Here is a 72,089-nt window from a genome sequence, read left to right as displayed (position 1 = left end):
ATATTTCTCTTTTGCAATTTTGAAAAAATATAATTTAGTAACAATTGACTTTCTTTTCAAATGTGTTTGCTAATCCAGTTTAATTACATATAAATATCTAGGAAACACAGTGGGTTTAAACATACAAAGATATGTTAACAAACTTTTAATAAACTACGAGCAACTACTTTTATTTTTATAAAAATGTAAAATAACTGATGACCCTTTTATTGTTTTTTTCTTTGATGTTTTTAAGTGAACTGTATTCATACCACGGTGGAAAGTGCTTTTAAGCCCAAATAAAATCATCATGACCTGAAATAAAGCATAATTACCGGTCCCACATTGTAACGCTTATAATTTTGCCCCCTGCTACGGGTGGTTTGCTGTTAAATGAAAGTAACTATGCACTTTATCAGCCATCGCGCTGATTGGCTGAATTCAGATTAATGTACAAAGCAGCCCGAGACACCGTCTGGTGAGCATGGCTGCAGGATTGTCTGTGTTTGAGGGTAACAGATCACTAATCACTTAAATATTTTTAATTTATTACAGCTTCTAAATGTTTTCAAAACATCACAAATGATAACCAATCTTATGTCACTCTGGTTGCAAAAAGTAAGCAGTAAAAGTGAGAACCTGACCTCTGGTTGCAATACTTTTAAGAGGTGTGTATATTCATATTTCCTCAAATTTGTTGCACAAAAGAACAAGAATGCAAAGATGTGTTGGGCTTCTTTACCAGGAAAAGGTTGATATTCAAGCATAGCACCCTATCAGTCGCAAAAACTGCAGCTTCTCTAATCTCCACTTGAGGCCGACTCCAGAAGTGAGTCAATCCACATAGATTCCTATTTTAAAATGGTATAATTTAATCCTAATTTAATTTTTCATGACATTAAAAACAAAACAAAACAAAACAAAACCCCACCACATCCATTTGGATTTTGTTAAGGCTAAAAAGTTGTAGCTGCTTTAGTCTATTTGTGTGCAAATTTTTTATTGTAGGGTCTTTACCTTACAATTTAAAACACCTTGAGACAACTGTTGTTGTGATTTGGTTCTATATAAATAAAACTGAATAAATTTGAATTGAACTGTAGTTGCTGCCACTTTCACAGTCCTAATATCCAGTACTCAGAGCCTCTGAACTCAACTGCAACTCTGTGCTGCTGGAGAATTTTACTGGAACTGGGTGACAAAGAATATGCTTATGTGTGAAGTACAGACCTCCAGTATGCTTTTGTTAATGAATCCTAAATGTATTAGTCTGTTATTTAGCACTTATTAGCAGGTATCTGTCTGTGCATGCAGCTTGCCAACCTTAGCCTGCTAGTACTAGCTGACTACTTATCACTCCACCCCTCTCGTCCAAATATGCACCTTCCAGATTCCAGAAAGCAAAACAAACAAACACACAACTGAAAAAATGTTTACAGACCCCACAAATGAATTATCTGTGTGGCCACGTTTGGCCATCTTTAATATACAGTCTGATGTTGTTGAAAAATGTGAATGGTTACTTTTTTAAAAACTTTTAACTGTTTGATAAATTTGAACTTGTCCTACAGACACCGACCTCCTCTACAGCCACTTGTACAACAGTAATGAAGCAACAGATAAACAATTAAATAGCAGAAAAAAAGTTAGATAAATAAATACATTTAAAAAGGACATTTTATATGGATTAATCAAGACTTATAACTCACGGTATAATTACAGGAAGTCTGAGCAATTAAGTACCAGAATCTTTCTGTAATTTTACACATTTATTTTAATAAATGATGATAAATAATGACAATAAAGTACTTGATTCTTCTATTCTATAATAGTCCAAAGGGACTTGCTGACAGACTTCTTTCATTTACCACAGCAGTAACCCTCACCTTGGTAGAAGAGACGGTGAGGGGGTCGGGAAATTCAAATCTTTTTGCTCAAGGACTCTTAGTTATCCACCTTCAATATAGAATTAAAGAAAAATTATACTGGTTTGTAAAGCTGGGAGACTGTATATGTGCGTGTTTGTTTGAGAGAGGAAAATGGGGCTAAACAGAATACATTTATTTGATTTTAAAACCACAATCTGGAACATTTAAATAAACCAAACACAAACTTGTGAAGACCTTTTTGTGTCATGGGGAAGTTTTTCTGAGGTTGGAGGTTATGCTGGGTTTCACAGACAGATTTTGGTTTGCAGTTTAGATTTTATTCCTGCTGTGTTTAATCTGTGCTTCTCATTAGCCTTGATGGCACAGTGAATAGAATAAACAACTACAGGTCCATGTGGAACCAGTTCTGCCTGCAGTCTGATCTGATGTATGAAATAAAAAGGCAGAAAAACGATAAACAGACTGCACACAAAGAAGTCAGATCTGCTGGCAGAAACACATTTACTTCTTTCTTTCCTTTCAAAGACTCCATCTTCTGATTTACATCAGTCTGAATCTGTTTCTCTGTGAAGAAGTGCCCCTGACCTCAGTCAGATCTCTGAATAAGAAGCAATAAATAAAAAAATGACTTTATTTTCACCTAATTCAACAAGCTAATAAACAACCATCAATTTAATCAGTGTTAGATGTGAACTGCAAGCCTAAAACTTAACTGCAAAAGAAATTTCATGATTTTACTTGATTATTTCATCAAATTAAGCAACTTTTCATAACCACAATATGACAAGCGTTTTAAAAATATGACACTGTTTTAAATTCAGGCACAAAAGACGCCCCGGTGAGGTTTTTAGGTGGAGATCAGAGTTTGTGTTAAAATATGAGCCTTTATCGTCACACCAGCAGTTATAGACACGTAGTTAAGACCGTTAAATGATAAAGATGTCCACTATGACTTCGAAATGACCAATCCATCCACCCCGACCTCCTCATTAGGTTGAATTTGCTCTTCCATCACTACTTTAACCCTGACTTCTTTCTGTTCTTCATGGGCCAATGTGGGCACAAGCTGAGGAGGATCACACTTATCAGCAAACATCTGCAGAAACAACTTTCTCCAAACATTTCAGCGATGTTGTGCCAAAAACCGGGTTGTTCGTATTTGTATTAGAATATTCAAATATTTGTACGTATGTATTCGTATTTGCACCTGTTAAAAATAGAACAAAACTGAAATCACATCACATGACCATTATTGTAGACCGCGGCTCCTGAGCGAGTAGGCAGTAGTAGCATGCTAAACAGCAAAACAGCTGGAAAGAGCAACAATGTGGTTTCTTTTAACTGATTTGCTCCTCATCCTTCTGTCTCTTAAACTGATAAGTCTGGCTTTGTTAAAGGCAACCCTGACAGTGAAAAGGATAAAAACTGTAGTACCTCTAATGGCCACTTGGGAGCAGTTCTAAAAATGAGTCAGACCCATAAACTCTCATGTTAAAATGCCCAACTTTACACGTTTACAGCCTGATGCAAAAACATTTTGGCTTCTATAGAACGTTTTCCCCCTTCATGACCCCTCTGAACAGGGTTATTACTTTTATTTTATTTTTTGGAACTGATCCACTTGGATACTTGAGTTAGGGTTGTGGACACACTGATTAAAATGTGTCCCAGCACAGGTTGGAGTCTGCTAGGCCTCATCCACCTTTCATTTTGAGCACTTGCTGTGTGGTGCATACTATCCCAGAAGTTTGTGTCTCAGGTTTTGTATCTAGTGTGTTATTACTCTAGTATTTAGCTGGTATTTGTGTCTGTGCATTACAAATGAAGCTTGTTTCGGTCAATCTCTTATTCACATGGATCATCCCAGCCAACGGAGCTATGGGTTTGATTTGGCACATTTTACACCAGGTGCCCTTTTGTACCCAATATCCAACCCACTGTGGGATTTGTGTCTGCTTGAGGGATCTTTGTTGTGTTGGGTGACTGTGTTACCCACTACACCAGAGCCACTGGCTCTGAAGAAGCAACATGGAGGCAGCCAAACTGCTAATGATGTACAGCAAGTTCTAGGTGCTGTTAGGCTTCATGCCAGTGCCTTTTGGTGTATTTTTCATGATAGTATATGAAATAATTATCTAATCTCCTTTGATTTGTAAGTTGGCTCACTTAAACAAAAATGATCAGTCTCTAATTTTTATCGTAGTCTAATTTTTATGGAGAGAAACAGAACATCAACTAAAAATCCAGAAACACGTTACATAAAAGTTATAAATGGATCTGCATGTCATGGAAATAAATGTTTGATCCTCAAGAAAAAATATGACTTAGTACTTGGTAGTGAAACTCTTGTTGGCAAGCACAGTGATAGGACATTTCTGGTAGTTGGTCACCAGGTTTGCTCACATCTGAGGAGGGACTTTGGCCCACTCCTTACAGAAACTCTCGAAATCCTTCTGCTCGTAAATCAAAGCTTCAGCTCCCCCCGAGGATTTTCTGTAGGACTGAGGTCAGGTGCGGTGGCTGTAGCTCAGGTTGTAGAGCAGATCATCTACTGATCGGAAGGTTGGTGGTTCGATTCCTGGCTTCCCCTAGTCTGCATGCCAAATACCCTAACCCCAAATTGCTCTCCGATGCATCCATCGGAGTGTGAATGGTAGTTAGAAGGCACTAAGAAAAAAAATGAGTGAAAGCACAAGTTGTGTAAAGTGCTTTGAGTGCTCAGAGTAGAAAAGCGCTATAAAAGAACTGGTCCACTTACCATAGGTCTGGAGGCTGGCCAGACCACTTCATGACCTTAATGTGATTCTTCTTTAGGCACTACTTTGTTGCCTTGGTGGTATGTTTTGGGTCATTGTCACACTGGAAGACCCATCCAAGACCCATCTTCACTGTTCTGGCTGAGGGAAGGAGGTCCTCACCAAAGTTTTACTCTATATCAGCAGTCCCCAACCTTTTTTGCGCCACGGACCGGCCTTTAAGGTGTCGCGGATAAATACAACAAAATAAAACTAGTAGCCACCAGTACCGAAAAAAAGAAGATTTATTCATAACACACGTGAAAAGACCCAGGAAAACCGAGTTAATGATAAAAACGATAACAAAATAACGCTGAAAACCAATAAAAACCCTGAAAACCATACATTTCACACCTGAGCCTCAACTCTCGCGGCCCGGTACCAAACGACTCACGGACCGGTACCGGTCCGAGGCCTGGGGGTTGGGGCCCCTGCTCTATATGGCCCCACAATGCACAATGTGGTGAAGTTGTCCTGTACCCTTATCAGCAAAACATCCCCAAAGCATAATGTTTCCACCTTCATCCTTGACTATGGGGATGGTGTTCTTCGAGTCATACTCAGCATTTATCTTCCCGCAAACACAGCGGGTTGAATCGATGCCAAATAGCCCAATTTTGGTTCTATCTGACCACAGAACTTTCACCCGAGCCTTCTCTGAATCATTTAGATGTTCACTGGGAAACTGAAGACAGGCCTGTACAGCACCTGCTTGAGCAGAGGACCTTTGGCATTAAAGCATAGCGTTAGCAATGGTGTTCTTGGTAAGTGTGGTTCCAACTGCATTCAAATCATTTCATTTTGGGCTGATCCACTACCTCATTGGTCTTTTATATTTCTTCCATTTCCAAATAATCGCACCAACAGTTGTCATCTTCTCTCAAAGCTTTTTGCTGATGGTCTTGAAGCCCAATCACAGCCTTGTGCAGGTCTACAATCTTGTCCCTGACACATCTTTGGTCTTGTTCATGGTGGTGGAGAGGTTGGAATAGAAGAAAGTGAGCCTATGAAACACGTGTGCTTCATATAATTGTTTGATTGATGGTAATCTGTGTGCCTGATTTGTACACTACTGTGGAAGCCAGAATTCTGGACAGGTTGTTGGGTGTCAAATACTTCTTTTCTTCCGTGAAATGCAAATCATAATTGATCTAATATGTTTTTGCTATATTCTTTCTTTCTACATGAAATTACTATAAAAGTTAGATACTATTCATTCTGTTCACAGTGAGCTGTATTATTACATTGATGATATGTCTTGCTGTGGGTGGTACAGATCTTAAAAGGGGTTTTTAGTTTTGTTCGGAGAATTCTCAAATATAATTTGAGAATGTCTCAAATTTTATTTGAGGGATGCACAGACGTCTTTTGGCTCCTGCCATGTTGGTTTTTTGGTCTATATTTGAATGAGATGATGGAGTGCTAAGTTATAAGCTGCATGATAAACTGTGTAGGTGCAGTCACAGAAGAAGAAAGCTACAAAGAAACAAAATACTAGAATTTTATTCATACAACCCACTGATTCACATTTCTTTCCTCCTTGTTAAGCAAATATCATTTCTCTTTTATTTCTCTGTTTTTCTCCAGACCTGGTCCCCCAGAGCGGCTCTGAGCCAAACCACCTCATGTCTCTGACCGAGGCTAGAGGTGGGGGGGGGGGGAGGTGGAGGAGACACTTAACTACAACCTCTATTTGTATGAATCCTTTTCCCCCTTCCCTCTTTACATTTCCTGCCTCATCGTGTCCTTTTATTTCCCCTCTGCAGACTCCAGGTTCTCTGCCTTCCTCTCTGTCCCTCTCCCCTCAGTTTAATCCTCGGCTCTCCGGAGGAGCATTAGGGCAAGCAGCTGGGGCCCCCTGAACGCCTCTTGAAAAGGCAGCCCACTCTAACCAGGAGGGCGAGGAGGGAGGTGGAGGTGGGGTGGAGGGGCTGTTTCAGACCACCTGGCTCCTGAGACAGAAAAATCCACCGGCCGATAACTCCACACTGAGAGGAGAAGGAGGACTTGACGGCACAATGTCTGGACTCACGCTCTTTCTTTCTTTTCTGGAATTAAGTCTCAAAGCTGATGTTGCTCTGCGGTCGATGAAAATATTAGACAAAAAAATGTGTTAGTCTTTCTTTAAATCCAGTCTTTTGGTTCTATTAGAAATGTACCGAGACTATTCGATGGCAATGTTTTCAGTTTCAACAGGATGCCTTCAGTGTTCACTCCTTTATTTTGTGCGGGATATTATTTAAATTAAAATACTTTTTGATCCATATTTTGTTGCTTTATTGTGTCATGAAAACCTTACATATAATAAGCACTGAGAAAACACATAAAAACAGAGATGTAAACCTTCCGAACTCATGGATAGAAACGACTGGCGAACAGATATTAAACGTGTTTTTACGTCACGCCTGCCGAGATGTTTTTTCTTTTATCACACTCACACATTTCAGGCTGTTACCATGAGAGGAAAAAAAACGCTTCATCTTGACCTGTGGTTACAGTGCACAGAGAAAGGTCAGAGGTCACGTGTTCAGAAGTGGTCTTCAGAAATCATGCAGTGTGCCTGTGTGCAGGGTGATGCAGGTCAAGGCGCCATCTCTGCACCACTTGGCAGTTAAAGACGCATTAAGAAACATGAGAAACATGGAAAACTCACGTACGTGTGTGTGTGTGTGTGTGTGTGTGTGTGTGTGTGTGTGTGTGTGTGTGTGTGTGTGTGTGTGTGTGTGTGTGTGTGTGTGTGTATGCGTCATCTTTGTAAGGACCTGAGTGAATTTTTGCATTTGGTTGTCACTGCGGTACAGAAGGGCTGATTGAGGCTTCAGGTCTAATCAGGTTTTGTTTTTTCTCCTTTTTTAATATTTATATATTCATATCACACATATCATTAATACTTATTAGCACTTATTACTCCCCTTATTGCTCCCTATTTCCCAAGAAGCCAACGGTACTTTTCTTTCACTTTGCACTTATTTTTAGTTATCGTGGTCACATCGACTGATAACCAAACTCTGGATCTTTACTTTGTGTTTGCTCCTTATTGCGCTTTATGGTGCAGATCTCCCAATCCTGTCTGGTTTGATGTTACCCACACATGTTTCCAGTGTCGTAGGCTATATTCATTTGCTTTTATTTAAACTGGAGCGTTTCTGTGTGCAGTTTGCACTTTCTCCATGTGCCTTCATAGTTTTCCTGCAGGCCGCCAGCTTCCCCCAACCACCAGGTATGTTAGGTTAAGTGTGTGTAGAGTAAAGGCTGTATACATTTTTGGTTAAATATGGCTTGGAATTAGGGTTTAAGCTTTTATAGTTAAATACAGTAGAATTATCTGTCTTATTTTAGCAAGAGGAATCTACAGGAAAGGAGTTCACATGTTAAACTGGCCTGCCTCCAGTCCAGACCTGCCAACATTTGGAGCTTTATGACAAGATAAAGAGGACAGCTCTATCAAACAAGAATAAAGAATCAGCTTCCAAAAGTACAACAAAAGGCTGATTTAGAGAGGAGAGTCTGTTGATAAAGAAGGTGATATAAGACAGTAGTATGCATACACATGTTCCTGCTTTGATTGTCCTTGTGCTTTTTTTTTTAATGTTTATTTATAAGATTTTAAGTTCGAGTTACATAAAATCACACCAGACAAAGGACATAAGATTCAAAAACAATAACATTCAAGCACAGAAAAAAAAGAAAACCAAAAACAAATAAACAACAAAAAAAACCCAAACAGGAAAACAGGAAACAAAAGACAGAAAATACAGCGGTTAGCCAGTACAAATCAAAAGTTCCAAAGAAATACCAGTGTCCAAAGAAGATGATCTTTTGTGTGAGGTTAGACAGGGCAACAGAGAGTTCACCAAGTCCAGAAGATGTGGGGAACAAGTCCAGGAAGGAATCAGGGCCCGGCAGAAGTGCAGTTTCACACAAACACAAAGTGCAGTCAAATGGGTTAAAGTTTATGTTGAATCCCTGTTAATATGCTTGAGAAAAGGGCCCCAGATGTCGCCAAACTTAAAATGAGTGTCAGCCAGGCCATAATGAACCTCTTCAATATACAAACATGCAATCATCTCATGTAGCCAAACCCTAAACAATGGAGGAGATGGCTCCAAGAACAAGTCTTTTAGCTACAATCATGCCAAACATTAAGGCCTTCTGAAGAGGACGTCTGAGTGCCACTGAGGTCAGGGAGCAGCCTGGCACTGCAAGTGCACCAATTTCTATTTCCAGTTTTCAGTTTGTTTTAAAAAGTTTTGAAATTTCCAAGATCAGCATTTTCAGTGGCAGATGTTTGTTTCTTTTTTGCTGGATTTGTGAAAAAATAAAACTTTGTTTTGATTAATTCCTCAAATGCTACATATAAAAAACTGCAGAGGAAGTAAATCATTCAAAATTATGTTTCAAAAACAGATACAAATGTCCAGCTTCAACGTTTTGAAGGTTTAGAGAGTTTTCACATCACTCAATTCTGCTTTTATTTGCATTTTAAGTTTGTGCTTTGTACTGTATTTTAGCTTTTTTTTAAATGTCTGTAACTCAGGGCAGGACCCAAGGATGTGTCTGAGGTACTGCACCGTCCTGCTGGTAGTATGTTCACGGGAAAGTGGCTCAGGAATGGATTATGTCAGTGAGCGTCCTCACAAAGATAGAAGTACAAAAAGTGTGTGAGAGTGTGGGAGAGAGAAGAGGGCTCTGCTGAGACTCCAGAGCGCCATCAGGAGGTCTTTTAATGCAAATAAATCTGTCTACTGAACAGATGACTTTAAACAGTCTCTGATGTACTTAAAATTCACAATTCTGTTTGGAAATCCAGGCAGATAGAATATCTTAAAAATGTATTTAATAGAAAACTTCAGATTGCATCACCAGGAAGATGCCTCAGCGTGCACAAACTGTCACAGACTACCCTTCACTCCTGGCTTTGTTGAAAGTCAAGCTTTGAGCAAGTACTGCAGACCAGAAATAACTTCAGTGTGTCAGTGTGTAATACAGCCAGTGAGACGAAAGAATGTGCAGTCAGATGTCATTCATCTCAACACTTTGAATTTATGTCTCCTTGCATCTCCTTTTATATGCACAATCGAATTATTTATTTTTTTATGTTTGGACTTTAACATGTTTTATGTGTTGTTAGAGTATAAAAATATTAATTAGTATGACAATGTCATTATTTTGGTGAATAAACAACCAGCACCACTTATTACTGGTATCCTGACTTTGACTCCCATCCGTGTGGACCTGACTTCACATAGACACATGGACACAGCAGGCTGCTCTGGTAGGCACATTAACTCAAATTAAATATCAAAGTAAACAAAAGGAATAATGTGATGCTGCTGGGAGTTATAATTCAGGCTGGCAGCATTAGACTTCATTATTATCTGCTCGACTCACCGCTGTCTTGCTTTTTCTTTTCTTCTGTTTTCAATGACAGAAGCATAACTCCTCACTGTTTGTCATCAGGTTTGTTTAAAGAGGATCAAAAACGTCACTTTCAGTGAGAGTGGGTGGAGTCAGGTGAAGCTCCCCTGGTCTCAACTGTCCTTGCAAACCTTGCACGCAGCTACTGCTGCATTTTATCGTTTGTCAGCTTTCTGGCGCCCCCTACTGGTCTGTGACCCCCAGCAGTCGCCTGCCTCGCCTGGTGGTTGCTGTGCGGAGAAAAGATTTGTTGGGTTCTGTGAATGTGCACCTCCAGGCCAGAGGGGGACGATAAACAGTTATTATGGCATTGAAAATTATCGTTAACCTGCTGTGCTAGCTTGGTGTGTTTAATGTGGTGAAGTCCAGAGCACTGAAAGTCCTCCAGAGTCACTCAGGTCAGTGTTTTCCCTCTAAAGTTACATGTTTGTTCTCAGATAATAGAGTCAAATCTCCCCTGTGAAGGATATTAATCCAAAAATGCACTGAAATTAGTCGCACCTGGAGATATCTGCAAAGATATGTTCTCCAGATGTTTAGGAAAGGAGCTTCTTTTATTACCTCCTTTAGGATAGGAGCCACAGTAGGAGGATCCTTTATGAAAGCAGAGGAGAAATTCATCCATCCAAGAATTAATGGAGAAGAGAACTTGTAAGAAAAAAAAAAAACCTGTTACAAATTACTCAAGCAGATTTAGAACCGAAGGGTTTTCTTTTCTTTCTTTTTTATTGTATAAGGTGCAAATTGCTGTGATCACTTGTGTTTTTAAACCTGGTTAACCTAAAGTCTTATTAATACCTTAGAAGAAAACTTGTACAGAGAGCGGGGACAACTTGCCCTTATGGAAAGACATATTTTGAACAGGCTTCTGCTGCCACCTGCTGGCTGCGGGACGAGCAGCAACCCTGGTGTCTCGAAAAAATCAGCTGTCAATAAAAACCGGATAAATTGACTTCACCATAAATTAAACTATAATGCAAAGAAAGAAGAGAAAAGAAACATTAACCAGAGGTGTGAAGGATACACAAGATAAAACAGAACACAATAATTGCAGATCATTTCACATAATAGTTTAAAGTAGTTTTTGTTTAACTTATCATGTAACCAGACTGGTTACAGAGGAAATTTAGTGAGAGGAGAGAACAGAAAAATATTACTGAAATCAGCCAAATATACATGTATATAATTGAGTGGGAAAAAAGTTTTTTATCGGGTTAATGTTTATCACACAATGCATATGATCACTGATTCTGTTTACTCAGGCGTTTGAGGTAGTTTGGTGATTCCTTCCTTATTTTTGAGTAATGCAGTGCAGCGTTTATTGCTCTGCAGTCTCATTATAACAGATCTTTACGCCAATTTTGAAAGTGACTTATAAAAATGGAAATATTTTTAAAGCGGAGTTTGAAGTTATAAAAGTGTAGGTGAAAGGAAACCATTTAAAAATTCTTGGCTGGGTTATTATTATTTTCCTGTATATAATAGGGGGGGGGGGGGGGGGGGGGGGGGTCTTGATGGCTTTTAAATTATTATTTTTTTTATTGATTGATTAATAAATATTGTGGTTGATGGGTGTCCACATTTCTTTCTTACTTTTCCACATGTTAACCTTTCTTCATTAATCACAGTTTTATTGCATTTTTATTATTGTAGCTTTTCTGAACATTTTACATGCAAAAACCTCTAATTCTTTGTCTTGTTTTTGTGATGTTTTAATAAATTTTTTGATATTTCTCCTTTTGTGAATGCAAAATACAAACGTAGTTTATCTTTGTGTTATAAATAGTTAAGAGGTTTTAGAAAAAAACAAAGTGTAGTTTGGACACTAATTAAAATCATGTTCAGGATGAGTTTGTCTGATCAGCTGTGCCTCGCTGCTGTTTTTAAAAGTTCTGGGTGACGTTAGAGCTCAGTGCATCAGACGGTGCTGATTTTGGTCTTTTTGCTGGACTTCTTGTAAGTCACACGAACGCTGCACAAACTAACAAGCACACGGTCGCTGTTTAATGGGCTAAAAAAACCCTCCAGACTAGTCCTTTAAAGTCCGAGCGTGGGTTCCTCCCCCTCTTCTTCCTCTTCTTCTGCCCTTTTATAGCAGCAGGTGACACATTATAACTTTCTCAAAGCTTAACCAGCCAAACCCCCACCCCATGACATCATCCCTGTGAGATGAGCTGACCTCTGACAGACACACACACACGCACACACACACACACACACACTCACAGGGGGGTTGGGTCTTTCTCTTCTTTGTCACAACACAGTAAATAGCTGGTTTTCTTGCTCTGAATGAAGTCGTCTGTTGCAGTAATCCTGTCAAAACAAAAATGTTCTGCCTTAAGACTCTAAAACCAGGGGGAAAAATCTGTTTCTCCTAATATTCAAATATGTTGTGTTTAGCTCTGATTGTAAAGCAAAAACTGGAATCCAAAACCACTACAGCCCATTAAACCAGTGTTTTGATGGTCTGTGGTGTGTAGAATAAGTTATAACATCTATAAAAAAAACTGTGAATGAATAAAGAGGAGTGTATGATTGGATTAAAGTTATTAGAGAATAAACTCACCACCTTACAGCCATCCACATTAAGGCGAGAAACCAGGTGCAATAGATGTTATTTCGTCACTGGGAAACATGACAAACTCAAGCAAATGTTTATTTAAACATCTGGCTTTTTGGAGATATGAAATACATTTCTTCACCACTTTACTCCAGATTCTATTTATCATTTGATCCAAACTTTGGTCAGAATCGGTAGTTCCCTCTCTTATAGGTTTTGTGGTAGACATGTTCCAAACTTTTTATGATTTGTTGTGTATGAATTAAAGATAACCTGTCGAAACAAATGTGCCTCAACAGGTAAAGTGGGCTGTCTGCTGACTGGAAGGTCAGCGGTTTCTCCCTCAGCTCATCCAGCCTGTAGGCTGATGTGTCTCTGTGTTTATCAGACAGAAACAAGTGCACGTATGAATGTGTGAATGAGGCATGTTGTATAAAGTGCCCTGTGTACTTGGGCAGTAGAAAAGCTCTATGCAAGAACCAATCCTCTAACAATTTAACAGACTAGTAAAATAGAGTAAACTGAAGCACACACACACACACAATTATTTCTCCAGTATCTATTTAAAATGTTCCAAAATTCACCAACTGCATAAATCAGCTTATTTCAGTGACTTTGATTAGTGGAAGTGGGTCTAGACCTTGATGAGCTGCAGCTGCCTGTGTCACGATGCAGGTGCTCAAAGTTTGCAAGGCTTTGCGAGGCACGCCCTCATACCAATAAAATGGGTCAATTGGCAGTGACTCTTCACGAGTCAGGGGACAGGGTAGAGGGGGACTACCCAAAGATTCACAAACTATGGGTAGTGACAAGAAACGACCTTCATCCAAATGCTGGCTGGGCTCTCCCTTTGTGATAATACAAGGAGTTCAGTTATTCAGTGGGTACTCAGGGTAGAGCCACTACTCCAGGAGTAGGAACTAGCTGAGGTGCTTGATATTCATGGATGGATATCTTGAAAAAAGCAAACGTATTTGAGTCTTTCATTATTTGCAAGATTAGCAATGTCCACTTAAAGTGCACTTTCCTACTCAACCACAAGACGGCGTCTTCATTTGAACTCCTGTAATCTGTAAGAAATATGTAGTGAGGCTTAAAATAAGGGGGAAGATAAAAGAGTACATGTTCTTACAGCTGGTCAGGATGGTGTGTTGCAAAAGCAGGGGAAAGATCTGCACACCATTTGTTTCCAGGTAATGCTGTAGCATCACTCTGTGTTCTTGGCTAGCTCCATGTTAGCAGTAGTGCAGTTGTTTCTGTCCTGGACGCAGTTTTCACGTCAGCATGAAGCTGCTGTTCTTTCATGCAGTGAAAATAAAAGTGATGTTCATATCTGATAACCGAGGAGCCTGAGTGATGTGACTACTGACTTTAGCACAGTAATGTGTTACGTTACTGCGTTACTGAAAAATGTAATGTGATTACACTAACATGCTACTTTGCAGTGCATTTCTTCCAGACAGCATCCATTCCATTTTAACCTCCTACTGCGGCGTTGTAGAGCACCGGTGTTTTTCCTGGTCAGGACGAGGTGACCATAAGCAAATCACATCTGCTGGCATATGTCGCTCTTTGGTGTCATTTGAGCCGGGCGTGCGCCTCAGTTTTATAACCTCGAGCAGGTTCTGGGTTGCAGGCACGAGTGTCAGATCGTGTTGGGGTTTTATAGTGCCATTTGAATGAAGTATCAGTGCAGAAGCTCAGAGTTTCATAGGTTAGACAGGGAGTGATGTCACAACAGTTTGAAATGATGAGATTTTCTGGGAAGAAATTTGAAAAAAAGAGTTTTTTTCTTCTTCCAGTTTAGACTTCTTCTCCTCTTTTACCAGGGCTCACGTGGAGCTTTTATCAGAGTGGTGACGCCTATTGTTCAGGGGAATGACAGAGAGTATGCATGCCCGCATACTGAACACTTGCTTATTGAATTATCTGTAAATCTCAGTGCCAAAGCATTCCTTTAAATTGAACCAGATCACGTTGGAAAATGAGCTGCTGGGGATTTTATTAATAAAAGAATTCAGCTGCATATCAGCTAAAATTGTGATGTTATTAAGGCTGAATTGTGACCTATAGATCCTGACCTGCTTTAGAGCAGCTTTTAAGTTGCTCATATACCCAAAGAAAGTGATTATTACTCATATTACCCGAGGCCAACCTCTGCAGGTCTTAAATGGCCCGCCGTGCAGAGATGGTCATGCAGCTTTAATTTCAAAGGACTAAACGAAGCCTCTGTGGGTCTCATGGTTTAGAGCTGAATGCTGTAATGATTGCAGCCTTTGCAGATTGTTTCACCGCGGGGATGAAAATGTTTATCTTTTTAAAAAATAAGATCATGCAAAGCTTAAGAAGAAAAAAAGGATAAGTCTTTTTCTTGCTTCCCTTTTGATTGTGTCGTGACCCATCACATTTATCTTGGGACCCCTTGGGGGGTCCTAATCCCCCAGTCTGGAAATCACTGCCTTAAATACTCCTAATGATCCTCGGGCTGCTCTGATGTTTATGATTCACAAGTCCAAAAAATTGGGTCATTATAAAATCACCATCATCATTAAAACATGGAAAAGAACAAAGTATATTAACCTGAATTATACATTTTCCGATATGTACCAAGGATTTTTTTTTAGTTTTAAAATAATTCAGGATTAATTTGGATACTTCAGGGTAATTTATATTTTAGAAAATGTTCCAGAAGGGCTGAAATTAGAATTTTTTTAAAAAACAAAACAGAACCCAACAACATGATTTGTCCTGCAGATAAATCACTGAAATGATCATTTAAAAAAAGTTTAAAATAATAAAATATATATATATATATTTTTAAATATGGGGGATTTTAGGACCAAATGGTCCAAAATGATTCATTTGTTTGCCGGGGCCCAGAAATGAGTCACCCAGGTTTCAGCCCATTCAGAAATAGGATTTTCTTTCTTTTTTTTCTTTTTTTTAAAGATAATTGAGGATTCGGATAGTTCAGTGTAATTTGTATTTTCGAAAATGTTCCAGAAGGGCCGAAATGAGCATTTTTATAAAAAGAACCCTTGTCCTGCAGATAAATCACAGAAATAAGAAAAAACAATGACTAATTTGTTTGCAGGGGGTCCGCAATTACTCATCTCGAATTCAGCAGCCCATGTAAAAAACAAACAAACAAACAAACAAAAAATCCTGTTCATCCTTTGAGATCTGAAGGATCCGCCCTACGGGGCCAGTACAGGCTGAAATCACACGACTCACCTCTGTTCAGATTTTTATTTACCGCCATAAATAACCAGTTTATTACACAGGGCAACATTATAAATAGATTTATGAAACACATACGAAAAACATCTCTCAGAAAAAAGTGACTTTGTTGTTGCAGCGAACACAACGTAAACGACATCAGAATAAATCGCACAAAAACTGCTAAAACATTTGCTGTGATCAGTTCTATCTTACAGGGGGCGGGGTAGTTTTAGACGGCTCGCGCGTCTGAGCGAGGTCACCAAAGACACCAAAGAAGATGAACATGTGTGAACTCGTTTCCTTGGTTACAAGAATTAAACGCTCTAAAATTTGTGCCAAACTCCTTTCAAAAAACACAGATTTCACTTCGAGGCCGAAGCGGTTTTTATGATATTCTGACAGGGCAGAAGGCCGGTTACGATCTCACGAAGAGGGCACGCACAAGTCTTACGCCGGGCTTCACCAGGCCCAATGGTACACGTGCGCCAGCTGCTGCACCCCTGGGTGCTGCTGCACCCCCGGATGCTGCTCCGGGCCGTATGCGGGGTGCAGCAGGGGGGAGTAGGCGCAGAGCGGCAGGCTCAGGCCGGACCTCAACGTCGCCTCCATCTCGCTGGCTGCAGCCCGGCCGCACGGCTTTCCGTCCCGCACCAGCACCGGGATGGCGACCCGGCGGGCCGACAGCAGCTGCAGCGCGTCCACGCTGTGCCCGGCGCGTGCGCGCTTCATCTTGTAGCGGTGGTTCTGGAACCAGATCTTCACCTGGTTCGGCGTGAGGCGGATCAGCCCGGCCAGATGTTCCCTCTCCGGGGCAGACAGGTAGCGCTGCTGTCGGAAGCGGCGCTCGAGCTCGAAGGTCTGCGCCTTGGAGAAGAGCACGCGCCGCTTCCTGCCGCGCGCCTTCTGCGCCCGAGCGCACCGCGCGTCCCGCTCTGCGTCTGGGGACTCATCCGTAGACAGCTCCGGGGATTTGGGATCGGCGCGAGGCTCCAAGGACAGCCCGTGCACTGCAGGGAGAGAGACAGTAAAGTAATCTGATTACTCTCTGAGACTCAGTGGCAGATTGATGGCGTGACTGGTTTGAGCTCAGGTGTGTTTTTACAAACAGAACCAGCAAAGCGACTTTAAGCTTCTTAAGTTCATTGGGAGAAAAAAAGTGAAGCGATCAAAAATGTCAGAAGCTGAATTACCGACACAGCAACACAGAAGCTGAACTCGAAGTTTAGCGGATCAGATAAAAAAAAAAAACCCGATCCAGTTACAAGTAGAAACGTAAATAAATAATCATTTAACGCAAGTTTTTAGGAGGCTGTTTCACGATTATTTGACGGAAATATCCATATTTAAGCATATTTTCACATATTTTCGAGATTTGGAGCAGCAAGGGCGAGGGCGGTCAGTGTGAACGCGTGAACTTTTATAGTCATTAAAATCAAAGAAGTCTCTCACGTGAAAAGGGCAGGTTACCGGGTGTGCTGCTCCACGTGCCCAAACGCTCACCGGCGCGCTCACACAAGCCCCGGCCGCCTGACACCTCCGTGGAGGCCTCCTCGGTGTCGTCCTCCTCGGTCTCTTCGGTCCCGGACCCGCATCTCCCCGTCGAGTCGGGAAGGTCCAGGATGTCCCGCACGGAGAACCCCGTCTTTGCGTTGGCGCCAAACGGCATGGCGCGGGGAGGACGGGAGAGACGAGAAGAAGGGGAGAGTTCTGGGCTCGTATCCAGGAGGGTGAAGAGCTGCCGTTAAACAGGAGCAGGCAGCGGAGGGTTCGGGTCCATGAATGCCGTCAGAGGGGAGCCCGGAGCTGCACGGGCCGACCGGAGAGGGTTTAACAGCATGAAAAATACATGAGGGAAGACGTTCAGACAGTGTGGCACCGTCCTTTTAACGTGTGTGTGTGACGGTAAAAAGGACGGAGGCGGGTCCCGAGAGTCAAGTGGATGAGGGTGTGCAGAAAAAAAACGGAGCAGTGCATTAACAGAGACGTCGGAGCGTCAGGGAGGAGATGAATGATTAATGATGGAGGATTAGAAGGAAAGAAGCGACGCATTTACACATGTTAGCGCCACTGATCCGCTTCCTGTTTACCGCAGAAATAAAATCTCCAGTATTTCCATCAAAATGCGCTCATGGTGCCTGAACAGCAAACGGCAAGAAGAAAGACACAACAAAAATGTTTGAGGATAATTTATTTATTTATGCAGGACCATAAGTATCAACTCGGTAAACTGAAAAAATCCCTAAACCTTCTACATTAGAGCTATAAACAATCCATTATACCTAATAAAATATACAAAGCATCAAATAATTTATTCAAATAAAGAGATTAAAAATGTTTTTATATTGATTAAATTACATTTAGAAAAAAATATAGTCAGAATGACTACATTAATAACTTCTCTAATTTATTGATATTCATAGATTTAACCCTTGGCCACAAAATTATTCTTTTTAATATCGTATTGGGGTTTTTTTTGTAAACAATGACTTTAATTTTAATAATATTGTTTATTTTTTTTAAAACCTGCCATTTTTTTACATTGTTAATTTGTAAATCATCATTTTAAAAAAAAAGAAGAAGAATCTGTAATTTAATGCAAAGTTATGGCAGAAATGATATTCTGTGAATAAAATTTGAAACATTTTATTTATTTGACCTAAAAGTGTCCAAATCTGAGCAGATTGACTCAAAAACCTCAGAATGTGGTTTCTAAATTTTCTGGTGTTTAAAAGTTGAGCTGTCATCAGTCCACCACCTCAATTTCTTTCAATAAATGAATAAAAATAAAGTAAAAATCCACAACCACTTGTCTTCAAACTTGGTATTAAAAATCCAAATAACAAAGTAATTGCACTAAGAATAATTTTATGATGATTCCCTCAGAGCACCAGTCTGCACTGATAAAGGTCGGAGCATGTTTGTTGTTGGGATGAAGAGTCACAGTGTTGACTCACTCACTGATTGGCTCAGTGATTCAAACGCACTTGGGCTCATTGCTTCAGCTTGTTACTGTCTTATTGTTTAATTCTTGTAATCCGCTTTAATCCTCTCTGTGTTTTCTGCCTGAAGCCTGATCGATGCAATCGGTTTGAAGTTTCTACGATTTCTCCTTTTTGGTCTGCAGTTATGACTTTTTGATTGTCTGATATATTTTTCTGTTTATGACTTATTCTTCTGTGTTGCCCGGGTCCAGACTTTAGCGTGTTTTTGTGTCTTTTGTCGGAAGCTGTTTTAATCTACATCCGTTCACTTTTAATGAGAAGTCCTAATATTTTAATTTCAAATATCGTTGACTTTTAAACATGTTCAAAACAAAACGAGTCACACATATCGGTATTCTGAGATGGAAAAAGAATGACTATCTCACTGAAATCTAGAAGATGAGACCATATTTGCTCAGGGTTAGTTCTCAAGCTTAGACCAACTCTTCTAAACGGGGACAAAGTGGCTTACAACCTACTTATTTTCAAACTTTCTGAAGGAAAAATGTGTTAATATGAAACATCCTCCTCCTTTCTTCTGGCTCCTCTGTGGTTATCACATTGTGTGCATGACGGAGGTCACAGCACTGTATATGTGTGTGTGTGTGTGTCTGTAAAAATTAAGTTCCTAAAACACTCGAATGAGATCCAAACTTGTATTTTATATCAAATAATATTATTATTAGTATAGAAAAGACCCTCCTGTATCAGCAGCATTGTTACACACTGAGTTTAGCAGCTTTCTAAATAGTTTTTCATGTTGCCTAAATACAGAAATGCACGTCTCTCTTCAACTCTACACCTGCGCCTTAAGTAGGACAACTGCCAAATTGTCTCTTGTAAATGAGACGCTGAGTCTCAGTCAGATTATTTGTATCAATAAAGGCATAAAAATAGCATCAACAGGGGGTATTTAGTTTCTTCTTTGTTGTGATGTTTCTGTGATCAGTCATAAAAAAAATGCAAAACTGGGACCAATTAAATGATTTTGAGTTTATTATGATTCATTAATGACCAGAAATGGAGTGTTACCGAAGACTCAAAGCTCTGAATGGCTCACAGTTGAGGTCAAAGCCGGTGAGACGACAGTTCGAACATCTGCACCCACGGACTGCTGAAAATCTAAGACTAAAATTAATTTTTAACATAAGTTATCTTTATTTCTATTAGTCTCCTGATACCACATCATCTGCACTAAGAAAGCTGCTTATAATTATGATGAGGTGCAGCAATTAGACCGTTGGAGGTGCATTCTTGTGGATCATGTCTTTAGGGATAGAAATGTGCCAGTGTACGTGTTCATGTTGGATTTTGTTTGTATGAAATCATCTGTGTGCCGTCAGTGAAGTAAAGAAATGTTACAGAGATCGGCTGAGAGTCAAGTCCAGTGCAGAGATGGAGAGAAGCTCCGAGCCACCTCCATCTGCACAAGCAGAAATGCATAAACTATCATATGAGGGTTTTTTCATACTGACACGTGCTTAATTTTTTTATTCCATTCAAAAATACAGAATGAACTTTTTTTGGATGAGCAGTTTGAGAAATTATTATGAATAATTTAAAATATTTTCAGGGGTTCTTCAAGGAGATCTGAGAGATCTAGAGAAATAGAACCAAACAGTTTATTATTTTTCTAATTCAATCCAAACGAGTCAGTTTGGTGTGGACGGGGGCGTCATGGTAACTGTCAGGGATGATAAATTATGATAATGACATTACTGCATAGATGATAAATATTTTTAGAATAGTCCATTTTGTATGTTTCTGCACAGTTATAGCTGCATACTGTCATCACCTTCATGGACCTTTAATTTTTTATTTGTGAAAAAAGCCAATAAATTAAGTTATAAATGGATTTAAGGGACCTTTAAAAAATATTCTCTTGAGTAGAATTTCTTGAATGTGGCAAAAAAAAGTATTTCTTGTCTTATTGAGAATATTTTTTTGACCAGACTAATCAGATATTGTGACAGCCATAGGTTCAAGCATAAGAAATAGGTGAGTGTGACATGATCTCCAGTGTTATTAACCTTTATCTTAAACAGGAGGTTAAACTCCTGTGATTAAGAATCTTTTTGTGGGCTGCATTAATTTAGCGTTCAGGCGTAACCGGAGTTCCTAGGTCAAACCTGCACAAGCGCAGGAGAACATGAGCAGGAGCAGGAGCAGTTTTCACCAAGTTATTCCCAGATTACCAAATCCTGTTATTATTAACTTATATTGAAATACAAGTAATTAAATACATTAAAATAATTAAACTGTCTAAACTTGAGTTTTATTAAACAACCAAAAGATGTCTGGTAGTAGAAGCTAAATTAAAAATGGCTCTCGGCTGCTTGGATCTGTGACCTCACTAAAGACTTTCCTGAGTGTTTGAATTCTTTTTTGTTTAACCCCACCTGATGGTCACTATTTAAAATATCATTTTCATTATGGTTAAGAAATCAATTTGAAGCCTTGAGACTAGGTTTTGAGGGACAAAAATCCAAATTCCTCTCCATGAAAAACAGTTTTTAGTGCCTAAACATAACAGCAAACAAACACAAAGAAAACAGTAAAAGTTGATCATTTTCTCCTTGCTGATATTCATGTGACGTGCATCACCACCACCACCTGCACAGCTTCTTAAAACAGACTTTGTAGCTCTGTGAAAGATCATTTCTCATTTTTTTCTGAAACCCAAACCAAAAGTAAAACCAAAAATAAAAGGCCAGTGAAAAAAATAAAATTAAAGTTCAAGTGGTGTAAAAGAAAACGTTCCTGATGGTGTTCTGGCTCATGAGCATGTCTTATGTGACCGCAGCCCTGCAGTGTCCCAATGTGCAGCTCATCATTTCCCATTGAGCACCTGACCCATTCATCCACCCCAACCTCCTGCCTCTGTAGACTTTGTGGACCATGGCTAATAGAGGGCACTGTCACTTGAACTGTCACTGAGGTTACACACTGGTGCATTAAGTGTGTAACCTCAGACTGTCTCAGTAATGGTGAGATGGGATCTCTGCGGGCACCGTGCCATCTTTAGAGGGGTCCATTGTTCTTATAGTGGCTGAAGATGTTTAATTCTGTGTTTCTCTGGCGGCTTTCCTTTAAGAATATCTGTTTGGATGAGTGAACCGAGGGAAGCCTGCGTAGCTTCTCGAAGCATCAGCTGAATCTTTGACCTGTCTGTTCGTGGTTGAGTTGCATAATGCAGGTAATTGCTAGGTTTGGTTTTAGTGGCGATTTGGATCATTAAAAGCTTCAAATAAAAAAACACTTCCTGTTAATTAGCTGAAGGGTGCTTGGAGATTTAGTTGATAATTTCAGGTCCTTTATCATTAAAGAGTTAGTGCTTCAGAGTCTGTTTGATTTCTGGTTTATTAACATATCTGTGGATTCATTTCATTTAATGAGTGGGAGCAGGGCGGTGTGATCTCTTCACCACCGAGTCAGTCTATTTTTATTTGTCTATTCAGTTTTAAATGTAGTTTTTTGTTCATTTTACTCTCTGTTCCTTTTCAAAATGTGGGTGCCACGAGGTGAAGACGAGCATTTAGTCAATAAAATGTTAGAAGTAATTGATTCAAAAAATTCAGATGAAGAGAATATTGAAAAGCAAAGTCATAGTCAGGATTTGTAACCACAGTAATCTCACAAAGCGCTGTTTGCTTTTCATTTTTGAACTGATTTGTTTTTGTGTTTCAGGATGAAAATATTTTTTCCCCCCCTTTTTAATAGGCCCGGAAAACCTACAGGTGTTAGTGGGAATTAATCCAAATCCTGCAAATTCCTCATAAATCCTTGTATTTTAATATGGCTAAAAACAAGTTGTAGCAGATAAATGAAGGATCAGATTGACGATTTAAAATGATGGAGGGTACCGTCCCAATCATTTCTGAAAGTTGTTAGTTTGATTGAGCGCTGGTCTTCAGTTTTTTTGAGTGTGAGATGTGTGACAAAGATATGAGCTGTGTGTGTGTGTGTGTGTGTGTGTGTGTGTGTGTGTGTGTGTGTGTGTGTGTGTGTGTGTGTGTGTGTGTGTGTGTGTAAATTCCTGCTGGGTGGTCAAATTCTGCAAACAAACACACGCTGAGCCCATGGCCACAAAGACCGCACGGCCTCCACATTTATCCCATTTATTCCCCCCGAACACTTTATAATGGACGGACACACACACACACACACACACACACACACACACACACACACACACACACACACACACACACACACACACACACACACACACACACTCTTTTTCTGCTGGGAATACATGTGAGACTGCTGGGAGTTGTCATGGTATTCATCGTGCTCCCTTCAATAGACTCTCCTCTTTATTCATGACCACACACACACCCGGCAGTTTAACCCATTCCCGTGGTCAATATCTACAATTAGCCTCTGTTTATTTAAACTAAAAAATAAAATATTTAAATAAAAAAAAAAGATTAAAAATAATTTGCAGTAAAACTTGTAACCAAACTCATCTTAATGTGATAATAAAAGGAATTAAAATAATAATAAATGGATTGAAAAAAGGCAAAAAACTGGTAACAATCTGTTAAAATAAAAGAAATCAAAATGAAACATAAACAAAATCACAATAAAATACAAAACACACACATATGAATTAACATAAATAAATAAATACATAAAATACAATGAATTTGAATAAAATAACACTCACAGTAAAATTCAGTTTTAAAAAGAAAAGAAATGGCAATAAAACATGAAGTGTTAAATCATAAAAAAAATAGAAATTGAGAGTGCAGTTTCTCGAACAGTGAATTAAGAAGTCGATATATAACTAAATAAAAATATATTTTTTATTTTTCTCATATGTCAGCTGGTAACACAATGGTTCAGGTTTTTCATTTTGTTTGTAAAATAATAAAACATAATTACCACATTTACAGTCTCCAAACAAACACATTGAATATTATATTTTTTTCCTCTTTAACGCCGAGAAATGTGACATAAAAGAGCAGCTGAGACACCAAACTGAAAGAATACATGGAAGCAGGGGGCTGAAAAGTTCTTTCTGATATGCTATAGTGCAGTGTAAAACTTTTCACACGCTGCACAGAGGAACTGGATGAACTGGTTCACTGAGGAGAAACCAGTAAAACACACATTGTGATATAGTTTTTAAACTGTTATTTATTTCTTATATTTATACATAATATTTATTTATTTATATTTTTAGATTTATCTGTTAATTAGCATCTGATTCAGAATTAAAAAAAAAAAAGTCCATAAGGGAGACGGTCACATTTAGCTTTTTTTGATACATTTTTTTTCTTCCTTTAGTTTCTTTCTTTCAAATTGTGGGTCGGCCCCTGATGGGACACAGTGCACTAATAAAAGGGATTAACATATGGAGTGCAACACTGCTGAATGAGTGTGACTTTTTTTGACTAAAGTTCACCCTGGATCCACCGTTCTTCATCCTATCATATTTTATGTCTTTTTTTTCCTGATAAAGGCAAAATTTCTCATGGATATCAGAGACTTTAAGATAAGATAAGATAAAACTTTATTAATCCCTCGGGTGGGTTCCTCTGGGAAATTCGGTTTCCAAAAGCACAGCACAGACAGAAGTTACAGTTACAGAATATTATATATATATACACACACACACATATATAAATACAGAGACATATATAAATAAAATATACGAAGGGGATAAATAGAATAAATAGGAATAAAAATAAAAATACAAGTGAATTGCACATTTCAAGTATTGAGGTCTATTGCACCATTGACTATTAACAAAAGTTACACACCTGGAGAAAACATCAGATGCTCCCTAATACAAAAAGAACAAAAAGGTAAATTATAAATTGAGCTGCATTCATTTAAAAACCTGTAAAATGTAACATTTTAGAGAAGGAGAGAGTCCCAAAGTCCCTGCTGGAAGCTTTAAATGGATATCCAGTCCAATGCCGCACAATTATGAATTCAGACTGCCCCCTGCTGTCTCGGGAAGGACCTGCAGCTAGTGCCACTGAGGCTGGATATTAAAAATCCAGGACAAACAACACCCTCCCAGAGACTCAGAGATTCATTTCCTTCATAATACGATTAATTGAAGATCAGGGATCGATCTGAACCACAGAATATTTTCAATATGACAAATTCACGGCGTGGACCTCCTTACAGAGTTTAGTTCCTGTGTAACATAGGAAGTTTATATTGTGTTGATTTGTTGTGTGTTTTGCTTACAGTGAACTTACTAACACAAAAGGAACTCTTTAACTCCCCTAACTTTATTTGACACTTGATTAAATCTGGATTTGTGTAAGAGATCTGTTTGGTAGGATTATTATTATTACAGCAAACCATCAGTTTAAGAAATGTGTACAAATCCCAAATAGCAGACACACTTGGTTTGTAAAGGTTTGTAATGAGAAAAACTTGAATGCAAAATGAATGGACGAATCATTGTGAGCAGGGGGCGTCTTGTAGTTTCTGATTTTTTTTATTTTTTTTTTAATTTTTTGTTAATTATGTGGCAAAACAAAACTGGCCAGTGAAGCCCTGCTGGGTGTTTAAATGTTCAGACAGTAACAGTGGATCTCGTCTCCAGTGAGGTGGGAGCGGAGCTGTAATGCAGGCAATCTTCCAAAAGGAGGCGCTGCTACATTAGAAACCAGAGTCAGTCAGGCAGTATTTAGCGTTTCTTACTGAGTGTGGCGGTTAATAGTCACAGATATGCTTTTAAAACTGTGGAATTTAAAATCCCAAGTGAACATTCAGATGTTGAGATTGTAACAGCTCAAAAGCAAGACATATAATTTAAAACATGAATCATAAATAAAAGGGAAAAACAGATCAGTGGATGCTTTCAAATGAAGGGAATGAACTTGGTTCAGGAGCACCCTGGCTCCTAAACCAAAGATACAAAAGTCTGGTGTGAGTGAAATGTGCGGTGTAGATGAGGAAGAAAGTGGTAATTAAATATATCTGCGTACAAGAGGAAATAGAATATTTAAAATCTGAGAAACAATGATTTCAAGGCTCCTGTGCAGCCTGTGTACTAAAGCAGTGCCTGAAAAAGGTTTTTTCATATTTTACATTTCATATGTTATGACTGTTTTGCAAAGTACTTTGTAAAAGTTATAATCCTGCTTAAGTCCAAAAGCTAAAGTTTTCACATCAATCATACTTAAAGAACCCAAAGTAAAAGTACTGATCAGACAGAATATTATTGCATCAATATTACTGTATATCACTTTAATGCTAAGGTTGGAAATGATTTTAATCACTTGTATACTGCTCGACAGTTTTAGCTATAATCTAACACATTTGTTTATTAGTTTATATATTCTGTAAAAAATAAAATCTCTGGGTGCCTCTGGAGTGACAGGTGCTGGTGTCATGGGCCGAATAAGATCAAGAGAAAAAATGACCAAATCACTGAAGGGGCTAAGCACATGGGGTTGGAATTCAAAGGTGCAGCACAGCCACTCAAATTATAGGACTACAGCTGCCTATGCTGGCACCATAGACTGTATATAATAGATGGACGTGGTGTCACCGGCTGGTTTTTGGCCCTGCATTTTGAAGCCTAAAGATGGGTGTTTTAGCCACTGCTGTGCTGCATTCAATACAACCAGAAGTTGGCTTGTATCAATAAGAAGGTGCTAATGTGCTTCACAAAGCTGTACAGGTGCTGCACACAGACACAGATAGTCGCTAATTAGTGCGAAATAACAGTTTAATAAAACTCCGCAGGTCATAATATTAATCAGACAGCTGCAATAAAAATGCGCAGACATAGAGAGACTCCACTACGGTGGCTGCTTTTACATGCTCATTTACTGAGTGAAGGACAACCAGGCGACTGCAGCTACACGTGCCTGTGTCAGCTCACCTGCCAGTCAAAGCAACCACTGCAGTACCCACCAGGTTCCGATCAAATAAATAAAGAAAACTTTATACACTTTTTGTGAAAGGGGAACAATCTACAGAGGTCAGTTCTGTAAACACGTTTACTTCAGCTGTAAATTGGTGTTTTAATGAGGGAGTCTGTGAGGAATTACTCGTTTTTAGAGGCAACCTCAAGTGGGCATCAGGGGAACTGCAGGTTTTGTTAACTAGATGCTGGTTTAGTTTTGCAGGAGGATGACAGTTGGTACCAAACAACCTGTTCTTTGTTTTGTGTTTAATTACATTAATGGACTGATTTTGTGGAACAGCAGTCTAGCACTGCTGTGCACTTTGTGACTCGATGGGAATTTGACCTGCTGTGTTCAGTCACCCGTTTGGACTGCGTACATTACAGGTGGGTTTAATTTTGCAGTTGAATCAATGATCATAAATAAAAGTAAAAAAAAATTACAAGTTGTAATGAGCCTAGTTTTGTTGTTGTTGTTTATTTCTGGACTTTTAAAAAAAATTATTTGTGGTGCCTTATTATGTTATTATTTATCTGTCAGTTCTGTTTAACATGCACACACAGAGTGGCTTTGAACAAACTCTTTCCAGTGACGTCAGTTCGTTGTGTTGTGTCGTCCTTTACAGTTTTTTCTGATTGCTTAAGCACATTTTTTGTAACTATTGGCTAATTTTGCAAAACTCTTCACACAAATAAGAAAACCTGTCACCCAATAATCAAAAATTGTAGTTCTCTTGCAAAAGCAAACACAGCTAGATTAACTCTTCACACCTTCGTAAAAATAGTGTTTCCGTATCAAACAGTACACACAAGCCATCATCTACTAAGCACACAATGCGCCAACTGCACACTGATGGTATGAATACAAAACACATCTGGCTTTTGCTTTCTCTGTGCACAAGGTAGGCTATGTCAGTTTGAGCTCATACTTCTGTCATAGATCCATAAGCATAGAGGGATCCAAACTTCAAGTACTGGTGTTTATTCACACACATCAAAACAAACACAAGTGTTTATTTCCAAGTATAGGATTATTTGCAATCGCCATAATGACTATATGGGTTACTTGGTCTGCAGTGAACATGCTTCCTCTGCCCCAGCATCTGGTCATCTAGCAATTCTGTAAAGTAACAATTTCAGTATTTGTACATCAATGGTATTGGTGTGTTTCTCATTGGCATATGGCAGTGCTACAAATCTTTGTGCGAAGTGACTGTACTAACCGATTCTCATTTCAAGATGTCCCTATGGTACTTGCTACAGTGTAGCGGCTCGAGTTAGGCTGGACCCGTTGGCCAGCTACCCTCAGGGTCATTCCACGGTTGATTACATGGTCCACTATTGTAGCTCTGATGTCATCAGCAATTCTATTTCTTACTCTTCCTACCCTTCCTCTCCCCCCTCCTCATCTTCCTCTCCCCCCTCCTCATCTTCCTCTTGCTCCCCCTTGTCCTTGTCGTCCTCTTCATCCTACTTCTTCACCTCCACGTCCTCTTCCTCGGCCTCCTCTACTTCTCACTCTTCCTGCTCCCTCCATTGTACTCCGCACACACAGCTTACCTGTATTATAGTGCTTAGGCTGATTGCAAAGTGAACTAATTATCTAAAAAAGTTTTCACATGTGAAAGTGTGCCAGACAGTTGGCAAATTAGTGTTAATGATAGCCATACATGTGTATACTTTTGCTAGGAGTGTGTTGGAAATTTGGTAATTGAGTGTTGTGCAGTGAATTGTGCCTACAGTTTTGCAAAGTGTGTGTTACAAAATTGCAAACTGAGTGCAAAGCAGTTTTTGTGCTTTTAGTTTTGCAAACTCAGTGAGTGGTTTTGCTATAAGTCTGAATAGTTTTAGAGATTGTGCTACAGGAATCACAGTTAGGGTTTAAGCATTCAGAAAAAACTGTAAGCAGATCCTTTGGCAGCTGCTGTCCTCTGAGTCTGTGGGGAAATAAACAGCTCAAGATGAGTTCAATGTCAACATGTGGACATGGGAGAAAAGAAATCCAGCTTTCAGAGCCCTTCAGGAACTCTCGTATTTCTGATGACAGCCTGCAAGCAGGAAATGAGGAGAAGGAAGAGGACAAGGAGGAGGTGGTGGTGGTTCAAATCTCTTCAGATCGCTGCAGGCTGCAGTCGGAGGGTTGGATGGTGGAGCAGTGAGACGTTGTGGACGGCAGCTGATGGGTGAGTTTGATACAGATTTAACCTGAAGGTGACTCTGAAGAAGAGAAAAGGGATTTATGTGAGATTTGGAGGAGATTTCATCTTTTCTGGAGTGTTTTATTGAAGAAAAGCTGCATTGTTGGTGCTTGACTATCTTTTAAAATGTGACACGGTGTAGCTATACCAGCAGCAAGTAAAGTGAACACAAAATAAGACGCCGAGGTGCTTTTAAACTAAAATGAGCTGATCTGTGTGCTACAGCCTCTTTAAACTGTTGTTGTGCATTAATAACACTTTCAATAAATATTAAAATATTAAAAAACAACTGTTAGTATGCATACACCTATAAAAGAATCCAGAGTAGACCGGAGATTATGCAGGGTAAAGGCAAGAATTATATTTGATAAAAAAAAACAACATGAAACATAAGGAGCATGTTCTTCACTTCTTCACTGTTGATGAGAAATTCCCAAAGATGAGCTTTTTTTAAAGTAAGTTTATGAATTTATCACTCAGTGTTTGCAGAAACGTGTCTGAGCTTTAGTCTGCTGCAGTCAGTCAAATTAAACTCCTTCCTTCCTCATTTATCTAACCAGGAAAGCTGCAGGTGAAATGAAGAGCGCGTGCTAATGATGGGCAACAAGAACAATAAATATAAGGTTTAAAAAAATGTCTCTGACTGATAATAGATGTGCACAAACAGTGAGGACAAAGTGAGAGTCTAGACCCCAGTGAATGCATTTAAATGACTGTTACAGGACTGTCAGAGGAACATAAACGAAGTATTAAGAGGACAAACTGGTTCATTCAGCAGTGATTTAAATTCTCAAATAAATCATTTTTGCTGCCAACTTGCGAAAAGCTTTTTTGTCCTATTAACACCCAGAAATCTCCTCAAATGGAGCCAGAAAGTTTTAAGGCTGAATTTTAAGCTATAAGAAGATTCTTTTAGTACAGCAGATGAGCAGAAACAAACAGGAAGTGCAGCGCTGCACTAACACCACAGATGAATCCTCAGCTGAGCTGCATGTAGAGTTAGCAAGAAGATCTGATCTATAATTGAAGAGTGGATTTAATCTGTGCACACAAACACACATCAGCCTCATCAGCCAGTAAAATCTCAGCATCATTTAATGCGTTAAACATTCAGTCATTTAAATTAATCTAATCTACGTGTTTAGTATAAAAAAGCTGGAGATTGAGACAGAAGATCAGAAACAAATTACAAATTTGTCGTTTTTTCGGAGATAAACTTTAATAAAACGTGTATTGTTATGGATTTATTTTCCAAGTAGATATCACATAAAGAAGCTTAAAAATGTTTGTTTTATTTCCATATTTTATAAGCGAATTAAACTAAAATATACTAAAAGTTTTAAATTAACGTTAACAACATGTATTAATGCCATGGATGACGTAATAAATGTAATCATTATTCTGGTTAAATAATCTTCAGTCATTTGTTTAATGTTTATCATTTAAATAACAGTTAAAATCTGATTTATGTTTAATCAGGAAAAACTAACACGGTCACACATTTAACGTCGTTTAACGGAGACGTTTATTTTGAGAACAGGGTTTATAACTTTCTTAAAATAATAATAAGATGTTTCCTGCGAAGCCTTTAAACCTGCTCCCGCTTTACACCCGAGCGGCTCGGTCACACCTCTCCTCCCGTGTTGCAGAGCAGAGCTACGGGGAGGTGAATCAGCTCGGCGGGGTGTTCGTGAACGGCCGCCCGCTGCCGAACCCGGTGCGCCTGCGGATCGTGGAGTTGGCGCAGCTCGGTATGCGGCCCTGCGACATCAGCCGCCAGCTGCGGGTCTCTCACGGCTGCGTTTCCAAGATCCTGGCTCGCTACAACGAGACCGGCTCCATCCTGCCGGGGGCCATCGGCGGCAGCAAGCCTCGGGTCACCACCCCCGCCGTGGTGAAGAGCATCCGGGACTACAAGCAGGGGGACCCGGGCATCTTCGCCTGGGAGATCCGGGACCGGCTGCTGTCCGACGGGGTGTGCGATAAGTACAACGTGCCCTCCGTCAGCTCCATCAGCCGCATCCTCAGGAATAAAATCGGGACTCTTTCTCAGCCGCGACCGTGCGACGGCATCAAGGCCCCGCTGCAGTACGGCCCTGTTTACCCGTACCCATCCTACAGCGGGCCCGGGGCCCCCTCCGGGACCAGAACCGGCAGCGGCACCGCGGGACACATCGGCCTGCCCCGGAGCTGGCACAACTTCCTGGGCATCAGGGCCTTCATGGAGCCGGGAGGTTGGTGGAGAGTCTTTATATTTCACACTTAACACTCAGTATAAAAATGTTAAAAATCGGGTTTATGCATTAAAACATTTAAATTTTGTTTAAAAGATGTGCTGGTTTATTCAAATAAATCAAACCAATTATTCTACTTATATCTTTAATACAGTAAAATTAATTATTTAAAAATTGATAAGGTTTGATTTTACATGATGAAAATTATTAAAATTTACCTTTTTAAATAATCTTATAATAATAATAATACGTTTGATTAGTATAATAATTAGCCTTCTGTTAATTTAAACCTTAAAAGTTTGAATCTAAACCTTAAAGTTCTCCCGACTTTAAATGAAAACATAACTTTAGTCCACTGTAGATTAAAATGAGTTTTTCTGTAAAATTAGTTTAAATCAAAAATACCATGGGGAAAATGAAATGAATTAACAAATAAAATGTCTTTAATGGGTGGGTGAGTGAATCAGCAGATTATTATTGTTATTACAAATAAGAAAAATGGGTTTATTTATTTCCTCACTGGATAATTCTTGTTCATTTAAATTGTCAACGTGAAACTGTGAAATATTCATTTCCAAAATCATCTTGTCTCTGAGAGTACATCTCAACAGATGAGAGGCACAGATTATAAGTTATTCATACACTGTGACCTCAGTGACCTTTTGATAAACTAACAAAGTCTAAAGACCATCATTCACTGCAATCTAATCGTGCTGTCGTGTTGTTCCTGATTCACATGTTAAATATTAAACACTCGTATTTCTGGTTAAAAGTATCTGGTTTGGAATCAGCTGAATATAGATGAGGTGATATTTTTGTATTTTGTCAACAGTTACTGTCGAAGTTTGAGTTCAAGCGAACGATGGTTCAGTGGTTGACGCTGTCCCCTCACAGCAAGCCCAGGTCTGGTGTTTGAATTCAGTAGACTGGCCTTTCTGTGGCAAACTGTGATGTTTGTAGGCCGTGTGTTTGTTTTCTCTGGGCACTCGAGCTTTAGGGTTAACTGGTGATTCTACGTTGGCTGTAGGTGTGAACGTGAGCGTGATGGTTGTTTGCCTACCTGTCCGAGGCATAATCAGCCTGAAGTGGATGAGCACTTAAGAAATGACTAAATATAAAGATTTATTAAATAAAAAATAAACTATAATAAGTCTGTGAGCAGCTCATCGTCCTCCACATCTGATCTAGATCATTAATCTTCTTCAGCTCTGCTTTATTTTTCCTCACAGAAACGTCTCGATCCACAAAGCTCCTCTGTAACAGCACCCGCTCTGATTTATCTGGAAACGAATCAAAAATTACAGAATATTATTTACTGAGAGCTGTTTTCTACACATGTGTAGTTAAGGAAACAGATCCCAGTAAAAACTTTTGATTAACTTTCTGACAGCGCTCATGGACGGGTGCTAAACTATGTGTAGCATATCCGACTTCATCCATCACTGACACTGGTCTTTGCACACTCCACCAACCTCATTAAATATGAGCCGGTGTTCAGTGAAAATGAAAACACTTCCTGTTTGTTCACAGTTCAAGACGTAATTATCAGCAGACACACGGACATTAAGCCAAGTAAATATTAGTTATATGAAGGCATATATGAAGATTTGAGTGCAACATGTTGTGGATGAGTTTCAGGTTAACGTCACTTTTATCTGTCAGGTTAACTCCTCAGTATTACTATCTAAAGATGTGGCTTTAGATGGGGCCACCGTGGCTCAGGGGGATGGGAAGCGCATCTGTAACTGGAAGGTTGCCGGTTTGATCCCCAGGCTCTCTGTCCTGGTCGTTGTGTCCTTGGGCAAGACACTTTACCCTACCTACTGGTGTTGGCCAGATGGCGTGATATGGCAGCCTCGCCTCTGTCAGTCTGCCCCAGGGCAGCTGTAGCTTGCTTCAACCAGTGAGAGTGAATGAATAGTGCCTTGAAAAGCACTTTATAAATCCAATCCATTATTATTAAGATGTGCAGCACGTACTGATTCAACACATGCGAGGCCCCGGAGATCATTTTGATATTTATTTATTCATTCAGTACTCACATATTATACAGACTGAACCCCCCCCCCCCCACTCCCCCAAACAATTCATATAAGATCCATGCCTATTTTATAAATAATGACTGAACAGGCTCAGACTGAAGCCACGGTTCCCTGCCAAACAAACTAGCAACAATATTCTCACATGTAACCCTCAAAAATACAGTTTTGATGTGTATTCAGTTACGTCTGTGGTCCTTCTGTCTTAACCTTTGGATCGTGAGGCTTCATGCTTTCACATTATTTCTCTGAATGATTTTAAATCGGTGCCATTTAAAACAAACAAACAAACATTCGCAGTACGTTCACTCAGGGTGCGTCTAAACAATGTGATGCTCCTCAACAATCAAACTGTCGTCCTAAGTAAGTCCATCCTGTCGAATTCTGCGCAGCGCACATTTATCTTTAAAGCAACAAACTATTATACATTTAAATGTTTGCCTTACCACACCTAACACTGGACAAACAGAATGCAGTAAAAACTAAATTATTCCTTATTTTATTTTCTCCCTCCATCATGTGATTAGAGAAACACAAACTGACAAAAAGCCAGCCACTCTACGTCAGCAATGTCTGCATGCAAACCAGATCCAGGAGATATTACCAGAGAGTGGAGTCTGGAGTGCACGGAGGTTTCTGAGAGCGCTCGTCTGTTGGTTTAGTGTGCGTGTGATCCAGACAGTTTCCATGTTGCTGCGCAGGGCTCTGCAGGGTCAGACCATCTGCTGCAGCTCTTGTTGTTCTTCTGGAGGATGACGGTACTTCTTTATGACTCTGCCTGGATGTTTGGGCTTGTTGCTCTCCTGCAGAGTTTGAAGTTATTGTTTTTGGGTGAAAGGTACCACAGAAAAATGTTTTTAGCTGCTGAAGTTCTGCAGCCACAGAGGAATGAACTGCCTCAAATCCATCAGAGACGCTGTTAACCAAAGCGTTTGTCTGTACAGCACCTTTTCCTGCACCTTTTTCTTTTAAATTTTATATTTTTTCCCCACAGTTTCTTTTTATTTTGTTTCTGTTTCAGTAATATTTATCCTGTGCGTTCCTGGTGTTGCTCCAAAATTAAATAATGTGAAAATTAGAAAAATATTAACTGAAGCATTTTGTCGTGCATAAGAGTTTTGGTTAACAATTACAAAAAAGCCTTCGACTGCTGTCCTTCAACAAACCCTAATATGTGTTATTATTGCTAATCTTAACCTGAAGCAGGCCAGAAGTGGCTCCACTTCTTGTCTTCTTATTCCATCTTAAACTTTTTAATTCTATTATGTTTTTATTTACTTCTTAAATTTACTCTGAGTGGACTAATTTAATCTTATTTTTTGATATGAGCCACTTTGCTTGTGCTTTCTCAAATATCCTTTGCCGGGCGGTTACCTATCACGTACTTTCAAAAACATTGACCTACATCAATATTTAATGTGTTGTTCCTCTAACAAGTTTATGAAATTTGATTTAATAGGTTTTGCACAAACGACTTTACTCTAGTCTGATGAACCAACAGATAACTGTTAGAACATCGGTTCTCAAGTTGTCCCACTGATCTCTGCTGAATCAGTTTGCAATGAAAAACATTAAGACTGTATAATTTTTTTATGAGCTATATCATTTTACATGTTTTTTTAAAGGTGTGCCTGGATCTGATGGACATCCAGCCAAAATGGAGGAATGGACCAGCGTTCCCAGCATGACCAGTATGAGCAGTAGATCGTTTCCGTCTGGAATCAATGGAGTCGAGAAACCCAACAACGAACTGGACATCAAATATCCACAGCAGGTAAGTAGCCTGAACATTACCTGCAAACAAAGTGGTTTTTTTGCACAAGGAACACTTTTAATTGCAGGAAGGTACAAATAAAATATGACTTTTATGTTTATTTTGGCAGTAAAACAGGAATAAATTCTGACTATGAAATTAAACTGGTCAACATGTCACAGGCTTTACATGAACTGGAAAATAAAAGTGTGATTTACAGCACACGAATGAATTTATTAAAGGCAGAATCCTTCTGTGTCTGAATTTTGCTTTACTTGCTGCTATTTTGCCATTTGCTTGTTCTGCTTTGATGATAGTTGTCAGTCCTGATTATGAGGAGAGCCCTGATTGGCTACAATCCACCAGCCCCTCTCATGTTTTCCAGTATTTCGGGGAAAGTAGAAACAGCTGTTAAACTGAGACTTAGAAATACTCCAGTGGAAGTTTTGAAGAAGGAGCCTAAATTCTTGGATTTTCTTAAAAGGTTGTCTCAAGTGTCTTTAGCTCATTAATTTCATCTTTGTGTTAACCTCTAACAGCTGCTGATGTGCACAGAGCTTATAGAACAGCTGTTGTAATGTGGACGAATCAAAAGGGAGTATTTTACTATTTACTTTGGAACGAAAGGGAAAACAAGGACATTTAGAGAAAGAGTTATTTCTCTAAAAAAAATTGAAATTCTTATTCATGTATTTTTTTTTTTACTCTTTTTTTGTAAATTAGGGAGATTTTCTGACTGTGCAATTTAAAAAAATCAGAACTGGAAGATCTTCAAAGGTCCTCCAGAAATCTCATTGGTTAAAAAAAGTAAAGCTTTAAAGGTGTTTGTGATCAGGGAGATATGCAGGACTATTTTTTTTAAAATAAACGTACATTTCAGCCTAATGGCTTTTCAAAAAACGAGTAGACCAGACTCACTTATGAGAAAACCTTTTAATATTTATTAAAGGGCAAAATGAATGTTTAAGCCATCATCGAGGTAATTTGAGAAAAAATGTCAGTGACAATATTTTTAAAGTAAGACCAGATCCAAGCATCAGTCGACAACAATAATTAGTTGATGCAAAGCGTTGGCATGTGAATCATCCTGAAAGATAATGGATTGATCGGAATGTTACTTCAAAACAAGTGGGATTAAAACCTTCCCTTTTTTCCTTGTTTTCCTCAGTCTTCATCCGGCCTGCCGGGTTACCTCTCAGCTTGTGCATATTCTCCGCCGAACCAGTACTGTGTGTATGGAGGCCCTGCAACCAACTACATGAACTCTGGACACCACTGGCAGCCCCAGTCCTCCAGTCTGACTCCCAGTTTGAATTCCAGAATGACCCCCAGTCTGAGCCCTGGAATGACTCAGAGTCTGAGTCATCCCAGCTCAGCTGCACTACAGGAAGCTACAGATTTCCACTCCACGTCTTTCAAACTTTCACAGAGAGAAGGTGAGAGTGACTCAGACGTCGCCTTCGAGCCAGTTCTGTGTAGCACCACATCTGGTCCAGATGTTTTTACTGTTACTGATAAACTAGCAGACCCCCACTGCTGTGATGAAAAACAAGGGAATTTCTGAGACTAAATATTAATGACCTATTGGCTTTAATTTAAAGTGAAACCATTGTGCTTATTTCACTGTTTATGTTACACCGAGCCTTGTTCAAACCCCTCAGTTCATATGAAACAAGCTCTGATATCATACAGAGCTGAGAGTAGAAAAGAAAAGAAAAGAAAAGCATAAAAAAATCATGTAGATAAGATAAAAGAGAACACATTAAAACCAAACAATATACCAATACAGTTTAAATGGGTACAGAGTCAAACAGTTTATAATCCCTAATTTAATTGACCACCAGGTAAAAGGCAGGGTATGCTCTAGAGAGGTCACCAGTCTGCCGCAGGGCTGCCAACCTTTTACTCTCACATTCACACATACAGGCAATTTTTAAAATCACCAGTTAATGTGATCTGCACATGTATTTGGACTGTGGGAGAAAGCCGAGGTACCCAGAGATAATCGATGCAACCATGGAAAAACCATGCAAACTTGTACTAATTCCAAAACAACAAAAACAGAAATCTTAACAAAATTGTTCAGTTGAATGGTCTCAGTGTCAGATCACCAGGCATTGGGGATATGTGGCAGTTAGCCATCATTGTGTTTTGCTCTGAAGAACAGTTTATGTTCATTTAGTACAAGTTATAGATCATTAGCTAATCATTAGCTCTATTAGTGAATTGTAAAAATAAGTGGACCTAGAACCAAACCTTGTGGGATGCTTTCCGTTATCGTTAACTGTTGCTGGTCAGACAAGTAATTCCTGAACAGTAACCGGCGCCATTTTAAAAGCTTGACACGCAAACCACGATCATCTGTGTGGCCCAAAAATCTAGCAGCCTGGTGTTTTTCTTATCCAAGCCTTTATCCAGAACCCAAGTAACAGCAAAACAATGCAGTGCATACACGACTTCATCTGGATTTATGAAACACATGCCACAGAGCATGCGTTTTACGTATAAGAGACGCTATACTCTTAGACAAACCGGCTAATTTGGAAATTGGCCTTTAGTTATTCCTTCTTTCCTAACTTATTTTAGGGCAATAATATGAATAGTTTCCCGAAGTGTGCTGTATTTTTTTGCCCCGCAGATTCCCAATTACTCTGCCAGCCCACTGTTGATATTCAGTAGTATTTCAGTTTTTTGTAGGATGGAAGCTAAAGAGAAAGTTGACTTTTGTGGCCTGGCTGAAAACTACAGATGTATAAAACTGTCTCTCTAAAAAGCCGCAGTGCTTCTATCCAGTGTTTTAAGCTATAAAAACATCTGAGAGAATTTATTTTCTGCTAAAAGCTGCATTTTCCTCCTCAACAACCACTAATGTGTATGCGTTTTTAAGAAACACAACAGTTTTGTTAAGATTAAAAAAGCCCCAAATTGCACAGAAGAAATAGCTCCTGGTTTTCACAGAATAAATAACATTTCATTTATAGTTAGTTGGCTGTCCTGTGCAAAAACTGACATAATCCACACATTTTCTGTGTAAACTGTTGTTAGCAGTACATTTCTAACAAAAACAGATTAAGTTTGATAAAAATGAATGAATTTCATAACTGTTTGCCTTTTTTCATCCTCAGGACTTGGCCTCAACAAATCTAGTAGGGAATAAAAACCCCAATAAAAAACACACAAAACATTAATGTACTGCAAAACCAAATGAAAATGAAACTCTGAAATTTTAAGGGCAGACGTCTGAAATAATGAAGCCAAATCTGATTTCCCACCAGCAGCGTCAAACCTTATTAAAACTGCTGAAAAACACGAAGCCCACAGAACCAGTTTCTGATAACCATCAACAAACAGATCATTCCTATTTATCCTTCGTTTAACCAAAAAATCCCTTTGAAGTTAGTTTTTTTAAAAGGAGGATCAGGCTGGGCGGCAGGTTTCAGTACAACACACTCAAAATGAATTTAAAAGCCCAGAGACGACCTTTAACGGAAGGTTGAATAAAATACTTACTTAAATACTTACTTACTTAATACAGAGAACTCAGTCTTTCTTTCTGTAGCATCTCTGTCCATCAGTTGGAGATATACTCTTTCTCCTGTCTGTACACTCGTACCTAGAGTAAAGGTGTGTTTTGATCTGAGGTCTTGATTTTAATTAAGCCATTGAGCTATCTGTGAAGTTTCTTTAAAATGGCTTTCAAAATAGCAAAGAATAGAGAGGCGTGCGTGCAAGTCCATGCACAAACTATAATTCACTTTTGCAGTTGGTGAAGTTCTTTGTCAATTAATGAGAGTTTTGTGGTATTTTATTGCTTTCAATGTCCTACTTATGACTTCTGATGCTGCCGAACTGATGATAACACTTCGTTTTATCATCACCAGAGTATTTACTCTGCCCAGCTTGTACAATGAAAACTGACATTAAGAAAAAACGTGTTTTGTAAGGGGTAAATTTTAAGAAGAACTGCACCAAAACAAACAAACAGGCCAAATATTGAACACACAAGTGTTAGATATGCCCCGATTCAGGTCAAATTATATGTGGGATAATCACTTCTATGTCTGCTACTGTGTGGATGCTAAAGGCTGTTGTGACCTGTGCTTTCAGTGGTAGAAGGAGTATATTTATCTTGCACGTGGACTTCAATGCTAGCTCTGTTGTCATGACAGTAACACCAAGTTACCCATGTAAATTGATACAAAACTAGATTACGTACATGAAATAGATCATCTTTTTATCCGTGCCAACAAATGCCTTTATGATTAGATTTCTAATTCCCTTAGGGAGAACTCTCTGACCAACAAGTGTCTATTAAAAATCCTTCAAATAATTGGGTTTCAAAGGGCTTCCTGGACTGATGGGCCACAAATAAAGTCGGAATCCTCGTTAGGCTGATACGACTGTGTGCATAGTTGATTAGAGAAGAGCTGTTTAATCTCGATAAAATAAACTGAATGCCGGTAAAAGAGAAACATGGTCACGATGTTGCTAATGGGTTATTTCTTGTGTTTTCTTTGCAGAGGAAGGGAAACTTCCCCTGAACAAACACCATCACTCTGCTCACAGATTATCTTCAGCCTCGTGACGATGTGGAGGAAACGCAGTGGGACTGGAGCGATGTTTAAATAGGGTCATGTTTTAGAAGATTAGTGGCAAACTGAGCTGTGACTGTGCTGGAACTACAAACCAATCTGTCCGAATCGGGACTTTTATTTAGTGATGAAAAGGTGAAGGAAGAAAACACGAAACCGACCAGAGAAAGTCCTAAAAAAAAAAATGTTTTTAGCTTGAATAAAACGAATTTGTCTTCCATATAATTTGATGTTGTTGCCACAAAAGAGAATGTTTAAGCTGCATTTGAATTCTTGTAAAGTATTTTGGCAAAGCTGTATATATTTTTTTCTATACATTTGCTTAATAAATATTTAATAATGCAACAAAAAATGCATCTGTGCTTATTTTAGCATTAGGAGGAAAATATTTTCAACATATTATATTAAAATGGATCAGATAAGAATCTTATCATTAGAAAACTGTAGTTATTAATTAGTGTTATTATCCAAATTGTTTTGTCTTTTTTTAAATGCATTAAATGAGTTTGGCTCTCCTGTAATTGAAGTTTAATGACACTATTTATGGGTACATAACAGGTAGATTTTGTTGTTTACCTTAAGCACAGCATATATTTAAGAGTACTTGATAATAAGTCTGTTCTTTTCCTGGCTTTGTCTTAAATATGGAATGTAGCCTGAGGTTACTCCATGTCATTTAGTTCTGTATTTAACATCAATAATTAACGAAATCTTCGTCTGTCTGTTTGAACATAACCAAACATACCTTCGTCTGACCCACCTGAGACATACCTGGCGTGTCTGAGAGCCTGAGTAAATTCCACACTTTTTATTTTTCAGTTAAAAGTTGTCACCTGTGTAGAATTTTCTGGCTCTGGGACAATAACAATATATCTTGTCTTTTCATCTTATCCCACAGTAACTGCTGCCTGCAGCAAATGTTTCATCGCTGAACAACCGTTGGACGACCTTTTTTTTCTTCCTCTTGGTTGGTTTAGAAAAATAGCTTCACGGTGAAAGTTGTCCCGATGCATTTTATAGTTAATGGAAGTCTCTACAATAATTATTTCGTATTATCCTGCTAACAAAAGTGAACATTCTCAGTTAAACTTTTCAATGACCACATTATGGATTTATATTTCTGACACTGGGAAGCAGAGAGCTGACGTCTGAGAGCTGAGACATGCAACACAATAACATAGAATCTAATAGACATGAAGATCATAAACCCTTTTGTTTATGATTTTAAAACGAGATTTTGGTAATACTAGTCTGTGCACAACTGCAATATCCTTTTATCATTTTTAGCAGAACTGTATTTATGTGTATTTATAGTTTTATATTTGATATTTTTATTGTATTATGGCTATTAAACATGGCTGTCTCTTCACAAGTATTTACTGATCAAATGTTCTGTCATTCATATTTCATTTAAAAGATATATATTTAAATGAAATAAAAGATACAAAAACACATACATGTGATTTGACTGCAGTGTAAGGAAAGGTCTGACTGAACCACGAGCACACGCTGAAACGGCAGCAGCAGTGCTGCGGTTCTTTCTACGTACTGTGACCAGTTCTGAGATAACATCAGTGTCTCGGCCATGCATGCATGCACAGGCATGTTTCTATGTCTGTGCTCAGTGACACTAACCGAGCGCCACAATAAAACGTGCATAAACCAAAAAATATAAGAAATAACTCTAATATATAAAAAATTGTATTATTTCTTATATTTTGTAACTTTGTAATATATTGTTTTATTTAACCATGAGGATTTTTTTTTCAGAAACTCTCAAAAATCAAGCAGATGGAGAATCATTTACTGAAGTTTTCTGTACTTTACTTATTACTTTGAAGTGTTATTTGCTAAAATGATTAATCTGAGATTAAAAAGAGTTTTACTGTGGAAATAAACTATGGCACACACAAAGCACCGTCGTCTAACTGGAGGTATTTATTGGGGAATTGAGACTTTCTCCTTTCCAATGCTTCTAAAAACCTTATGAAAATAAAATAAAATGATGACTCGCCGTCATGAATAGGTGCCACATGCACATTTAAAGAGGATGCCACCAAAACAAAAGAGGACAGAAATCGTGCCTCTGTGCATGTTGACTCAGCAGGGAGAACATGAAATGAGAAAAGTAAAGGAGAGTAAATATTTGAAAGCAATAAAGAATGCCTGGGACTCTCAGTGTATTATGTTTCATTCTATTTTGCATTCTCACCTGCTGCCTGAATTTTGTCGTTTTCCTCCATAAATTGATGCAAAAAGGGAAATGATAGAGAAAGTTGGAATGTTTGATGCTCAGAATTAATGGAAGCGTTTTTTCTTTATTCTTTTTTTAAACATGTGTGTCAGAGGAAAGGTGCAAATGGTGGGAAGTAATGTCCTACTGTCAGATGCTGCCGTGTTTGTTGTGTGTCATGTTTAGGTGTGTGTATGTAACTCACTGACCAACATGTAAGGATCCAGAGGCTCCTGAACACTAAATTGTAATGAAATTACAATGGGTGATTTTTATGCACCTCAGCTATCAGTGAAACTCGATTTCTCATGTTTCATTTGCTTGACTCGCAAAAAAAACAAAAAACAAAACATTACTGATCTTTAACTGGTTCTAAAATTCTTTTTTGTTGAAAAAGCACAAACCTCCTAAATCAGGAAAGAAGTCCAGTTTCATTCTCGTGAGTTGCTGCTGCAGTCAGGAGAAGCTTCCTGCAGGTAAACAACAAAAAAAAGTAAGATGATCCATCAGCAAACAGCTCAAAGTAAACAGAGGCTGCCCATTAATACCTGAACAATCTGAGTCCCTCTGAGACCCAGGCTGACAGAGCAAACAGCGGCTCATTGTTTAAAACTCTTTAGGAAGCCTTTGAGTCATTTAGGAAGCAACTTGAGTCCCACTTGTCTTTTCCATTATCTGCTTTGAGCTGCTCATTGAGTCTGCAGCTTTCTGTCTGTGCAGGTGGGGCTGCTCACAATTTGTGTCTTCTCACACAGAAAACCAAAGCGTATAAAAAAAATAGAGAAAAAAAGTAATTATGAAATGAAAATTATGTCCATTTATGGCTGGATTCATTTGCATTAAAGTAGGTGTATTGTTGTCTGTTAATCTGTCTTTTGTGCTTTAACTGTTCAAACCCTCCCTTTCGTGTATTGTGCGACATGCTTTCACCTTTTTGTTTCATTGTATTTCATACCCTTTGGTTACCTTTAACATGCCAAACATGTTGCACCGCAGTACGTGTTGCCTCATCTCTCTCACACCTACAGAACGGAGGCGCCACGAAGAAGAGAGGCAGCTCAGCATGAAACCGCTCTAAGCCGCCAAAATCACAAATCCAGGGCAGTAATTATACCAGAGATAGTTTATCCACCCACTGTTCTATTAAACACTTAATATCTTAAGCCCATTTAATGTTGCGAGCATTTCAGGTCACATTTGCACATGCAGCTTTGATGAACAGTACAGAAGTGTAAAAGACTCCCAGGAGTGTGTCCAGGTGAAACTTGAGTGTAAATAATGATTTCAATTGAAGATAGTGATCAGTAGATTATCAGCAGTGTTACTAGAAATCTTCAAAACTTCAAAGAGTGAGGGTCAGTTTGGAGGCAGAGGAGGATGTTTGAAGTACAATGTGATGATAAGACGTGTCTGTGTCATTTGGGCTGCAATTTTTAGAGTGTTTTAATTGTGTTAACATATTTTTGTGACTTAGGTCATGGTATAGAATTTGTTTTTGAGCCCAGGCTATAAAAACATCTTCCAAGAGACACATCAGACAATCAGAAATGTAATGGGTTAGGTTCAGGGAGCAGGGGTGATGAGGAAGTGTTGGGTGGGTAAAGAAATGTACAAGGACACATACTGTGGACAAAAACAGGGAGGGAAATTGGGTGACATATAAGAGGTATATATAAGAAAGGTGCACAGTGGACTATTTCTTGTGCAGAAGATGCAAACTGAAAGAGGCAGACTGCGAGAGGGTGGCAGGGGATAATGTAGCTTGGCAGCACTGGATGGTAGTTTGTAAAATGAGTTTGGAAATCAAGAAGAGCCAAGGAGTGAAAGTCGAAGCCAGAATTAAATGGCTGAAGTTGAAGAAGGAAGAATGTTGAATGATGAGTTCAGGGAGGAGTTGAGACAAGCTGGGTGGTGGACAGGGTGGTAGGGAAGAGTTATCACATGACTGGTGTGGTGAGGTAGACTGCCAAGAAGGTGTTTGGTGTATCCTCTTGGTGGTGGAAAGCGCAAATACAGGAAAAAATTCAAAGGAAGAGTTTAGCAAAAGCAGGGGCGTAATTTCCAGGGGGGTTAGGGGGGCTGTGACCCCCCCCCATAAATAATCAGACCCAGCCGATATAACCCCCCAAATAAAATTATGAATTATCTTGCAAAAGTAGGCTGTTGATTTTCTTTACTCATTTCAGTTATTACCAGCAAAATAGTTGCATGTTTGATCATCTGGGAATTTACCAAGAATTATTTATTTATTTAGACAGAGATCTTGAGATCCAGCTTGAAAGAATATGTATCATGGTCCGGGTGAGTGGCTTTGTGTTTTCCACTAGATTGGTCTCTGCATACAGGTGGAGCCTCAGCAACCCGTCCAAGTGTCCACACCTGTTGCTAATCTTCGTGGCTGTATTTATGTCCAGCGCTCTCAAAGAATCTTCGCTAGATTGTCTGCTAACCCTCGTTAGTGCCAAGCCTTTAAGTGCTGTTCATGTTAAGCCATCGTATTCTTGTTGTATTGACTGTTTGTCTCCTGTAATTTAATACTCATTAGATTATCCATCCACCCTTGCAATTTGTCACATTCACCTGGACGCTGGTTTCTCAGTTGGTTCGCAGCCATCATCGTCGCCATTCTGGTTCTCTGCTTCACCTGCCTCGCTCACTGCCTTTCCCTCTTGGACCCACCGGACTCTCTGCACCCACAACCAATGAGCACTCACCTGGACCTCACCATCTGCCTCCCCCCATGTCGTGACCTGCCTCCGGACAAGTAAGACAAGATAAACTCTAGTTTGCTTACTGTGTTGCCAGTGACACATTATCTGTTGTCTCACACTGTCAGATTTGCCTCCCCGAAACTTCATTCTCTTCCTCAAAATGAATATCCAGTTGAAGGAGCCACACTGGAGGAGATCCACCACCCCTCACAGAAGCACAATTACAAGGACAAAAACAAAACTACTGAAAGATGGAGGATGGTGCAGAGGTGCACAGGAAGATGACCTCAAAGACTGGCCAAATTCTTTAGTTTTACAGCCTGTTCTTAGAACGTTTTCATCACACGTCATACGGCAGTTATGTTTTAATGGTTTTCAAAAGCTGTAGATTAAAAATAATAATAATAGTGAACACAATTGAAGTGGGTGGAAACATTTCATGGGTGTTTTTTCCCCAATGAATCCTACAAGTTAACCATAGCTTCAAGATCAATATGTCATTAAGAAGATTGTGGAAAGTCTTCAGTAGATGTGCACGCGTGGCATGTCATCCATAAATGCTGACATCATCACTGCAGATAGCAACTGCAGGTGAATTTTGCTTTTTGAACTTTTCATACCTATTTGCGACTCCACACGCTTTGCTTCTGTCTGGCTGCAGTCTTTGTCAGTGTACCGTAGCCTTCACAAAGCCCATCACAGGCTAATTATTGCAAAACAACAACAGTCTGCTTCATGTTGCAACACTTGGAATGTCAAGTCATCACTTATGACGGCTTAGCATGTCAGACGGAGAATCTCCTCTATTCTCTCAGGTGGCGGAGGATTTCTCCTTCACTGAACAGATTTTTATTTTAGTGTTAGATCTTTTGTTACGTGATTTTCTTTGAGTTTCTTCTCTCACCTTTCTGTGCATTAATATTCTTGTCATGTCTGTAATTCCAGACAGGTAAGCTTTCTTTGGTGCACAATGTGAAGGGAATTAATTCATCTTTACTGTCGGACAGCCATTCATCCATTTTCTTAACCGGTTATCCAGTTCAGTGTTAGGCCTCGTGCTGTAATAGGTTTGTTACTAAAATGAGGTGTAGGAAACTGCTGTGGAGATTTATCGATGCATACGACAACAACAAAAAAATTCCAATGTGTGAGGATATTCCACACACTATAGAGTCACTGACCATGCCCATGAAAATTTTCGTAGCTGACCCGTGTATAGCAAACGCATTTTCTGTTAAAGCTGTACAGTCCCCCTTTGCTCTTGGGGGCTCGAGTCCTGCATCGATTCTAACTGGTCAAAACTAAACGAAATGAGGAACAAACTGTGGTTTACTGGTTGACAGTTTCATGCAGACTTTGTCGTTGTTGCAGACAAGACCATGCCAGTAGGTAGAGTGGTGGCCCCATGATCGGAAGGTCGGGGGTTCGACTCCACTGAACGGCTACCCTGAGGTACCCCTGAGCAAGGTACCGTCCCCACACACTGCTCCCCGGGCGCTGCACTGGTGGCTGCCCACTGCTTCACTGGGTGAATGGGTTAAATGCAGAGGAACTATTTCCCTATGGGGACTAACATGCACACTTTACACTTTAAGTTAAGGGTAGAGTTATTATATACCCAAACACCTGTAGATTTTTGGCATCCTTGACAAAACACTAGCATATGATGCTCAAATGAAATGAGGTTGAAACTGGAGTTGGAGTGATGGGTAATAAGATCTTACTACAGCAGAAAACAACCTTTGATGACAAAGTCTCTGTTCCAGTTTCACCTTGACACCTTTCTCCTATTTGGTGAGGGAAATTCTCTTACTAAATAAGAGAGGGTAGACACACTTTGGCGAGCTTTGGGACATGTTGAATTTCTCAGATGTAAACAGGAACATGAATCAACATCTTCTTATATTTATTTCACTGTCAGATGGATGCACCAGGATTTTGTCCATCATTCACTGGTAAATGGGCCTGTACAGTTTCAGTCATTTTTCTTTTTTCTTTTTTTTACTAAGATAGTCCTGAAATTAATTGGTAAGTGCATGTAGTGTCATCCATATAATACACAAAATTATGGTCAATAAACCTATGCTAAAAAAGTCTGCAATAAGTCAAATTCACTGTTAAAAATTTTGTTGTGGTAATTTTCAATTTATTAAAAAAGATTAATTATTTATTTGTTATATATAAATTAATTTAATAATTTAGGCGCTGTATTTTTCAACCAGCCATTGATTTTTAAATAAAGATTTTCTGTTAAAGGATGATGTGCTGGCAAAAAACCACCAGGCATTTTCCTTTTATTTATTTATTCATTTATTTATATATATAATTGGATGGTGTAGATTGAATTAATTAAATTTTATTTATATAGCGCCAAATCACAACAACAGTCGCCTCAAGGTGCTTTATATTGTAAGGTAGACCCTACAATAATACATACAGACAAAAACTCACCAATCATATGACCCCCTATGAACAAGCACTTTGGTGACAGTGGGAAGGAAAAACTCCCTTTTAACAGGAAGAAACCTTTTAAAAGGGGTGAAAGAAGTGTGTGGCTAAAAGTCAGTGCAGACTTGCTGCACTTCAATTTTTGACTGGTTTTGAACAGCACTCATGAACATGTATAGAGAGGCTACAGGAGCCAGACTGGACCTGGTCCAAACCTGACGCTTTATTAAAGCCCACAGGAAATCACTTCATCTTTATTAGAGTGGAAGTGACTCCCTTCAATTTCCCCTCTGGAATAATGTGTAGAACATCCCATCAAACAGATCATGTGATTGGTTCAAAAGATTTATTTGAATGAAAATTTAACAATAAAATTTTACCAACAGTGATACTTGACCCAGTTAGAGTTCAATGCTGCATGTCAGGGCAGAAAACTTCACAAATACACATACAAATGAAAAACAACAACTGAGAGACATCTAGATCTCCTTCTGGATCCAGGAATTTTCAGCCATGGTAATATTTGAGATGCTTTCAAAAGCGATTTGTTTGCGTCTCTTAATTCACGTGATGTAATCAATTTTCGCCTCATAAAGTCAACAAGACCTTTGCAAAGTAGGTAATGTTTAAAACTCTTTCACTCTTTATTTAATTTTAGAAAAATATGTAAAAAGTTGGATATTTTCTAATATTTAGCTATCCAAATTCTTTCAATTGGCCAAACATATCCATAAAACCATAGATGTCACAACTATGGACAGCAACGGAATATTAGTCTATTAGTTGGAATAATAGTCTTTCCAATATATTAAAAACAAATTTAATTACACAAATTAAACATGTAATCCAAGTGGTATATTTCTACTTACTGAGATCCAGTCATCAATGAACTTACCTAGTTCAGGGAGCCTATCACAGCAGTCACTGGGGTAAGAGGCGGGGCTACACAGGTCACCAGTCTATCACAGCGCTATTTATTTAGATTAAACTTATATTGGTTCTCTTATCTGACTATGGGTATGTTGGCTGACATTGTGCAGAAGTAAGTGTTTGTTTAATGCATCTTTGACTTTGAATGACGTTTGGTAGTTGATTGCTTGCACATTTTGCAGAAAAGCGTGTTATAAGGGCCTGCCCAACCCATTTTAAAACCATTACTTTACAAATAACCTGCCAAATTTCTGTTCTCCAAACAAAGCCACATGGCACTACATTTAAACAAATCAAAAGAGAAAGCATTCCCTTTTACAGACAAAGCATTGCATGATAATGCAATGATTGACGTTGGAAAATCGCAAACATAACTGGCACACAAAGTCAGCTTTGAGTTCCCACAGATCTCACCTGGACATCTTCCTTCTTGAAAAAAAAAAAAACTTTTGTTTTTTCCAGTCTGATAGCATCTCTAATGAATAGCTGCTTGTACAGCAGGGTGCTGACAGACAGACAGACATAACAAATCTGTGAGCGATGAGGAAATGCGTCAGATGGGCAATCTCAGATCCATCTTAGCTATCTGACTGTCACCTGTTTTTCCTCACACCCAGCTGGCGTGCCATCTTTCACCTTGAACCCTCCCACAGCGTGGTTCTCTGCTGCCACCCAGGTTTTTCTGGCCAGCACTTTTCTCCTGTCTTTGTGTTACTGTGAACGTTTTGATTTGTTGCTGATGGCAGCTGGTGATAGATAATGCCATGTGGGTATCTTTGTGCTTGTTTTCCAAGCACCAAGGTTGAACGATTGGTTGATATTTTGCTGAGATTGAATTTTGGGTTGGGACCAGCCTCACTACCTTCAAAAATGCAGCAAAATATAGAAATATTTCCATACGATTGAACTGTTTTCTTGAGTACATATGAATACTGTGAAGTCTGTTGCCCCGGAATAAAAAAAACCCATCAGGATGCTGCACATTTCCATTGTATAACACAGAATATTTTCATTGGTGACTGCAAATATTTATGGGAATATCAGTGCTGGAGTTCAAATCATCAAGCGCATGTTTGTGTCAGTTATTTTGTATTTTGTACCTTGTGTTGAGGTTTAGCTAAGGCAGCAAAAGGCCACACAGTGACTGACTGAAAGGTCAGTGTTCGTGTTCATGATAGTTAAATGTTGACTACAGCACATTTTTTATCCATGCAGTGCCAAAAGCAGGCAAGAACCTGTCAAGACAAGAAAACTGGGTGAGGACATGTAATTATTTTCAAGCAATATATGAAGATTACAGTAGGAATGCTAAAACAACAATATAAATGCAATTATTATAACCCTGCAATTCCCTACTGGCGACTTGTCCAGGGTGTACCTGCCCTGTAACGCTGCATTGGTGAAGCAAAGATGGATAATTTCAACCAAACACCTGAAGCTTTTATACAGTCTGTACAGTATAGAGCCATCACCTGGTTGGCACGCCATAAAGTAATGGTTCAGTGCTCGCAAAATCAATTCTTTACTGTAATATAACATGTTTGTTTTTTCTTGGTTGTGAAAACAGACCAGTGGCTCCATTCCAGCTATCATCCACAGACAAACCAAATCAACCACCTCACTCACCAAGTATATAATCCTCTGGGACATTTCTGTGGAAGTCCTGTCTGTGGAATAATCTATCGCTCCACTTGTCCACTTTGTTTTTGTCTTTAGTGCCAATTTGGGATCAGACAGAGTCATAAAGGAGGAGGATGCCTGGTATGCCTAAGAGAGGCCTACAAGTCACTACCGTATGCGTACGTGCAGATCAGTCAGATCCACCTCTCACTCAGTTTCGCTTCAAAAATGCCAACACGGTGACAATAAAAACACTTCACTCAAATCTTTATAATGAGACCTCACTAACAAATGCGTGACATCACAGTTTTGTATGGAGCCTATGGCGCTGACCCTGTAAAGGACTGGCGACCTGTCCAGGGTGTACCTTGCCCAATCAAATGGAGTATTATTGTCTCCAGCAGGAAGGCAGAGATGAATATTAAACTGAGCCATCCTTAGAAGGTTTTGGTATCTGTACATTGTTGACACTTTGTTGCTCTTTCTTTAGCGCAAACAATACAGCTTACACTTGTTCTCATGCATTTTTGACTTTTTTCGCTCACAAATTTGTGAGATTAAAAAAATGTGTTATTTCTATTATAACTGATGTTACTATTTATGCTGCTTGATTTTTCCAGATTTATGAGATTTTTTCTGAAAAACAAATTCATAAATTCATACATTTATTTCTTAAATTTTAGATTTTTTTATTCTAATAAATTTATTATGTTAACTTTTTTGTCAAAAATTAATCGCACTTTTAACACCTTTAACAGCTTCTCGAAGTTCACAGTTATATGGTAAATAAATGGGGAGAAGAATATTCACATACCTTACAGGAATTATATCCTAAACTATGAACAAAGAAGCACCTTTTCTTTCTTTAGGTAAAGTCGGTCTAAAGTCAGTGTTAGAATACCTGGGCTGTGGGTTGCTGGGCGTCTCTGCCTATCAGCACATCTTTTACCTGTGCTGCTGATCTGTTAATCCCCCCTTTAGATCTAATGGGAGGATCTGGGCTTAGAAACATCAACAGAAACTCTCACAATATTTGACCTTTGGGTTAACATCGAAAGGCTTTTAAAATAGTTGAGGAGAGAGGAGGAGGTGGAGATGAAGCGGTTTTTCAGGCTAAATGAAAATCTCGGGTTTCACGGTAAAATGGAGGTGACGGACCTTCCCCCTGTTGGTTAAAGATGCCATGCTGCTGACATATCATAAACTGTGACCTGTGTCTGTAATAACTTTATTTCACCAGTTTAACTAGTAACTAGCATACGTACAGGTTGAGAGACTGTGCATTGTTGTGTCTTGTTCCTGACATTTTCAACTGTTCCAACGAGAGTTAAGACTTTTTTTCACCTGCACAGGTTTCCTCTTTAAAGGTCCAGTGAAGCGTGCCGAGCTGCTGCTGTGCGCCGATGCTCGCCAGGCATGTTGCAGCTGGTTTGGAGGCCATGGAAAAGAAAGTGAAATATGCTCATTTATGTTCCATAACCGAGCAGTTTTGTGGTGACTTTGTGTTGTTTGCAGGCTTGCTTTTATGTGTCTTGTGTTTTTCTTTTTCTTTTTTAAAAGAAAAACACACATTTCAAAGCACAAGACAGCATCTATCAATCTCATCTAATCTATAATCTCCAAAAGAATCAGATGGAAAGGTAAAAATCTGTTTAGAGTTGTTCCTTGTTGGTTGGGCGACACCTGGTGGTAACAGCAGGTGGTTTTCAAGGTAGAAGTGCTCACACAGAGTCCTTGGATTGTTGGACTGTTTCGCTGGATTAATAATAATAATAATAATAATAATAATAATAATAATAATAATAATAATAATGATGGATTGCATTTATATAGCGCTTTTTGGGGCCCTCAAAGCGCTGTAAAATTCCACTATTCATTCACTCTCACATTCACACACTGGTGGAGGCAGCTACAGTTGTAGCCACAGCTGCCCTGGGGCAGACTGACAGAAGCGAGGCTGCCATATTGCACCATCAGCCCTTGTGGGGTCTTTATGTGAGTGGTAAGTGTCAAATTAAGAGCCACATGAAACCAGGGACTAAGACTCTGAACGTTGTCGCTGATCAGCATATAGTCTTTCTACTGAAGCATTCAAAGCCAGTCAGGTCTAACAGTGTTTGGTCGGCCCAGTTTAACCTGTACGAGCTTCTGAAGATGTCAGGTTAATTGTTGACTGTGATTTACAGAAGGAGTGACTGTAAGTGAAGCTCTGTGATAAACTGGTGACTACAGACTTTGTATAAAAGTTGGATGAACTCAGAATGAGGTTTGACTGGTTTTGGACATTTTAAAGCATCTTGGCTATTATGATGTTGGTTTGCTTGTGCATATTTGGACAAAAAGAGGACTGTAAGACTTGCTAGCTTAGATGGCAAGGTTTAATACACAAGCACAGATACATTACATGGACAAAAGCACCAGGTCACACCTCTTAATCTTTGAATTCACGTGTTTTCAACACCTATGCAGTCTGCGTTTAGAAACATTTGTAAAGAATGTTCGAATGAGCTCACTGAATTTGAGCCTGGTACTCTGGATGCAATGAGTGAGGTTTTTCTCTCTCCTAGCTTCCACAATCAACTGTAAGTGGGATTATTGCAAAGGGGAAGTGTTAGGAACCACAGCAGTTAGTTGACTTTTTGTTGTTGTTTTTGCTCCAAAGTTCAACATTAGAGGAATTGTGTTGAAAACATGTTTTATGAAATCTTTTTATGGATTAGAACAAAATTAAATTAAATTAAATACTGCAAACAATCTGACAACACTCTGCATCTAATCATTAATTATAATGAATCTCTGGCTCTTGTCAGCGATTTCTCTGCATCATTGTAAGTTTAATACCTTACAATGTAAATCTGTTGTTGTGATTTGATGCTGTATGAATCAAACTGAAGTGAATTGACTGAGATAAGAATTAGAAAATCCTGAAAACTCTATGGATGACTCAAGTGCTGCTCATCATTCCTTTAACAGCTCCTGTGATACAAGCGTGTGTAGAGGATGTTCAGTGTCTGTGTTAATAAAAAACAAATTTAAATTCTTTATTGCAATAATTTGATTGATATCTCCTACTTTGTAAGGAATGATTTGATTGGATTGTAAAAACTAATCAAAATCAATGACCTGGGACATAAATGCCAGTGTTTGCTGGGACTTTATTGAAAATGTCTCTTTAAGTAACCTTTTTCTTTATTTATTCTCATATTTCTTTATTTAAACTCATTTTAGGCCACGGGTCACAAACCGATCTCAAGTGTAAATAACTAAATATTTTTAAAAATCGCCCAGAGTAGAAAAGCATCCTGATCACTGTTTCTTCTTTTTTAAAAAGTCTTCTTTTCCCTTTTCTTGTAAATAACCATCAATATCTTCCATCTTTATGATTTAAACAACTTGTCTAGCTCTAAAAATAAAATGTGCTGTGAGGCTAGCATCACCAGTAAAAATGAAGAATATATTTCAATGAAAATTTGGAGTAGTTTGTGACCTCACTGGACCCTTTGGTGGCCAGGGTTTGGCCCCCATGCCAGATGTTTGACACCACTTCTATATAGCTCTATGTCAAGGATCCAGTTAGCACCTTTATTTTTGTAAGTGTATCTGTAAATGTGCCTTGCAGGCTGCATGAAACGATCTTGTCAGGGAGTTTAGAAAGACGTGAGTTGGGCACTGACAGATCTGCGGTCACGTCGTGGCAGATTACATCACGTGGCCCTTCCGCCCGCCTCAGCAGCCCTGAAAGGACTGAATGGAAAACCCACAAGATGAAACAACCCGTATCTGAATGTGGGTCCATTGAAATATACAAGGATTAAACACCTGGATGGTGCAGAGAGAAAACGCCGGAGCGATGGAAGTAAAAGCAGTCGAGTGACAAATGGGGAGCTTAAAGGAATAGTTCGGATTTTTAAATAAAGACATAACATCATGGTAAAGTTAGCTGTGAAAGTTGTAGTAAACAGAAAAATGAAGCTGTTCACCACTGGGAGAACCCCAACCTTTCACCCACATCTTCTCAGTTCTGGACCACACAGGGCTTCGTGTCAGTGTGTCCGGTGTTTAAATGCTCCCAGCAGAGGAAGACGAGTTCAGGAAGCAGCGCATCGCTAAAAATGGCCTCAAGAAACCAAACACACTCCTGTTATCTACAGTAAGAGCTTAGTTTAACCAGTGAGCCTTATTTTAATTATGAAAAGAAACATGCTTGTAAGAGACGATTGAAAATAAGATGTTAGGTTTATTCAGAATCAGGAGGCAGCTGCATGGAAGATTTTTGGTTTTACTCAAGGTTACATCAGCTTGACACAGAAAACCGTTCAAAATTCTTCTTTATTATAGCATTAAACTTACAAAGTCTTCCAAGTAATTGCACTTTCTCACTTTCAGTATCCAAACCTGCCATGCCAGCTTCCTTCCTCTCAGTGTTCATGGTCTTTTGGATCTTTTCAACCCCCAAATAGGTTTTTTCTCTGATTTCTGGAGGTCCAGAGAGCCATAACTGTGTTTTAATGTTGCTCCAAATAAAATCAAAGAGTCTGAGAAAGCTCTGCAAAAATAATGCTATTCAACTTGTACTGTTAATAATATGGCAAGTTTTCAGTTTTACATGTCAGGGTTGGAATCACTGAGAAACTATCTAATCAATAAACATTTTCAAGCCCTCTGGGGCAGGATACTTGTTATCATCTTTATTGCATTTCATCAATGCAGCAAGTTTGGTTCGAATGTAACATTTTATAAAAAGCTCAGCTGCTGAAAAGAAAAAACGATTTTATGCAGTGATGCTACAAAGTTACTGTTATTGCAGTAGGAACATAAAGCAAGCCTGATTTTTATTGATTCATTTGTTTGCATTTTTATTTCCAGTCTTTTAGCTTAAAATGTGTTTAAATTTTGTGGAAATGTTGAGACTGAGGTTGGGCAGCATAGATGATGATAGGAACACCTGTTTAAAACATTAGTAAAGCTTGTAGAAAATGTTTTGTTACATTAATGAGACTACCGATGAACCACAACACCTGCCAGATGTTCTTTTGGGCATCATGCTGCCCCAAAATAGCTCTAATCTGTCGTGCAGGGACAAGGGATCGGATCCTGAAGGTCCTGTGGGGTGGGTCCTGTGTAGCTCAGCCTTGTTCTGGAACCTCCTGGTTGATGTTTAATCAGACTGGGAGTAACAAACGTATCCAATGACATATCTAAGAAATTGACTTCTGCCTGTACTCAATGACAAACTCTGAAAATTAAAAAAAAAAAAAAGCCTCACATAGAAAACCATTTAGATTAACACTTAAACCTGGTTTTCCCATCAACCTGCAGCCTTCTGATGGGTGGTCTATACTTTTGGTAGTGTTTCCCCAATGTGTGACCCCTACTGGTGCTCATGACCCCCCTGTGACCTTCTAGGAGTCACTGTGGGGAATGAAACAGATGTCAGAGAGTTTCTTTATGAGTTTCTAATGTGGAGAGTCCCTCGGCTCCTGTTTAACATCAGCCGTTTGTTTTCAGAGGCATTTGTTTCTGTGCCGCTAACCTGAGAAAAAGACTTATGCTTAGAGATGAATGCAGAGGCTGAAGGTGCTGAAACATTTGTGATCCTGGAAAACATCTGATCATTTCCTCCACCACTTGTCTCTTTGTACAAAAGACAAAACCTTTTCTTCTTCTTCTTTTTCTGACCTGTGTAAGAGACACCACTCCTAAAGTCTGCATGCTAAAGTCCACTTGGACAAGAATCAAACCCAGAAACTATCCCTGATGTGTCGTTGACATGTGGTTATCCATCCACCCATTTTCTGACGCTTATGTGGGTGTTGGAGCAGCAGTCTAAGCCAGGGGTGTCCAACTCCAGGCCTCAAGAACCAGGATCCTGCAGGTTTTAGATATCACCCTGGGTCAACACACCTGAATTAAATGATTAGTTCATTACCACGCCTCTAGAGAACTTCAAGACATGTTGAGGAGGCAATTTAGCCATTTAAATCAGCTGTGTTGGATCAAGGACACATCTAAAACCTGCAGGACACCGGCCCTTCAGGCCTGGAGTTGGACACCTATGGTCTAAGCAGAGATGCCCAGGCCTCCCTCTCCCAGCCACTCCACCAACTCTTCTGAGAGGAGGTCAGCTCATTTCCAAGAAACAACAAAGACCTCTTCCCGGGTCTACCCCAGTGTCTCCTCCCAGTTGAACGTACCCAAAACACCTCAATGGGCTCCTTTCTGTGTATCCATGTAACTATGTAAATATGTAACCACTTAAGAAGAGAAATCTCTTTTTGGACTCACTCAAAACAAAAACTTTTCCTGTGCCACGAATTGCTTCTGACTACTTGCACAAGTGAGATTCAGGGTTCTGCCATTTAATTAAAATAAAATTGATTTTCTATTTAATGTTTCCATGATTTCACTCACTGATTTCTGGACTCCATTGTCCAACAGACTAATAAAATAGAATTTTACTCACCAAAACAGAAAGCAGCTCCCTAACGAAGCCTTTTAAGCTTCTGTTTCAGCTTTTAAGCTGACATTTTAACACGGGACCAGTGAATCTGCTGCTGAAAGCTAGAATCACACTGAAAGGCAAAGAAACACGTTCTCATCCAGCTCCAGTGCAGATTTGTTACATATGTGTAGAGCATCACGAGTAAAACAACTGCCGTTCAGAACTTTAAAATATAAAAAAGAAATAATTAATAAATAATTAAAATATATGAAAGTCTGTAATATCTGTGAGATTAAAGCAAATCTCCGTCTCAGGTAACGACATCAAAATGTGTCCTGCTCTCTTTGGCATGAAAATATTGTCACCTTGATCTAAAGTCTGGAAAAACAGTAAAAATTCCTCACCTGCACTAAAGCGGTGCAGTGGCTTTGCTGCAGGTTATAATAGCACGCATCAGAGCGAGTGAAACACGCTTTATAACAGGAGGCCAGACTCCTGTCCCGCCCTGCTCTCTGGGTTACTGAAGAGTGCAATAAATCAGTCGCAATTCATCCAGAATTATGCTGCATGGATGCTGACTTACATCAATAGAGGAGCGCAAATTGCACCTAAACTGGGCCTTTAAAGGGGCTACCTGTTAGATTCTGGATTGGCTTTAAAAGCCGCTGTACTGCTTCAGACTAGCTCTCACTCAGGTCCCTCAGATCTGCTCAAACTGCAGGAGCAGCTTTCTATAGAGGGTTGTCAGAGGAACATGTCGAGATGAGCTTTACTGTTTTCAGTATTTACCTTGTATTTCAACTGTTTATTTATTATAACATTTAAAAATGAATGTTATAATAAATAAACGTTTATATACATTTAATAAACATCTTACATTTTTCTTCCTTTTCATATCTTTTCTATATTTCTCACTCCCTGCCCAATTGATTGTTCGGATGTTTAGGTTAGAAAAATTATATACATTTTTTTGTTAGTGGTTAATGTTAAGAAAAATGTAACTGGTCTGTAAATATATTAACAATGATTTTTTATAAGTTTAATGATGTTATGCTATAATTTATTAATGCAATGTTTACAGACAGTTTTGAAATAATCTTATTGTTTGCTTGTTTGATAGTTATAAAACACTTCAGTAATTTCTTTTTATCTTTATCTATCTTTATTCTGTTTTTCAGTTATTGATGATTAATTTGTAACTCTTAATTTTATTTTCTCTTAGGTTTCTTTTGAATAAATGTATTTGTTTAATATACTTTATTTTGTGCAAACATTTCAAACAATTTTTATTCATTTGATTCTTTTTTTGCTTTTTTCTAACCACCATGCTCTGACATGTTTTCAGTATACCTTTCTTATTTCTTGTCTTTATTCTGTTTTGTTTCATCAACACTTGACATTTTCACTATTCAGTTTTTCGTGTAATATTTATTGTTTGCCAATTTTATTGATTTCATATCTTTTATTTTTGCAGCCCTTAATTTTCTCTTTTGTGTGTGTGTGTTCATGCGTAATTTTTTTATTTACTTTTTGAATTGCATTTGATTAGTTTGACAGGTGCTGTATAAATAAAGGTTGACTGATTGATTAGCTTCAGAAATGCTGATGTGTGGGGGACTCGCGGCAGCTTTTTCAACACTCACGTTTCCATCATGTCTGGTGACAGAAAACGAACTTTAATCAACTCTTAACAGGTGGAAAGGTGCATTCATAACTTCACAGGGTTTGGCACTCACGGCAAAACAGAGCCTACACACAAAATAACTTATTTTAAATTCTTTGTATTAATAATTTACTCCTCAAAATTATGGCTGACTTATCAACATACATAACCAATATAAAAGTAGCTATAACACATGATTGGAGTCTTCCTGTAAAACACAAAACATTTACACATTTTGTTGTTGCAAAGGTCAAACACCATCATTTCATCTCAGTATAATTCTAAACACTGTACCCACTGATACGACTGAAGCGAATGATACAAGTCAGATTTCATAATGGCAAACAGTTCGTGTAGGACATATTTCAAGTCTTTGCTTTTGTTACTCTTGCAGTGAGGTTCAGCTTTTATAGCCGGGCCTTGTTAACCCTTCTGCACTTTTATGTCTTCATATATACACTCTCTACCTGCTTACAGGCAGCATCCTGTTGAACTTGACTCCTTGAGGCTCTGCAGGGTGGAGGCCTGCAGTAAACCTGTGGTCCAACATTAAAGGAGACGACTGATCAACAGCAGATGAGGTCGCTGACGCTCTGATCTGACGTCGCATGTAGCCGGTTTTACAAAGGCGAGTGAAGCCCGGAAACACGGCGCCATTTATCTCATAAATCAGCAGGACAGTAACCAAACACTGGACCTGTGGGTGGATGTAATGTCTCCGAGTGTATGCACTGCAACTGGGAATGAAAACTGCAGCTGGTATCTCAAAACGAAACAGAAATAAAGGGTTTTCTGATAATCTTGTATTCCAGATGAATTTAATATAAAGTCTTGGTTGCTGTCGGTTGAAACACCTGAATGCGCAAGTTAAATATCGGATTTCCAATCAGATCAAGTGTTGTACCAGCATCCTTGTGACTGAATGTTTCCAGTGCAACAACAAGTAAGTTGTCTCATTAATGAACCAATACTGTAGGTGCAAGACCAAAGCAGCTCCAACACACATGGAGGCATGGCTTTGCTGATGCTGTACAAAAAATGCACTGAAACCTTAAATTGTTCCAGGTAGAAACATCAAAGTACTAGATTTCAACAGGCCACAAAAATTAAACCTAAAAATACAGATTTTATCATTAGAATGACAACATATAGACTTGGAAGACTAATTGACATAATATAAGAGCCAGCAGAGAACTGTCACTTGCTTTTTAAGTCTCTGCAGAGAGTTGTGAGTGAAAGTCAGAGTACATCATCTGGAATAGTGAGACCAGCTCATCTGGTACTGACAACGATGCCATGTTAAAAGTCACTTAAAACATGTTTCTTCCATATTTCTGATGCTCAGTTTGAACTTCAGGCAGACACGGTGAAGAAGACTCTGTCTGAGTCACTGTCATGCCTGACTGGATACTGAAGGAAGTGACCAGTGAGCAAAAATGTAGCTTTGGTGGAATTAAACTGCTGTTCAGACAACCTGTGGCTCAAATTTGAGCGAGAGCAGTGGATGAATGCTCTAATTGTGTTTAATTTGTGTTGTATTTGTATACAGTATATTCATTTTGTTTTCTTTGCTCATTTCAAACATAGTTTAATAAGTTTTTAGTTGAAACCCATTTTTGTATACAGTACTTAGTTTTGAGTACTGTTACTGTTTTATTTATTTATGAGGATTTAGTGCATGTGTAGCATCCATTTCATTGTTTTGAGGCAGCTGAATAGTGTAGTGGTAAGACCACACACCTTTGGAGTGAAAGTCACACGTTGAATTCCCTCCCAGTATCCCGTAAGGGTCCTGGCTAGGCCCCCATGCCAAACACCAAACCCTGGAATGGCGCGGCTACGTCTGCAGCCTGTCCACAGCTCGGACACGACACAGTTCACTACATGTTGTATTCTGTATGATTGTGTACGTGACCAGTGAAGCTCCTTTCACTTCTATTATGTTTATTCGAATGTTTAGTAATAAATATGAAGTGAAAAAAAGTGTTTGATCACAAGTTATTTTGTTTAAAAGAATAGCTCTATATAGCTTTATTATCAGTTTGACCTTCAGATCAATCTTTACCTCAAAGGAGAGGTCAGAGGTCAAATGTGACATATTTTAAATCTTTTCTATATGTTAATAATGCACACCACAGTTAGGTATAAGGCTTTTTGTCAATTTATGACCAACAAATTATAAAGCTGACATTGAAACCTTGGCCAAATTTAAATGGATTGTTAATATGACCCCGGTCTACACCCCTACAAAGTTTTATCAGAATACATTCAAAACTTTTCCAACTATCATGCTCATACAGAGAGGAACAGCAGCCTCACAACAGAACTTGTTGTATCCTGAGCTTAACCTGAGCGGTTGCTATGCTGGGTAAAAAACAACAAAAAAACAAAAACTTGAAACAGAAAGTGCCACATCAGAATTCTTCTTCTGCGTTGAAGTTCAGCACTTTTGAACATCCATCCATCCACCACGCCCTCCTCGCAAAGCTGACTTCGTGGCTTTAACATGTACAGTCATTCAACACGATTATTAAAATGTAAAAGACGTAGGTGACACCACAAAGCCCACATAAAACTGCCCTCACACTAACTCTCACTCTCCCCTTAGTGCCGGACTCCTCTGCAGATATCTTTCTGCAGGCGTTGTAGAGCGATGTGTAATGGAGAAATGCGGATGGACCACCCACCCTGCCGAACCTGAAACTGGGTCCACAGAGGCCAGTTACTCTGTTTCCACAGGTCACTCATGTCCGACTTGTTAAATTTGTGAACCAGGAAGAAGACGGCGTGTTCAAGCTACAGCTGAACAAAGACATCTGCTGTGCAGAAAGGAAAACGGAGTTAAAACGTAAAACTCCGATCAGAAAAGCATCTTTTCCTGACTCTTCATAAACAATTTCAGCTTCCAAAGCAGAGCGTAGGCCCGACAGCACAGTCTCATAAATCTCCTCTGAGATGAGTTACAGCAGCTCGGGGACGCTTTGGTGTGTCAGACGAGGGGCAGGCATGTGAAAATAGCCAAGATCATCACACCATCGCTCATGGAGAATGTCCAACCACGCAAAGAAATAGTCCCACTGAGGATTTTCTGACATTTGCAGCTATGTATCATCAGTCTGAATTCATGAGAGAAGCTCTCCTGCAGAAGTCTGAAGAATTGGATTTTATTCTTTTATCCATGTGCTGGAAGAGGCAGGCTTATGTAGAGTGTGAACATTCAAAATCTGCCACATTCCCATTAATTAGACACCAAAACACTTAAAAAAGGAGCCTTGTTTAAACATAAAGATAGCTCTCTCTAAAACTTCAAAATGTGGAAAATTTATGAGCCAACATAAGAAAACAGTTGACTTAAAAACAAATAAATAAAATAAAGGATTTAAGTGAGATCTGCGCTTTATTCTCTGCAGTTTGTTTCATTGTTTTTCTTTTTTATTAACATGAATTTTCTTTGTGCTTCTGTCATTTCATACATCTAACCTTCATAACAATGACCATGTCAAAATATAGTATTTAACGAGTGTAGTGGAAACTTTACAGACACACTGAATGATTTATTTTAAACTTTTAAAATAAACTCCATTGTTTTTAAATAGGTGCGGCTCGCACGCCACAGTTTGTTGCTGTCATGTGAATCATTTGCTTGAAGATTCAAGTTTGTGTCTCTACAGACTGTAATTTTCTCTCGTCATTCTACTTGCCTCTGTTACTAGAATAATATACTGCAGTTTGTTTGTATAACACTATCAAAACTAGTTTCACAAGTGCTCCATGAAAGCACAAAGAATACAAATCATATACATAAGAGTGCACCAAAACCAAAACTACGAACTCTAATGATAAATTATAATATAAGCCATTAGTTTGATGGAGGATGTCTTGGAATGTTAATAAAATAAACAAAAAAAATTAAAACTCACACTTTTAAGAAAGCTAACAGATATAGATAAGTCTATAAAAGTGATTTAAAAGAGGGAAGGTCTTTAAAGCACTTAGAAGAAGCTCAAAGAAATGGGAAGTCAGAGCTGCGTTATTAAAATCAGCAATATGTTGGCTTTTCTTGGTCCTTGTAAGAAGTCTTGCTGCTGCATTTTCAACAATGTGAAATCTACAACACCGGTTTAATATCTAGCTCCTTCGGTCTGTACGTTCAAGTGTTTCTATGCATTCATAAGCGCGTATGAGTGTGTCATGTATAAAAAGTGATTAAAGGTAAGGAGGTGTGTGATTTGGTTTGTTGTGTTAAAAACTCAGTTAGACTAGATGTAATTCCAGAATTCTGAGTGATGTGTCCTGAAAGACCAATACTAATCTAAGTATCTAATCAATGTGTGATTGAGAAAAGTTGTTGTAGGTTTGATTTATTAGACAAAACCTTTTTTTTACACCTGGAAAAACATGCACAGTGTTTACTAGACACTGAATCCTGTGACTGATTTATAACCCGCCAGTGCTGCAGTGACAAGTTAAGAGTAGGTGGATTGTAATGAACAGTGATGGGATGATACTTGTTCTATTGTGCATGGAAAAGCTCAAATATGGGAAACAGACGAGTCTACAGGTGACACCAAGAGGACTGTGTTATCTTTCTCCTCCTGCTGCTCATCATCACCAACATGCAGGTGATGTTTTCACACGAGGTGAGCTATTTTGTTGGGATGTTGCCTAAGTTGTCGTCAGCTATAACCCCACGGTGCCCATTTTTGGTCCTGGTTTTATCGTTTTCAGTGGAGCTATAAGCTGAGGTCATGTGGTTTAAACTCCAGTAGATGGAGAGGCTGCAAAAACAAGATGGCTGCCAAGCCCTCCTTGAGCTCAATGCATCGGCGGCTGTGCTCCCCTGGGAGACCTGTGTCCAGACTCAGAGGTGGAGGAGGACAGATGGTGAAAGACATCGAGGTCTGGGACTTCTTTCGCCTCTGTTTTGTCTGCGGTCCCCTCCGCGTTTGGTCACGGTGGACCAACCGGTCGGGGTTTGACGTCAGAGGGGCGAGGATGCGGTTACGGGCCTCCAAGACCGCCATAACGGAGATCAGAGGCGGCAGGCTGTTGGCTGGGCTGCTTCACTGTACACAACAGGCAGAAGTAATAACACACATGGGTGGATCTGACTCCGTGACTTCATGTGGATCGGTCTCTTTTTTTTCTGCTCTGCTGTGAAAACAATGGAGAAGCTCATAAAGACGAGAAGAGAGAAGGTTTAATATCTCAGACAGAAGTGCTGTAGCCTCATTTTGTTGGATTTTATTTTGATGGATGGGCTAATTTAAGTTTACGAGTGAAAAACCAATCCTCTAAGAACAACACAAACCTAGAAGAGCCTCAGAGAGCACGTACCTCCGCCAAGCCATATCCCGCAATGTCATTGTTCAAGAAACTGAATAAAATTCCAGGAACCGTGCCTTGATCCGGATCTCCAGCTACAGTTTAGCTAGCTCTTCCTTCACAACTAGATTATTTTTTTAGCTTCAAAATAGTTCTGAGAAAGTTTTCACTTAAGTTTTCAGATACTCAGTCCACTTTAGGTGAGAGGTGAGATACACCCTGTCCATCACAGGACTGATACATAGAAACAGACAATAATTCACAGTTAATTTAGAAATGAAAATTAACCTAACAGAGTGCCCAGAACCACAAACACAGTGATTCATTTAGAAAAAAAGATTAAAATATAGCAACTACAAAAAAACTGGATTTCTGTGGGGTGTGGGCAGGTGGGACAGAGTGACAGGTCAGGTGACTGGCATACTTGTTGTGCATTTCCCAATTAAACACTCTTCCTCTTCATGCTAAAGGTGCAGAGCCGACAATGCAAACACACACATCAGATACGGAGGGCTGCTGCTGGGCTGTGAACTGTTCTGGGAAGAGGTTTCGAGTCACTGTGGAGAATGTGCTTCGCCCACAGGGTTATCTTTGTGAACCAACAGTTTGTGTGTGTGTGTGCGCGCGCGCTCAGCAGTGCAGTTAAACTGCTGGTGGGCTGTTGTCTATACAGAGGTGAATCCATGGGCGGTACAGATTCCTGTTATAGTTGCTTCATGCAGCAGTGACTGACCTTAAATTCAAGTTAAAGATATTTGAGACGAGGTCAGGCTTAATCATCCTAACATAAGATAGGACTGCACAGTTCTTACATTTTTAGTTTTGTTCATTATTTATCTCTGTTACACAGTTACTCGCAACACACCAAATTGAAAAGAAGCCAAACAGGACAAAAACATTCTCAGGTTTTAAATAAACCTACAGGTTAGAGCACTGAAAGAGAAAATAACTAAGCTATGATCTGCATCTACAAACTCTGTGGTGTTGCTATTTGTATTCTTGTATCTATGAACAAAGTCAAATTACATTCTCAATCTTGTCTGAAGCGAATGCTGTTTGAAATGAAACAAGAATTAACAAGAAGGAAGGTTTTAAAAGCTGGAGCACACACACACACACACACACACACACACACACACACACACACACACACACACACACACACACACACACACACACACACACACACACAGGTGGTGTGAACCTGTGAGGTTGCACATAGGCCTATTTAAACATCGTGAAGAATACCTGCTTTAATGTCACAGTATGGATGGCGATTGTCTGCAGAGTGCTGCCATCTAGCGCCAAATGTCATAATTACATGCGAGGCATTACAAAGCATTCACAACAACCATGGCTTATTGTGACAGTTATTATTACTGTGGGTTATAATATTCTCATTTGACCTTAAATAGTTTCACATTTATTCTTAGTCAAAGTTATTTGCAGCTGAAAAATCCTGCAAGTGTAAGAGTCTTGGTGCACATTAAACACTTTATGACCACAACTTTATTAATATGAACTCCCAATTTTTCCTCATCAAAACTGGGCTCAGTTTGTTTCAGTGACGTTTTTAATCTTTTTTTTTTTTTTTAAGATTTTAAACCCAGTGGGCTGGGTTTAAAATCTTTGATGTCAAACACTGATCTGACCTGATTTCAGGGACAGATGGAGTTTAGTCTTATTAGTTTTTAAAGGTGGGTTAACTTAATTTATAGATAATTTATTTATATTTATAATGTATAAATTTAAATAGATTATGGATTCAAACATTTTCTTTCAATTTGGGTCTCAGGAAACAAACTTTGGTTTGGCTGAAGTCTTTTCTTTCTCAATTTTTTCAAAACCAGTTTTTCTTTTCTTTTTTAATTCTTGGAAATTTGGGAAGCCGTTTCTCTTTGAACATAAAGTTTTTTCCTGGTTTTTCCCTCTGACTGTTTTCTGTATTTCTTAAAGGAAACTGTCTGTAACTTATTTAAAGCATTTTTGTAGAATAACAGATTGTCAGAAGTGTGTCTGCGTTTAGGTTTTGGAGGGGAGGTGCGCAGCTATTTAACTCTGGTCATCATATTCAGACCATGACGGCGCTGTTTCAATCTGTAGATGCATCCCTGCTGAAGTACAAAGATACTGGACAGTACAGGAGCTGAAAAAAATGAGAAAAAGTGAGAATATAAGATCAGGCTGTAAAGATTTCACTAGTGTTACCAAACACAAAGCCTGAATACTTAGTGAGCATTCAAGGTGCAGACCACCTCCAGGCATTAGCCATGTCCTTCACTATCATGCTGTTTTCTTCACCCTACACTCTACCCTACAGTACAGTGCCACTGGGCCATTTCTCTACACCTAAAAGTGAAAAATCAGGGACTTCACCAGGTTGAACACATAAAAGAGCACATTTTTTGTGTCACGTTGAAGCGGAATGTGGAAAGCGTCATATGTTCAGACATGTCTCGGAAAGTGTGAACTCTGTTTCTGTGAAAAAGCTCGCTCCTCAGTGAGTTCTAAAATAGATCTCTGAGTACGACGGTGTTTATTTTTTCTTGGCTTCTGGTCAGGATAATGCTGCGGTTTCAGAGGTAAATATCACTCTGAAATATCACTGCTTGCCAGGTTTCCACCAACATGACTGCAGATATTCTCGCAGGAGTCAAAGCCGCAGCGTTGGCATTGTCAGTGCTTTGCTTGAACTTCAGGGCTCCTTTGGGAGATATAACATTTTATTTATGTTATTTTCATCATTCTCAGAAAAATAAAAATGACTTGAGGAGAAAGAAATATTATTTTGACACATCATGTTTTTTATTCCTTTTAGTGTTTTTTTAATAATAAACTAAAGGTTTGCTTTTGTTTGCACATATTACTCAAATATTACAGTGTGTGTATATATGTATGAGCTATGTAATAGAAAAGGTAGCTGCAGTATAAAATGTGATGTATTGATGTTTATTGTACACATGAATCAGAGCAGAAAACCCACACTGCACTTTTTTTTTTGCTGTATGTTAAAGAGCTCTGTCCAGTAAACCACAGTGATTTTGACTGGTTTCAGTTACTCCATGATATTTTTACAAAACACATGCTGCTGTTGTCATGGTTCTGGGTCATTTTGATCCAATGTTTTTGCGTTCCTGTGTTTTGGTGTTAGTTTGTATTATGTTTTATTATTTAAGGTCCCTTTTGTAACCTATGTTTGCTTCTTGTACGTTTAGGCTCCCTCTTTGTCTCTTTCTCTTTGTGTGTCGGTGCTCATATGTTTGTGTGAGTCCTCATGTCTTGGTTCCCTCTTCTGTGCCCATGTTCACTTCCCTGTGTGACATTCTATGTTCCCCCCACCTATCACGTTTATCCATGTTTCCCCAGCCTGCCATGTCTCGTCCCCTCTCTCTCCCCTGGTCCCTCACTACCTCTCCCGTCTGCCTTTCCTCCATTCCTCTGCCAAGCTCATGTGTCAGTCCTGCATTCTTTTGTTTCCTGTTTTATTGTGAAAGTCTTGCTTTTCTTGTTCAGTGTGTTTAGTTTTGCTTTCCTGGTCTCTCTGTGTCTAATTCATCTCAGCTGTGTTCCTCATGTGTTTTCTGTTCCCTCGTCTTTGTATTGTGCATTTAAGCCCTCTGTTTCCCTATGTCCGGTGTCATGTTCTCCCTCATACCAGCTGTGTTCTATTCTTTGTTTTGTTTGAGCAATAAACCTGAGTTTTTGTGTAATGAACCGCTGATCTGTACCATAAGTCATCCTTGCGGGGGTTGTCGGAACTGTATGCGCAGTCGCACTAAGGACAGATGTGCTCAGAGGCATGCCCCGTAACGCGTATAGAGCAGTCTGTCGCGGCAGGAATAAGTTGTACAAAGTCCATGTAAGTTACGATAATACTTTGATAAGTATGATAAGTGTGTTTCTAATGTAAGGTATGTTGCTGCGTTTGGATTGTGAGCTATCTGAAAACCTTTTTATTCTGTATTTACGTTACTTACATCCATGTGCTATTTTTTAGCTAGACATGTGTGTCATGCAAGCTAGCAGCACCCCATGAGAAACGGGCCGAAGTGTTTAAGTGTTTACCGGAGTTTTGCACCCTTGGCAAGCGGACTGAGGTATGTGATGAGAGATAATCTGTTGTTATATTTTATTTAACTGAACTGTGTAATCCCTTGATGCTGTTTGAAGTAACCCCTTTTGTTTTATTTAATCTGTGACTGTATATCTCAGAATTACTTGTTTGAACTTGCCTGAATTAACTTAAGCTCATTGTTGTTATTGCTCATTGTTATAGTTCAAAAAGTACTGTACGGGTATCAATTTTTTCTTATTTTATAGTTTTCACGGTGCTCAACGTCCAGAGAATGAGCCGTGTGTGGTGAGGAAATAAATGGCTGCACCCGTTAGAGACTCTTCTGTCGTTCTTGATGCCAAGGGCTGCTACAGTGAAAACTCAACGCTGCCTTGCAGCCATCTACACTCATCTTATTCTTTCGTCGAACTGTGAGTAAAGGAGTGTATCGCATCATCCAGAGACTGCTGGATCAGTAAAGGACTCAAAATAAGGACATTATAAATACAATGTCATGCACACCTTCATCTTGTAAGCTGTGTGAGCAAATGATCTTCAACATGGCAGTCTAAAGTAATGCAAGAAAGAAAGGCCTCTTCTGTATTTAACACAGTAGCATGTAAAGTTGTGATGCTGAATATCCCACATTTCTTGCATCAGAATGTCTAAGACTGAATCTGGGCTTTATGCTATCAGTTGTACTTCTGTAAAAACTTAAGTGGCAAATTGTCTGATTTGAGGGCATCATCAGTATTATTTGGGTTTTGTTGCCAGTCTGTGAGGTTAAAGGTGTAAATATCTAAGTTGAGTGTTAATGTAGCCGCTAAACTGGTGGAACTAAATCTTCACCACCACGCCTATACAAGCAGAAAGGGGAGTGAGTGGGTCAGCGCTCAGAGCACAGAAATTTAGCTGGCTTCAAACACACCATTTATTTTCAGGATAAAACACAGTCAGAACCCCAAATACAAGCTAAAATCCCCGTATACAATAAAAATAGTGTTTACAACCCGCTAAAAACCCTGCCGGCAGGAATGATTAAACGCTAAAAACACAAAGCTAAATGAATGTTTTTCCCTATACTAAAAACTCCCCCCCAGGGTCCTAATTCTCCCAGTCCCGCAACACACGGGCAAATTCTCCTGAGCTGAGAGAGACAGGAGAGGAACTCCTCTTCCGGGATGTGGACTCTCGCCAGCAGAAGACCAGGGAGGAGGCTCCTATCTCCACCTGACTGTGCGCAATCGTGCAGTCCAGCTACTCTCCACCTCCGCGCACGGCCTCCCTCGTAGCTCCGCCAGATGCAGGCAGAGGCGTACCCCTGCCCTACTGTGGATTTCACGCGTCGCCTCCCACGGTCGCTATTCTGTCCGTCGGGACTGGATCGCCGGGTTGTGCTGGCCGATCGCCGAATGTCTCGTGGCGCCCCACAGTCAGGCCAGAGGTCCTTCTTCTCATATGCTGGCTTGCACACGTTTTGTTTTCCAGCTCTCCACTTTTCGTGTGTCTCTCTCTTTTTAGTCTTTGCGCTCACTATCTCCCTTAAGTCAGTTTGGTGGCTGATAGGCCACCTCGGGGAACGCCCCCACCTCACAGGTGCCTACAATTGTCCGCTTAATCCACAGTGGAATAATAAAAAACATATTGTTCAATCAACACTAAACACACACTATAAATATGGAGATAAAATCATGCAATAGGAATATCAATAAACAAACATGCAATATCACTATTACAATAAAATCATGCAAATAAAATCGACACCCTGTACCAACACAGTCTGATCCAAAACAAAATATAAAAACACAATTTTCCACTGTGTGACATCCCCCCACATTTTACCTGTGACAGTCCCTGTCACCCTAGTCAAGCGACCTGTAACGGGCGGGTGGCTGACCAAAATTAGGCCTTGTCGAGCGCCGCACCTCTGACAACTCTCCCGGCTGCTGGGCTGGGGCGCTGGGCACAAAACCATAAAATGGAGGCTCAACTAGCACCTCTCCCTCAACGCTGACTTCCTGCCCCTCTGAGTGGTAGTCTGCTGCAGGGGTAACGCACAACTTTAGTGCATTCCAATGGAGGACCTTCTCCCCCCCCCCCCCCCCCTTCTCCGGATGCACCCTATATACTACTTCTACTACTACTATTGCCAACTTCTTCCACTACCACATACGGCTCTGAGCTCCAACCTGGGTGCAACTTGCCTCGTCCCTGCCTATTCCTGTCCCTTATCCAAACTCTCTCGCCTGGCACCAACGGCAGGGCCCGTGCACTTCGGTCATAAGCCCTCTTGTTTTGCGTGGCTGCTGCCCTCATCTTCTTCTTAGCCATCTCATAGGCAAAGGATAGTTTCTGGTGATGGTCCTTAACCCACCCTCCCAGGTTGTGGCATGGAGAATCCCGCTCAACACCTAGGTTCAAATCCACTGGCTGCCTCAAATGCCGCCCAAACATCAGGTACGACGGCGCATACCCTGTGGCACTATGGACAGTATTATTATATGCTTGTAAGAGCTCTGGGAGATATTCTGGCCACCTCTGTTGTCTCTCTGACTCTAGGGACCGAAGCATGTGCAGCAATGTCTGGTTCATCCTCTCAACCCCACCATTTCCAGCCGGATGGTATGGGGTGGTCTTGCTTTTTGTAATGCCATAGCACTTACACAGCTGGTACATCAGGGCAGACTCAAAACTACCACCTCTATCTGAGTGTAGCCTGGTCGGGCAACCGAAGGTCTGAATCACGTGAGCCCAAAGAGCATGCACCGCAGTCTGAGCAGTCTGGTCTTTGGTAGGAACTGCCCAGGCGTACCGTGTGAAAAGATCGGTCATAACCAGAATATTCTGGTACCTGTCTGTGGGCCTCCCCAATGTAAGAAAGTCCAGGGCCACAACCTCAAGGGGATAGGACACAATAACGGGATGCAAAGGGGCTCTAGGCCTATTTCTATCTCGTAGGCCACACGCAGCACACCCTAGCTGGAATTCGCGCACCTCCTCTTCCATGCTGGGCCAATAAAAGAAGCGACGTATCCTGGACAGTGTCTTTTCCACTCCCGCATGTGCCGCTGCCTCGTGATACTTCTCCCACACCTCCTTGTGTCTCTCTGCAGGACATAGAATCTGAAGGTACATTTCGTTAGTGTTAGGGTCCCTTAGTATTTAGTATTTATTTATTTATTGTCATTGTCAAGAACAATGAAATTGCGTTTGGGGCTTCCATACAACCCAAAAAAAAGAAGAAAATAATAAATACCCCTTAAAACCCAAGTGTACATATTTAACCCAGTGTGACTCCAATGCAATAAGACAATCCTTAGCAATAATGTTCGTAGAAATTCAGACAAAGACCTGAGAAACATGACAAAATACAACAATGCAACCCATTCAATATTATTGTACTGTGAGATATGATATCAGATATGATAGTTATCTATTTAAGAAAGAGGGGGGGGGGGGCAGGAGGGGGAAGAGAATAAAGATATGATGCACCAATGCAGACCAGTTCATTGCTATTAAGAAGTTGGATATGGTTATTGTCCGTGAGAGGGGGGCAGAGAGTTCAGGAGCCTCACAGCCTGTGGATACAGGCTGTTGGCCAGTCTGGATGTTCTGGCCTGTATAGACCTGTACCTTCTCCCTGAGGGCAGCAGATGGAAAAGGTGGCGCGCAGGGTGATGTTACCTCTCTGCACAGCGTATCCTCGCAAACCTGCAGCCTTCTCCATTGCTGTAATAACTTCTGTACAGGGCTAGGTAGGGATCTCCTCGTTGGTGCATCAGGGGGGATTCCCTGTTCCACATACTCCCTCAGGATGAGCAGATCCATGTCCTTTTCTTGAGCCTCCTTCCAGTCATTCATCTGCGGCACCAGCCCCTGTGCATCCCGACGTGGAGCACTCGTGGTGTTTATGTAAGCTGTTTGACAGTCTGTAGGAAATCTAGAGAGAGCATCAGCATTAGCATTCTCTTTTCCAGCCCTGTACTTAACCTCGAAGTCAAAGGATGCCAGCTGTGCCACCCAGCGTTGCTCTGTTGCCCCAAGTCTAGCATTCTGTAAGTGGGCCACAGGATTGTTGTCGGTATACACGACAAACTTGGCACCTGTCAAGTAATCCTTGAACTTCTCAGTAATGGCCCATTTTAGAGCTAAAAGTTCCAGTTTGAAGGAACTATAGTTTTTGTCATTTCGTTCGGTGGGGTGTAGGCTCCTGCTGGCATATGCAATCACCCGTTCCTTGCCATCTTGCACCTGAGCTAACAGAGCACCTAAGCCTTGATTGCTGGCATCAGTATAAAGTGCAAAGGGCTCCAGGAAATCTGCATAAGCCAAAATAGGGGGCTCGGTCAGAGCACATTTCAAGCTGTCAAAGGCTTCCTGACATTCAGCAGACCACTGGACCTGCATGCTTGACCTGCTAGAAATTCCCACGAGCAGAGCATTTAAAGGTCTAGCCAACCTAGCAAACCCTGGGACAAATCGCCTGTAATAACCTGCCAGGCCAAGGAAAGCTCTGACCTGACGGGTGGTCGAGGGAACAGGCCAGTTCTGGACAGCTTGGATTTTCTCAGGGTCCGGTCTTACCCCTTGTTGGTCGACAAGATGCCCCAGGAACTTCACCTGACAGTGGAACAGCTTACATTTGTCCAGCCTCAGCTTCAGACCATGTTGCCACAGCTTCTGCAGGACATTCTCCAATTGCTGTAGATGAGTAGAGAAGTCAGGTGAGTAGATTATTATATCATCCAGATATACCAAAACAGATTCAGAAAGGTGACTACTTAGACACCGCTGCATCAGGCGCTGGAAGGTGGCAGGGGCATTACAGAGTCCAAAAGGCATGCGATCAAACTCAAACAAACCCAGAGGAGTGGTAAATGCAGTTTTCTCCCGATCCTTAGGATCCATTTCCACTTGCCAGTATCCACTGGCAAGATCCAGTGTGGAAAACCACTCAGCTCTGGTCAGACATGTTAAAGTCTCTTCAATTCGGGGGAGCGGGAACGCATCTTTATGAGTTACTGCGTTTAATTTTCTGTAGTCTACACAAAATCGCCAACTGCCGTCCTTTTTCCTCACCAACACAATGGGGGCTGCCCAGGGACTGCTACTCTCCCGAAT

General features: G+C 39.7%; 2 protein-coding genes and 1 long non-coding RNA gene across 5 annotated transcripts; 2 read left to right on the top strand and 1 right to left on the bottom strand.

The window, feature by feature from the left end:
• Nucleotides 1–15,881: 15,881 nt before the first annotated feature.
• On the bottom strand, nt 15,882–17,805 carry nkx2.2b (NK2 homeobox 2b). Of its 2 annotated transcripts, none has more exons than XM_080883366.1 (2): nt 17,331–17,805; nt 15,882–16,870 (listed from the first exon to the last, which is right to left on the bottom strand). In XM_080883366.1, exons 1-2 carry the CDS (start codon nt 17,527–17,529, stop codon nt 16,323–16,325), a joined length of 747 nt encoding a protein of 248 aa, XP_080739492.1. In that variant the 5' UTR covers nt 17,530–17,805; the 3' UTR covers nt 15,882–16,322. The 2 variants fall into 2 exon arrangements, with proteins under 2 accessions (XP_080739492.1, XP_080739491.1); XM_080883365.1 differs by having other exon boundaries at nt 17,313–17,797.
• A 10,364-nt stretch (nt 17,806–28,169) lies between these two features.
• On the top strand, nt 28,170–39,912 carry pax1b (paired box 1b). Of its 2 annotated transcripts, none has more exons than XM_080883553.1 (5): nt 28,170–28,909; nt 30,574–31,158; nt 34,823–34,971; nt 36,119–36,386; nt 39,471–39,912. In XM_080883553.1, the coding sequence occupies exons 1-5, from the start codon at nt 28,906–28,908 to the stop codon at nt 39,533–39,535; spliced, it is 1,071 nt and encodes a 356-aa protein (XP_080739679.1). In that variant the 5' UTR covers nt 28,170–28,905; the 3' UTR covers nt 39,536–39,912. The 2 variants fall into 2 exon arrangements, with proteins under 2 accessions (XP_080739679.1, XP_080739680.1); XM_080883554.1 differs by having other exon boundaries at nt 28,830–28,909; nt 30,579–31,158.
• A 26,796-nt stretch (nt 39,913–66,708) lies between these two features.
• Nucleotides 66,709–67,352, top strand: LOC308397618. Its single transcript, XR_013971820.1, has 3 exons — nt 66,709–66,773; nt 66,912–67,011; nt 67,235–67,352. It is a non-coding gene; the product is annotated as an uncharacterized lncRNA (long non-coding RNA).
• The last annotated feature ends 4,737 nt before the right edge of the window (nt 67,353–72,089 follow it).

The sequence above is a fragment of the Rhamphochromis sp. 'chilingali' genome, assembly GCF_963969265.1.
Source record: "Rhamphochromis sp. 'chilingali' genome assembly, chromosome: 5".
In the NCBI taxonomy this organism is placed as follows: Eukaryota; Metazoa; Chordata; class Actinopteri; order Cichliformes; family Cichlidae; genus Rhamphochromis; species Rhamphochromis sp. 'chilingali'.
Note: the sequence above shows the minus strand (reverse complement) of the source record. Positions and strands in the feature narration are given on the sequence as shown.

Excerpts from the sequence above, each read along its gene's own strand:
- nkx2.2b (XM_080883365.1), bottom strand. The coding sequence starts at position 17,529 with ATGCCGTTTGGCGCCAACGCAAAGACGGGGTTCTCCGTGCGGGACATC. Across the intron at positions 16,871-17,312 it reads CGGTAACCTGCCCTTTTCAC|TGCACGGGCTGTCCTTGGAG; the intron begins GTGAGAGACTTC and ends CTCTCCCTGCAG.
- pax1b (XM_080883553.1), top strand. Across the intron at positions 31,159-34,822 it reads GGCCTTCATGGAGCCGGGAG|GTGTGCCTGGATCTGATGGA; the intron begins GTTGGTGGAGAG and ends GTTTTTTTAAAG. Across the intron at positions 36,387-39,470 it reads CAAACTTTCACAGAGAGAAG|AGGAAGGGAAACTTCCCCTG; the intron begins GTGAGAGTGACT and ends TTTTCTTTGCAG.